Source organism: Pinus tabuliformis, chromosome 6 (genome assembly GCF_031772625.1).
Source record: "Pinus tabuliformis cultivar Carrire ecotype Pingquan chromosome 6, CPIR1, whole genome shotgun sequence".
Taxonomy (NCBI): Eukaryota; Viridiplantae; Streptophyta; class Pinopsida; order Pinales; family Pinaceae; genus Pinus; species Pinus tabuliformis.
The window spans coordinates 146,003,328-146,075,416 of NC_142292.1; the positions used below are offsets into that span (position 1 = coordinate 146,003,328).

General features: G+C 40.8%; 5 non-coding genes across 5 annotated transcripts; 1 reads left to right on the forward strand and 4 right to left on the reverse strand.

Moving 5' to 3' along the window:
* Nucleotides 1-28,452: 28,452 nt before the first annotated feature.
* On the reverse strand, nt 28,453-28,523 carry TRNAG-GCC (transfer RNA glycine (anticodon GCC)). The gene has a single exon. It is a non-coding gene; the product is annotated as a tRNA-Gly (tRNA).
* A 6,050-nt stretch (nt 28,524-34,573) lies between these two features.
* TRNAA-UGC (transfer RNA alanine (anticodon UGC)) lies at nt 34,574-34,646 on the forward strand. Its single transcript has one exon. It is a non-coding gene; the product is annotated as a tRNA-Ala (tRNA).
* Nucleotides 34,647-34,872: 226 nt separating this feature from the next.
* Nucleotides 34,873-34,945, reverse strand: TRNAA-AGC (transfer RNA alanine (anticodon AGC)). Its single transcript has one exon. It is a non-coding gene; the product is annotated as a tRNA-Ala (tRNA).
* Nucleotides 34,946-35,514: 569 nt separating this feature from the next.
* On the reverse strand, nt 35,515-35,587 carry TRNAE-CUC (transfer RNA glutamic acid (anticodon CUC)). Its single transcript has one exon. It is a non-coding gene; the product is annotated as a tRNA-Glu (tRNA).
* An 18,606-nt stretch (nt 35,588-54,193) lies between these two features.
* On the reverse strand, nt 54,194-54,264 carry TRNAG-GCC (transfer RNA glycine (anticodon GCC)). Its single transcript has one exon. It is a non-coding gene; the product is annotated as a tRNA-Gly (tRNA).
* Nucleotides 54,265-72,089: the final 17,825 nt, after the last annotated feature.

Below are 72,089 nucleotides of genomic sequence, written 5' to 3' on the forward strand. Positions count from 1 at the left end.
TACTTTCCTCCCCACTGAAAAAATTGCTTTACACTTGTCAAGGCATGTCATGGTGTCGCAATTGGAGAAAACTTAGAAATGAACTTTCTCCAATATTGGGTTGCTCCCAAAAATATTCTAACCTCAGTTACATTATTGGACTTAGGCCAATCTACAATGACTTTTACCTTTGAGGGATTTATCTTCAATTCACCCCCTCCAACAATATGTCCCAAATACACTAATGAGGTCTTTCCCAACTCACATTTAGACATCTTTAAAAACAACTTTTCTTTATTCAAGACATCTATGACTTTCCTAACATGCCTGACATGTTCTTCACAGGTTTTAATAAATATCAATATGTCATCTAAGTAGACAATCACAAAATCTTCAAGAAAAGGCCTTAGACATCATCCATAACTCTCATGAATGTTGTAGGAGCATTACAAAGCCAAAAAGGCATAACTAACCATTCAAACAGACCTTGATTTATTCTGAAGGTTATCTTCCATATGTCTCCTTCAACAATCCTAATCTGATGATAGCCACTTCTCAAGTCCAACTTAGTGAAATACACAACATCTTTCAACTAATCGAGCAATTCATCAATTTGAGGAAGAGGGTAACGATTCTTTACCGTAATCTTGTTCAAGGCTCTAAAATCTAGACACATACGCCATGTACCATCTTTCTTTGGTACTAAAACAATTTTTGACCCGCATGGTGATGTGCTTGGTCTAATGACCCCTTTCTCAAGCAACTCTTGGATTTGTTTCTTGATTTCTGTATTCTCCATAACTGACATCCTATACATGTCATTGTTTGGAAGAGGACAATCTTGTTGCAATTGGATCTCATGTTGGATTTTTATTTTAAGAGGCAATCCTTTGGGTTCCTAAAACATCTCATCATACGTGTTAACAACCTCATATAAATCAAATTTTAACTTTGCATCACATCCTTGGAAGGCTTCATTTTCAACATTCTCTTTTGGTTTAATCATCAAGAGTACAAATTTCTTACTAGCATTAACAAACCTCTTCATTTGTCCAACATTCACAAGTGATAAAATCAACCTTTTGCTATGTGCTCTAACAATGTACTCAACCCCATATTTAAACAAGTGATATTTTTTCTCTTGGAAATGGAAGACAGCTCTCCTATCATATAGATATGGGCTTCCCAAAACAATAGCACAAATGTCAAGTGGAAAAACATCAAGCTCTACCTCATCTATAAAGTTTGCAGTGATGGCAAATCTCAATTTACATATTTTTGTCACATGCAATTTTGCATTGTCACATATCCAACCTAGAAAAAAAGGTTTGGGATGTGGAGTGGTTTCCAAATTCAATTTCTTAACAATGTCTTCTGAAATAAGGTTTGCTTGTGATCCACTATCAAACAATGTATCTATCTTGGTATGTTTTGAAATGACTCTAATGTGGAAAAACTCTATTCTTTCTTTTTCATGTTGAGTTTCATTGAGGCTACTTGAAGAACTAGTACTTGCAATAGAGTCCTTACCTTTAAATCCCATGGTTGTGATATTTGTTTCATCCCCGGAATCAGATCCTAAATCATGTTGTGTAGTTGCAGCAGTCTTTTGTTTCCCTTTGTTGTTAAACTTTTTGGGTCTCATTTCAAGATGAAGTTTCCAACAGTGGTCTTCATCATGGCCTTCTTTTGAACAATGTTTACATGTGAGTTTTCTCCATCTTTCTTGACAGAAACATTCTTCTTCCCTTTTCCCCTTTCCCTTGTCTCCACTCTTAAATGGATTTTTGTTGCCCACTTGAGGAACATTCTTCCCTATTTCTTCTAAATGAGTTGCATGTACACAAACTTCATCTAGTTTGTAGGGTTAAACATGAGAATTGTGTGTCTCAAATAACTATGCAATCCTCCAATGTATTTGCATAGAGTTGTTGTTGGGAAAAGTATCTATTCAGAACGCCCCTATCCCACTCTAAGGTGTGATAGTGCCTTAGCAACAAACAAGGAAAACTAATTGAGTATTCTTCTTTATGAAATGTAAATGAGGAGGAAGGATGTAACTAACCTGTGTCTTTCGCTAGTTTGTTGATCCAATCGCTCCTCTCTTCAATGACTCCCAGCTCCCTGCTCCCTTACCGGCCCAGCTTCACCGAATTCCTGCGAGATCACAAGAGAGAGAAACTACACGAAGATATAGATATACATTCATAAAAAGCTCAAGATCAGATTAAGCTAAACATGCAAATATAACAAAACATCATTGATACACAGCATGTAGGAGAAACTCAAATAGTTTATTGATAGAATAAGAAAGTCCAAGAGGAGATACAACCAAGTGAGTTCCAATCCAGCATCTACCTCCCAGCAAAGGAATCCCTTCCTCTCCTCCAACAAAGCATAAATCACCCAAAGTACTAATCTCAATCTCAAACCAACAGCAATTCTCTGCAAAGTACAAAATTCCAGCCTCTGGATCTCTGGGATGAGGGATCCATATATAGATGTAAGCAGAGAGGATGAGTCAGCTTATGTTTTGACTTGTGGCTTCTCTCTGTCAGTTCTTGCTTCCACTTGGAGGCTGAGAGCCTCTTACTCATCACTTGGTCGAATTCAGTGAGGCAAGTGTCATTAGAGAAGATTCTGGAAGCTTCCATGGTCTTTCCACCTCGTTGAATGACTCTGCCACTTGTCATTTCCCGCTCAACGCACCTGGGTGGTGCATTCAAGTGCGTTGCAACGCACCTAGACAGTGTACTGGGGTGCTTTGCAACGCAGACAGCTAGTGGAGCACTTTAATTGATCCTGAATTGACTGTTTCTGAGTGGTTTTTGGTGGAGAACTTCTAGGAGAAGCTGTCATTGGTTGACCTTGTTCCTTTAGGAGCTGTAACAACATCTTTAGGGACTTTGGATCCCTTGAATTATGGACATTTCATGCTTATAGTTGTAAGGCACAAAAATGTCTATAGCAGTTGCCCCCTAAAGTATGAGGCCGTTTATCGGGTGAAATGTTTTATTAGGAGGATCTGAAGTTCATTCAATGTTAGGAGGAGACCTGTAATAAGATACAATACAATACATTATTTTTCATACTGTTTTCACGATCTAGCTGAGGCGGGCATTCCCATGCTCAGCTTTATAAATTCATTTTTATGTACATAGGACAGACAATCGTCTGATGGTAGACTGATGATTTTGATGAAATCATCATCCTTTTGGTAGGATGATTATCTGTTCTACAGTGTTGTACATGTCAATGTCTTTATTTTTCCTGAATATATATCGCAGCCCGGATGGATGAAACTAGATCCGGGGTCTTCAATCTCGTCCAATCTTCACTCTAAGTACAAGTCGATCCATGTGAGAAATGTTTTGAAGTCGAACATGGAAAGACATCACTTGATTACCAGTTAATGATGTAAACTGTTAACAAGCGCGAGAGGAATCACCGATAATGATAATGACCCTCAAGGTACTGCAGTACAATTCACGTGGTGTGAATAAAGGACTTGGCGTCGAACACCATGCAAAATCTTTCAGTCAAAGGTCGTTGATGTATACCTGTCGCCGGAAGTGAGAAACTTGCCATTGAGGCATGCAAGCTTAAAAGTACTGAAGGGGGTGTTCCTAGATCAAGTTCTTGGATAATGAGCTGATGTCGACAAGAAGCGATCCGTCAAAGGAGGGCCTTAATGTATCCCACATCAATGACACGGAACGGAGCAAATGATTTTGATGGAGGTGAAAACGATCTGATGATATAAGGTTCAGGGTGGCGGTCATGAAAGAATGAAGTATAATGTATGCTAGTGGATGGGACACAGTTGACTTCTCTAGATGAATTCTCTTGAACATATCGGCGACACTTATGTGATGGATTGGTAGCATTTACCCCAAAGTTGGATGGTATGGCGAGACCATGGTGATGTGACCGGTGAATGAAACAACCCAACCCGACTCAGGCACGGAGTGGAAGTGTCATTTTCAAGAGCGACTTACTACTAATAAAGGTTCTTTGAGTTTCTTCCCAATTTTTCCCCAGTCATTGCTGACCAGTACCTATTTATTTTTGTCAAGCTTGAGGAGGATAACATATGCTTGTTCTATAATTTGCCCTTCGGGCAAACCCATCGCTATGGTTTAACGAGCCTAGCGATAGTGAAACTCGTTCTCGTCTAAAGACAAGTTTGTCGCTATTAATGTTTTTAACGAGTCTAACGACAAAGATAACTCGGTCCTTTTCATTTTTAGAGAGTCTGAAAAGGTACGTAAAGCTAACTCCGGAAGTCCTTTTTCGTCATCTAATCCCTTAAGTTCGAAAAAGTATAAAACAATACAGAAGGGATGAATTTTCGATAGTTTTAACGAGCCGAACAAAACAAGCGCTCGATCTTTTTGTGCAATAATCCCTTAGGTCCAAAAAGATTAAAATCTAGAGGAGGGATAGCACTTTCGGTCGCTTTAACGAGCTGGAAGGCCAAAACTCGGCAATCTTTTCATATTTTACGAGTCAGATGAAAAGAGCTTAAAGAAGACTCGTCTTTTGAGGAACGAGTGATAAAATGGGTAGCAGCTGATTCCAGGTAAGGGTTGGAATTTTCCAAGCACGACAGTGTCACAAGGATGGCTAGTGAAATCACTCTTCGCAGCTGTTCCTTAAAATGGGTAAACAATCATATGGAGGTGAATAATCGGCCAATGGAAAAGTGGAGGTGACGGTGCAAACACAACCAAGGCTTTAATGGCTGATAATGTTACATTCACGATGGTTATTTACCGGAGGATAGTTCATTTTTTAACGAGCTTAAACGCGGGTTGAAACACTTGCTCGATCTTATGTTTATTTTTTAACGAGCATGAACTATGTGCTAAAACTGCTCGATAACATGGTCTTGTTTTGATTTTTACCATAAATAGCTTTACTTTTCAAAGATAGTACTGTGTCTTCAATTGGTTCATCAAATTAGTTAGAAATGGACAACATTTGCTTAAAAATGAGATTAAAACGCTAATATTTTACTTTGAACTACGTAAAAAGCAATTAAAAGGTGTTTTTACCTCTCATTTTACCATTTCATTTGAACTTGGTTTGTTGGAGCTTTGGAGGTGCCTCTTTCCCCTTGATTTTCATCAGTTGATTTTGGGAGATTCTGTGGACGATTCTCGGCGCCGTCTGGACCAGGTAGGAGCTAAACCTGAGCTCTTTCATTCCATGGTTTCTTTTCTGCATTCTGTGCTTCAGTCCCTGCTTTTCTGAGCCCCTGGGGCTTGATGGGAGCGTTTTGCCATCAACGCACCCTAGGCATGTCGAAACCTGCGCTGATTGTGGGTCACTATGAAGGTGACTTGACATTCAACGCACCCATAACACCTGTGTAGGTGCGTTGGGCGCAGAAAGGAAAGATGTAGCACAGTTTTTAATGAAATTTCTCCCTGTTTCTCATCAAAATTAGGATTTAATCTCCTCTCTTGTTTGTTTTTGCAGAGATATTGGAGCAAAATGACCCTTACATGGCGAGAACGAGAGCATGAAGAAGAGGACATGATTGCCCTACATGATCCTGTTACAGTGAACGCGTTGCGGAATTGTGGTTTGCTGAAGTTCTTCCGCATCTCTAGCATGAGACAGCAGATCAGCCTACTGCAGTATTTGCTCGATGCTTGGGATCCTATCAACCAAGTTTTCCAGATTAGGGGCAAATCCATCCCCTTGACTGCAGTAGATATTTACTTCTTGACTGGCTTGTCGCGGCGGGGTGCCCCCATTTCTTTGTCAGGTTCGGCCCGAGGGAGTGACTCTGTGAGAGATTATGTCCGCCAGTATTGCAGGGAAGGATCTCAGCCGAGTAAAGACGGCAAGATCATCATCCGAGACGTCACTGACAGGTCCCTCAGGTCTATCCTGTTCACTTTTGGTAGGATGGCCGGGAGTGCATCTCTTCATGTAGCCAACAGGTCCTATATGCAACATGCCTTGCAGTGTCTCCAACCGAAAATATTCAACTGGTGTGATGCAGTACTTCTGGTGATGAAAAGCCAGTTGACCAAGGTAAAGGATGGGAAGTTGAAGAACTTTGGGTTTGGTTCTATTTTGACCGCCTTTGCCTTGGAGAAAATACCACTGATGCAGCCGCAGTACATTGCACTCGACATACCTCCTCCTACTGAACCACGCATGCAGAGATGGGTTGACCACATGTCTAGGCATGCTGGTCAGTCTCAGATTTCTTTTTCCGATACCTTCTTCAGGTGGTTCGATCGACAGGAGATGGCTTATGCCGAGTATCCATATGCTGGCATGGATTTCTGGGGTGATCCGGATTTAGTACTACCGGATGGCGAGCAGTGGGGCGCTATTGGTAAAATCTTTGACCATATCACTGTTTACTGTTTTTATTTATAATGTCCTTGTGCTTTATTCTATCAAGACTTTTAATCAAACTCTTGTGTTCATGCAGATGTTGGTCCTGTTCGTCCAGTAGCCCGTCTGAGAGTGCTGGCCGCTGCCCCAGCAGTAGAGACTACCGGGAGGGTTATCCTTCGTGACCTTGATGTGGCCGAGACTCTCAGAGCTGTGCAGGAGCAAGTTGAGAGTCTTACTCTCGGTATTCCCGATGTGAGGATCGATGAGCTACCTTTGCAGTTACAGCGACATACTATTGGTGTGCCTAGACGATGGACTCGTCTCTTACGCATGATTGCACAGGCTGTGACATGCTATCACGAGCATCATTAGACTAGGGTGCCCCCTAGCATTTTGAGTTTTTGGGTCATGTGACCGATTTTGTCTTGGTTACAGAACATTATATGTAAACCGTAAATAGCTATATATATATTTTGATTTTCGGGTTTTATTTTGGTTGAGTTATATGATCCACATGTAAAACATTGACGATACGTTTCTTTTTATAAATGTCGCAAATGTCTATCTAACACATAGTTTGCTAATGAGTTGGTTAATGTGTTTAAGTTTCTGGAAATATGTTGGTACTGAATAAAATCAAATTGTCTTTCCAAAAACTTAACTCTTAGGAACATGCGATAAATCGCTGGATTTCAGACGGAATATATACCATTGAGTTGTAGTATTACGAGTTGTGAGTCTAGCCTGACGATTAGTCGGCGTATACCATGGGTGATGGCATCAGAGAGAAGTTCTATCAACGCGCTATACTCAGTGATATTATTCGTTGATTGCCCGATACATACACCTCTGAAACTTACTAACTCGCCGCTTGGATCAAAAATGGCCCAGGCTGCGGAGGACAGGTTCCGCGAACTACGACTCGCTCCGTCGGCATATCCAACACATGTCTCCAAAAGGTTTGACATCTGCAATAAATGTAAAAAGGTGGATTACTCAACCAAAACGAACACCTTAGCGAAAACAAAATACAACAAAAGCATGTTGGTTACTATTTAAGCATAGTAACGCTTGAGGTACAACCCATTACGAGGTTGCGCCAGTGGAATTCCGTCATAATCCATTAACTCGTAGGCTCCTTTTGCTAACACTCGTTTAACAATATAGGGGCCCATCCATAAAGAATTAAATTTACCTGCTCCTAATTTATCGGATTCTTGGTCGTAAAGCAAGACCAAGTCACCTTCTGAGAAGACACGGGGTTTGACATTTTTGTCGAACTGCGCCTTGACTCGTTTCTTATGGGCTTCGTTAGCCAAAGCGGCATCACGATGGGTTTCATCCAATTGGATTAATTCCAAGAAACAGGCCTCTTCTTCTGAAGTTCCAGGGAGGAGATCGATCGCGAGTTTAAGAGACGAGATTTCACACTGGACTGGTAAGACTGCTTCCAGGCAATATACCAGTTGGAAGGGTGTGAACCCGGTTGCATTCCTTACCGATGTTCGGTAAGCCCACAAGGCTGAGTACAGGATTAGGTGCCACCTTATTTTGTGAACTTCGATCATCCTTTGCAACATACACTTCAGGACCTTGTTGATTGCTTCAACTTGTCCGTTGGCTTGCGGATAATACGGAGTAGAGCTGTCGTGAGACAATCCTAGCTTGGCAGCTAATTCAAGCATCATGTGATTACGAAAATGCAATCCATGATCTGTGACTATAGCCTGTGGTACGCCGAATCTGGCGACTACATGATTGAAAAAGAAAAGGGCAGCTGTTTCACCAGTGTTATCTAATGTAGGCATCGCCTCGGCCCATTTGGTAAAATAGTCAACTGCGACTATGATATACCCATGCCCCCCGATTGAGGTGGGGTTACATGTCATGAAATCGATGCCCCATTTGGCGAATGGCCCAACAGCAACTATTGGTTGCAGAGGTGCGGGTGGTTTTCTGGTTTTGCTATCAAAAATTTGACAAGCATGGCAACTTCTGACTGCGGTTATGCAATCTTTGAACATTGTTGGCTAGAAGTATCCTGCTCGTAAGATTTTTTGTGCTGTAGCATATCCAGATTGATGCCCCCCACAAGCTCCTGAATGACACTCATTCAGGGCTTTTTCGGCCTCCTCATGGGTGAGGCACCTTCTCAGAACTATATCGATACCACGACGGTATAATGTATCACCGACGATCATGTAGTCTTTTGCTTGGTATCGTATACGTTTCTGTTCGGAGTGAGAGGTGTTAGGCCTAAACTTTTGGGTTTGGAGATAAATTATTATATCTCCATACCACTCATTGCTTGTGGATATCAGAAACAAATCCTCGTCCACGATTGATTCTTCGGATGTTTCATCGTTGGACGATGATGGGAGATCGCATAATAATTCTGCAAAAACTAGAGCTTTCTTTGATTTGGATTTTACAAATTCCAGATCAAACTCTTGAAGGATTGCTATCCATTTTGAATATTTTCCCCCAGCAATTGTCGCGACAATATATAAGTCATGGGGTTGCAATCAGACAGAATGGTAGTTTTCCGAAAGAGGACATAGTGTCGAAACCTTTGTATCACTTGAACAGCTGCAAGCGCTAGTTTTTCAACATAAGAATATTTACTTTCCGTATCATTTAAGTTTTTACTTAAATAATATATAGGGTGTTCAATTCCATTGACTTCTTGAACTAAAACCATTGCGATGGTCGTATCTGCTGCAGCCAGATACAGGTTAAAATCTCTTTGGTAATCGGGGGCGTACATTAATGATGCTTTCATTAAGGAATCTTTTAAAGCATCAAAGGAAGCTTGCGCAACCTGATCCCAGACGAAGGGTACCTCCTTTTTCAAAAGTCGTGTATAACCTTTAGCAAGTTCAGCGTAATTTGGAATGAACCTCCTCAGAAAGTTTGCTTTCCCTTGGAGTTTCTGAATCTGAAGCAAATTTGAAGGTGGAGGCAAATTTATGATTGCCTGTACCTTTCACGGGTCAAGACGAATCCCATCCTTGGAGACTAAAAAGCCAAGTAAACGACCAGAACTGACGCAAAATACACATTTGTGTGGATTGAGTCGTATCTTGTAGTGTCGGCAACGTAGAAATATTGCTCTTAAATGCTACGGATGATCAGTCCGCTTTCGCGAATGAGCCGGAAGGTCGTCGAGGTATGGTTGAACGATGTTCTTGATGTCATGGAAGGCATAATTCATTGCCCTCTGAAATGTCGCCCCTGCGTTCTTTAAACCAAATGGTAATTTTCGATATGCGAATGTGCCCCACGGACAAATGAATGCAGTCTTTGATTGGTCCTGTGGGCGGATATTTATTTGATTATACCCGGAAAATCCATCCATGAATGAAAAGATTTCGCATTCGGCGCATTCATCAATTATCTGGTCGATGAAGGGTGTAGGGTAGTTGTCTTTTGGACAAGCTTGATTTACATCCCTATAATCGACACACACTCTAATTGTCCCTTGTTTCTTCATAACAGGGACAATATTCGATACCTAATCAGTTAGAGGAACCGGGTAGATGAAACCAGCATGGAGAAGTTTTTCAACTTCTGCTTTAATGGCAGCGGCTTTCTTGGGGTGCACCTGTCTGAGCCGTTGTCGTCCCGGTTTGACATCTGGATACATCTTAATTTCATGTTCAACGATACTTGAGTCGATGCCTGGCATTTCACTATATGACCAAGCAAAGACATCTCTGAATTCGCGAAAAAGAGCGTTATATATTTCCAGTTCTGAAGGAGAACAACATTTGCCAACATAAATATTCTCTACAACATCTGTTTTAGTCGAGATATTTATGGCTATAGTCTCTTCAATGTTGGATAAGTTTCGCTCGGAATCCACTGTCTTTACAGTATTTGAAAGGAATTCAAAAACTGAAGGATGATAAAGGTCATCTTGAGTATCTTCTTCATAATCCGGAAGAAGGGAACGATGGTGGCAATCATTCCATGGTGCCCCTTCAATCAACATTGATTGTACAATTCCTTCGTCGGTTCCATGCACTCGCGACCAAGGATCTGAAGGGGTACCATATTCTCTAGACCTATCTACCCAAACGCTTGACGAGCGTTGATTTGGGTTTGCCTCCCATGCTAGAAACATTGATTGCTATAACACTTCTATTAGGCTTGGGGGCAAAACCATTGCATGATCCATGTCGATATTGTTTTCTGAAATCTTTGTGGAAGATATCATATTGCAGGTTCCTATCGACGCTACTTCCGCCAGATTGATTGGAGGTGAAAGAGCGAAAGTTCCCATTAGTATAGGATCTTTTAGTAGGCCTACTCCGATATTCTGAAGCAAAGGGGGCTTCCATGGATCATGGGAATGCTTCCTGTAACTTGTGAGCCATTGGGGAGGAAGTTTTGTTGGTCGACGATTGTAATCCCCCCCTGAAAGGGAAATGCAATCTTTCTAAAGTAGGTCGACACAACAGCTGCCATGGCATATATCCACGGTCTTCCTAGTAGGATGTTATAACCAAGATTTCCATCGATGACTTCAACATCTATTTCTACTGTTTTTCCCCCTAGTTCAACTTTCAAGTTATTTAGGATACCATATGGGGTATATGACCTTCCGTCGAATGCTTTTAATGTCGTCGAAGATCACGACAAGGTTGGAGATCCTAAAGTTTTCCAGCAACTCATCGACATAATACATGTAGATGCCCCCTCATCAATAATTGTTCGATGAACAGTTTTGTTGAGGGCTTTCACTTGAATAAGGAAAGCTAGTTGGGCTGGTAACTGAGGATCGTATCCTTTGTGGTCGAAGGATACAAGATTGGAATCCTTAGGATCAACCCCACCAATGGCTGATAACAAAGCCTTCCTTTGGGATGGAAAATTTTGTAGCACTTCAAGAGTCGACATAGCGGATGGCGATTGGGCCAAATATTCCACTATGTTATAATGTTGCGCCGCTCTAGCGCGAGGATTAAACGTCGACTTGTGTACTACTCCCTTTGGCGGTTTTATTGTTAATTCAGGAATGATGGGTGGTACAACTTCTGTCGAAGTTGTTGTCGAACTACTTGGTTGATCTTTATCCTTGTCGTTCGACAGCTGCGGATTCCCGTAATCTTTGTTCCTTGTTGAAATCAAAGCATCATTTTGCTGCTTCAAAATTGACAACATTAGCACTTGCGACGGGGAAGCATTTCCACTATCAACCAGATTTGTTCCTGGATTTGGAAACGGATCAGTTAACACAGCTGAGGTTTGCGAACTTTTAAAGAATCTTTTAAGCTCAGCTTTGTATGGACATTCTTTCGTCCAGTGATTGTCATCACATATCTGACACCCAAAGGGGGGTTTCCTATTTCCAGGACGGTCTGAAGTCACCATGTTTCTTCTTCTTCCCTTTGCCTTGCTTCTTCTTGCATCCTGGTTGTTTGGTTTCTTTGCCCTTATCTGTCGATACGGCATTTACTTCCGAAGCAAGAATTTCGTCTTTTGCATTCTGATCTGAAATCTTACGGGCTTTCTTGGACGTAGCCTTTTTCGATTTCGCGTTTGTCGTGCCAATCACGCCATCGCCTGCGTGAGAGTCATTGTTTGATTTAGGAGGAGGAGGAATTGAAAATTCTGGTCTAGGGGCGTCAGGTATTTTGTCGTAGAGCGTGCCAGACTCAGTATAGACCAAGTCTAGATATTGTGCACGAGCGATGACTTGCTCTTCTGTTACGACTCCCCCCTTTGCCACATCTTCTGTTATAGCAGGAAGTAACGACTTGATAAACCATTCAGCTAATAGCTGATCGGGAACGTACGTTTTTACCATCCTACGACGACGTCGCCACTCATGTATATGATCAGATATGTGAGTGTCCGTTGTCTGCTTGAAGTTGGTTAGGATTTCCGTTCCCGTTTCATACCTTATCGGTAATTGAAAATGGGTTAAGAAAGTCGTGGCTAAGGTACTGAAGTTGTCGAACGAAGCTCTAGGCAATTCAATATACCATTTTGCCGCTGGACCCGTTAACGTCCTCTGAAAAAGGCGAAGCCTTATCGAATCATCGTTTAGGGTGTTTGACAAACACCATAGATGAAATGTCATCACGTGATTCGATGGATCTTCACCTGGATTTCCATTAAATTTAGGAATATCTGATGGAAGTTTATGAGGGATCGCCGGCCACCAAGGGGCGTAAGCAATTGGATCGTTTATTAACCGGTGTAAATCAGGTAACTCTAAAGTTGCCACGAATGGTAACTGTTGATTCAGGTTAGGTGAAGCATACCCAGGATATGATGGAATTGCCTGAGCAGTTGGCCTTTGCATACCAGCATAATGTAGTTGATGCTGGTACGACTGATACGGTTGGTGGACATGACCATTGTAGAATGGTTGATTTTGACCGTTTTGAATGTACGGCTGTCCACTATTCGCAAAGATCTGTTGCTCAGAACCTTGGTATACTTGTTGGAATTGTGGTTGTTGGTATTGCACCAGCCACGGTTGTGAAGCCATGTTCTGTTGCGCTATACTAACCGTTGGACCAAGGTGTGGGGTAATTGTACCCGTTTGGACCTGTGTCGCCCCACCAGTCGGCGATTGTGGTTGAGTCACAGGGTCAAGGGGCTATTGCATTACAACCTGAGAAATCTGAGGTTGACATACAACAGGTAGCGTTTGAACTTGTGACATTGTCACAATAGCTGGTGTAGTCGGGATGCTCGACATAGGTACACATTGTTGCATAGAATACACAACCCTTGGTTGTTGGGGTAGTATAGGTACCCAACCACTTGATGTAACTCCAGTATAACCTGAATACTATTTTGAATTCCCGTATGGATATCCTCCCGGAGGGCGTAATGAAAGGGCATACTGCCCCCCATACGGTGGCAATCCGGAACTCAAGGGAATTGTCTGCCCTTGGGGACTGGATTGCCCAAATTGACCTCCAAATGGATCAATTTGGCGAGTCTCAACATAAGAGTTACCAGATATTATTCCGGAGGAACAAACAGGAACGGACCATACTGTCGAAATAGTCCCTGGATGGACTCCTTCTAGCGGTTGTGAGCTAGTCGGGACAGATGGTACGCCGGCAAACATTGTCGGAGTGACGGCAGGGAGTTCTGCTGTTGCTGTGTCTGTCGACATAGTCCTAGATGTTGATGGTTGTTCAGACATTTTGAGTCTATCCAATAGATTACCTAGCTATTCTACAGGAACTTCCACTGGTGGTAGACTAACTTTTGATGTCGAAGGAAATAGAGTGACCCCGACTCCAAAATGTGTTGGAGTACTTGCTTGCGGATCTTCTACAATTTCCTCTATCACAATCAAACCAGGTGGAAGGGGAAGACCGTCAGGTCCGTAAAATATTTCTGGTGCCGAAGAAGGGGTTGAATCGACAGCGACAGATGTTTGAGGAGCAAGACTTTCCGAACCGGTTGCAGATGGAACTGGTTCAGTAACACAAGTGTTTACTCTCAGAGTAGGATCAGTATCACGGTCCTTCTGTGGCTGTTGAACTTCTTCTGTAGATGCAGGGTTTCCAGATATGTTTGGAGTAACCGGGATCTCGGATGTTGTTGGAACACTTGTTCTAACTTTAATAGGAGATTTCGAACCGGTTAAACGAGTTCGCTTTGTCCGTACTGTTTTCGATTCCGGAGACAAAGACGGTTGACTCGTAAGCCTCCGCGAACGACGAGGTTTCAATTGACTTTCTTCCACGATTGCGGATTACTCGATCAACTAAAATACAAAAGGGAAATGTGTTTCCGAATTAAATGAATTTTAGACGAATTGGACACAACTTGCTTTTTCAATTTTAAAGAGTCGAGAAAAAGCAAAAGATGACTCTAGTCTCCTTCGATTTTTAATGAGCCCGAAGTGACAAGTGCTCAGATGGACATTTTCCGTTAAGGAGTCTGAAAAGGAACGAAAGGGACTGCTCTAGAGTTCTAGATAGAGGGTGTGCCAAACTTTTCGCAAAACCGCAGAATACTTTTTAAGGTACGGGCGGTCAATCTTCCCGAATGCTATGTTCAGTGCATTGCAATCAGTAGGGCGGCCGACATGGCTTCCCATGGATAAAGGTTTTATGCCTATAGGGGTCTCCCAATATATACTCAACGGTACGTGGGAGCACAATCCGTATTGGTGCTTATCGTCTCTCAGGAGGAATCACCCAACCATCAGCGAGATCGATAGTCACCAGGTTTTACGACGTCGGAACACGTCTCTAGCCTAGACCTCTATGTTGTGCGTTAAGTTCCAATGCGTTGTTAAGTTCATTCAATTTATTTTAGGTTGATCTTTCTTAGAAGTTTGCCTTTATGGATCACCACGAGATGTATATACAATTCCTAAATGCAGTCTAAAGATGATAAGCAAGCATTTATCTCTTTTCAACAATGAAAATCCTAGCTACAAGGGGAAAAGAAAGACAAACTTTTATCAAAGAGCAAAGAGCACTCTGTAAATGCACTTTTCCTAAATCAAACCATACAAACTATCAATATGCAAATGCACAAATGCATGTATTTGTTTTCACTTTCTTAATATTGATGCCTAAAAAGAAAGCTGTTGTACAAATTTGAATTCGATTTCAAGTGAAAACACAAACAAGTTTCTTTTTGAAATCAAAAAGACGATTACGACACTTTATGATTTTGAAGTAAACGCTTGTTTCGACACCTAGAAATTCATAAATTCAAACCAAAAGGCAAAAGTAAAAGCGCAATCAACTGTCAACAGCAAACAAACTTACTCCTAAGATCAAAACGACATTTACGACAGGTCTAGATCTAAGGGCGACAGTATGACTAGTTTACTTTTGTAATGGGAAACTGCAAATGATGTAGCAAATACACAAAAACAAATACAGTTTCTTTATACAACTGAGGCAGAATTAAGGCAGAGAAAAGGGGTTTTCAGATAGGTACACACACTGATAACAGGCTGCAAAAAACAGAGATAAAACTGAACACAAGGATGCAAAGAACCACAGCTGCACAGGGCAAAGGTTGATCAGCGCACCTGCAGCACAGAGAAACTGAATTGCAGCGCAGGTAGCCCTCTCGGGACCTGCGTTGAAATGCAGAGTCTCTTCACAGAGCCTGCGCTGAAGCAGAAACGAGAATTGTCTCTGGGTTCTGGGTCACGGTTTGCAGTTTGATCTGAGGTTTTTGGCCGGATAAAAGCTATCAATAAGGTACAATTAGAAGGATGATTTAAAGGAGGACTAAGAGCTATCACAAAGGGCAGTTAGAGCATTTGTGGATCAGCTTGTTCAGATCATAAACAGGCCCAGTGAGTGGACTAGAGTGGCAGATCTCTACTTTGCATTTGTAAATGGCCAATGCAGTTCAATTCAGCACTCCTAAGTTTATGAGAAGAACAACAATAGAAACACAAATAAACTAACTAGATACGGTCCCCAGCGGAGTCACCAATTTGTTGTTGGGAAAAGTATCTATTCAGAACGCCCCTATCCCACTCTAAGGTGTGATAGTGCCTTAGCAACAAACAAGGAAAACTAATTGAGTATTCTTCTTTATGAAATGTAAATGAGGAGGAAGGATGTAACTAACCTGTGTCTTTCGCTAGTTTGTTGATCCAATCGCTCCTCTCTTCAATGGCTCCCAGCTCCCTGCTCCCTTACCAGCCCATCTTCACCGAATTCCTGCAAGATCACAAGAGAGAGAAACTACACGAAGATATATATATACATTCATAAAAAGCTCAAGATCAGATTAAGCTAAACATGCAAATATAACAAAACATCATTGATACACAACATGTAGGAGAAACTCAAATAGTTTATTGATAGAATAAGAAAGTCCAAGAGGAGATACAACCAAGTGAGTTCCGATCCAGCATCTACCTCCCAGCAAAGGAATCCCTTCCTCTCCTCCAACAAAGCATAAATCACCCAAAGTACTAATCTCAATCTCAAACCAACAGCAATTCTCTGCAAAGTACAAAATTCCAGTCTCTGGATCTCTGGGATGAGGGATCCATATATAGATGTAAGCAGAGAGGATGAGTCAGCTTATGTTTTGACTTGTGGCTTCTCTCTGTCAGTTCTTGCTTCCACTTGGAGGCTGAGAGCCTCTTACTCATCACTTGGTCGAATTCAGTGAGGCAAGTGTCATTGGAGAAGATTCTGGAAGCTTCCATGGTCTTTCCACCTCGTTGAATGACTCTGCCACTTGTCATTTCCCGCTCAACGCACCTGGGTGGTGCATTCAAGTGCGTTGCAATGCACCTAGACAGTGTACTGGGGTGCTTTGCAACGCAGGCAGCTAGTGGAGCACTTGAATTGATCCTGAATTGACTGTTTCTGAGTGGTTTTTGGTGGAGAACTTCTGGGAGAAGCTGTCATTGGTTGACCTTGTTCCTTTAGGAGCTGTAACAACATCTTTAGGGACTTTGGATCCCTTGAATTATGGACATTTCATGCTTATAGTTGTAAGGCACAAAAATGTCTATAACAAGAGTGTCTTGAGAAAAGAAATCTATACCCAAAATCAAAGCTCTTTTTCTAAATTCTTGAGTATAGCTTGCACACTTTGACCTTTAGCTTTCCTAAAGTTTTGCCAATCCATAATAGCTTTTTGTATGTATGCTAATGCATAAAATTGTCTTCCTATTGCAACAACAAAATCATTCCAAAAGGATAAAACCTTACCATGTTTCTTCATGTCCTCTTGAGTTTTAGCCTCCCACCAAATAAGTGTTGCACCTTCCAATCTACTACAATAAGTGAGATGGAAAATCTACTACAAGAATTGGAAGTGTTCAGATAAAGTTGTAGAGGTCATAAATATCTCAATCCAAGAAAAAACAAAGAGACGGTGAAAACCTGCAACAAGTACATCTTTTCACTGTCTCTCTTTGTGACATGTGTTGTTGTCTCTTCCTAATTTTACCACATTTAGCTTACTTTGCACCATGCATATATGTGACATCTTCTATCTAATGTCAACCCAAATTAATGTCAAGGTACAATTCTCAAATGGTGAGCTATGATCGATATTAATATGTTAATTTTTATTAAAAAAGCACCAATAATAACAAGAAACCATCAATATGGAATAAGTATGTAAATCAACCATAATCTGGTTAGAAGGTTATGTTGTATTTTAGACACAATCAATTCCCTAAAATCAAGCCATTACTCAATTTAGATAATTAATGCCAAGTTACTGATATAATAGTTTGAATACTCTCAACCATCCACATTAAATATAATTTTTATTATGGGATAAATTTATATGAAATAATATTAATAAGGAAAATAATAATTAATATAATAAAATAATAAAACTATTTTTTTATTTACTTTTTCAACTTATTTATTTATAGGTTTACTCAAATTTCAAGCGTATGCACTATCGAATGCACAAAAAAAAACACAGTTTTTTATGCATTTCTAGTTCATCAAAATCATGCAAAATTGATACACATCCACAATTTAATTTTACATTCAATGAGACTTGAAATTTGAGGAAATTTGAGTTAACTTGTGCAAAGATAATTCAAAAATACGATTAAAAAAATATTTTTCTTCATTTTCATCCAAATATAGTTATCTTTATCAACATAATCATTTTGAATCCTATTGGTTCTTTTAGAATTGATTTTGATAATAGAAAAGATCTCCATCAATTACAGTAATACGCTATAGTCATACATACCATAATCAAATATTTACGCAATATATCAAATAAAGACAAAAATTCATTAGTGAAAATGAATTCAAATAATTATTACTAAATTATATGAAAATAAGTTGCACAAAAGTTATAATCTACATTACCAATAGGAGTGTCGCGCTGCTGCCTGAGAGCCGCGCTGCTTCCTGCTACTGTGTTTTGCTTGTGACAGATCCGCACTCTAGGGTTCGTGCCCATGGAGGTTCTGGGCACTCCCCAGGTGCCTCCCCCTCCTCCTCCGACGTCCACGTCTGCTGAGGCCTTCAATCGCCTCTTGGCAGGGCTTCCAAAGAAGAAGAACTCAGAAGCTGCGAAATTCGTCAAAAAATTGGATGATATACGTGAGATCTCCCTTCCCCCAGAAACCTCGATCCAGGTTGCATTGTCTTTGGCCGAGCGAGCTCTCATCGGCCAGTTCACTGGGCTATGGCCATCCCCCAAAACCACTGAAAGCTGGGTCAACAGAAACTGGGCGTCGTTGATCAAAGAAAGTGTTACCTCTTATTTTCTAGGGAGAGGATTCTTCCTCTTTGAATTCACTTCAAAGGATGACAAAGATCTGATCTTCCAAAACGGCCCCTACTTCATGGGCCCTCAGGGTTTGTATCTAAATAAATGGACTTCGGACTTTGATCCAGCAGTGGATGTGCCCAAAGCAGTCCCAGTGTGGGTTAGGATCCCAAACCTCCCAGTTCATTGCTGGAATTGGGACTCCTTGATGCACATTGGAAATGCCCATGGGAAATTCATAGACCGAATAAACAATAAGGACCAATACGACTGTGCCAGGATCTGTGTAGAAGTAGATCTGGAGGTGGGGCTTCCAGAGGCCATCAAAATCAATGTCGGAAGCTGGATGCATGTGTAGAAACTTGAATATGAGCAGTTTCCTTTCAAATGCTGGAAATGCCATGTCTATGTCCACTTCACCAGAGGTTTCCCGTCCAACAATGAGGCTGTGCAGGGGAAGGAGGACAGCTGGAATCAAGTCAAGCGCTCCAAAACTTCTCACAAGACACAAAAGTCAGGAGGCCCTAATGGCAAAGGTCCTCACCAGGCCTCTGCTCAGCGAATCACGCCCAAGCCTGTTCCAGAAAATAAGATCGATCCTCTTGGCTCACAGCCAGAGGACACCCAGGAGGTCGTGGGCCAAAGGCAGTGTCTTCAGATAAAGGTAACCTACCTTTCTTTTCCAAGGATGCAAGTGTTGCAGAAAGCTCAAAAGGAACCCCTGTCGAAATTGAGGAAGAGGACCAAGAGTCAGAAGACTCGGAGGAGGAAGGAGAAATAGGTGACTCCCAAGCCTCTGTAAGGAGATCCACAAGAGGTTGCAAAAAAAATCGGAAGAAAAGAGCGCAGGAAATGTACAAGGATAAGTTACAGGGCAGCCAACCAACTCTGGAGAAGTTATTAGCAAAAAAGCCGAAGATGGCGAGAAACCAGTCTCAAGGCTCCAAGGGAGCTCAGCAGAGCAAAGGTAAATAATGAAAATAGTCTCCTGGAATTGTAGGGGTATGGGGAGCAAAATCAAGGAAGAGGCCATAAGAAACTTAATAAGAATAGAAGCCCCGGACATATTCCTTATCCAGGAGACCAAGATGGAGGACTCCGACTTCCTCCAATGATCCAAGTGGATGTTGGTGGCCACCCACCACCTATCCCATTTGGACCCCCACAACTGTCTCTTTCAGTCTTTTCAGTTTCCTAAATTGCAACACAGTTTACTATTTTTAGCAGTTTTTTGGGTCCTAAACTTCCGGAGCCGTTTTGAGGTCCTAAACGACGTTTTTCTGGGAATCTGGGGCAACATGGGTCCATAGACCCATGTTGCCTCCCAAAGTGGTAGTACTCGGATAGATCTTTCTAACGAGCTATCGTACGCGTCAAACGGAGATCGTATGCCAAAGTTATGACCCCGGGAAATTGATGTACCAATTTACCCAAACGGGGCCCACAATTTGGCGTTTCATCTTCTAGGGTTAGGTTTCGGGATGTGAAGGGTTTTCCATTGTTTCTCAACAATAAATAGGCCTTCGAGCCTCATTGTAATACAGTTCGGAACAATTCAGAGGCATGTAGCCGCCACATCTCTTCTCAGGGATAAGCTACCATCGCCCTAGCTGGTTTCTTTCCATTTATGTTTGTAAGCATATTTCAGCATTTTCCATTAATGAAATGAAGTATTATTTCCTCTGCATCTCTGTATTTATGGTTATCGCACCTCTGTATTTATGGTTATCTCTGTAATCTATTGCGTTCCTGCTTAAATCCGGATCATCCAAACAAGCAAAAAACTCTGGAGTAAAATTAAAGCAAAAGATGCCTCAGCCCGAGGAGCCTCTAGAGGGCTGGGCACTCTTTGGAATGATATTAAGTTTTCGTTAGTATCTGCGACTTCAAATACTCACTGGTTGCTGCTAAAAATGTAGCATCTCGTTACTAAAGAATCTTTTTGTCTCTTTAATGTTTATGTGCCAGTCAATGCTAGAGAAAAAAAGGTCTGGTGGGACTCAATAAGAAGCCAAGCAGACCTTGGGAACCTAGACAACATCATTATTGCAGGTGATCTAAATCTCACGTTGCACACCTCAGAAAAGCGAGGAGGCTGCATTGTGCGAGATCCGGCAAGGGAATGGGCAGAGGACCTCCTGCAAGATTGGGACCTGTTAGACATCAAGCCCTCTTCTGGTAAGTATACTTGGTCAAATAAAAGAGTAGGCCCTGGACACATTGCAGCAAGGTTGGATAGATTTTTTGTCCAAATTTCCTTTCTTTTGCTTGGATTAGACGCTAGTATGCAAATCCTTTCTTGCAGCATATCTGATCACAATCCTATCAAGCTTGAACTCCGGGCCCATCCTGATCTTGGCCCCATCCCCTTCAGATTTAGCCCCCTCTGGGTCAAGGAAACCAATTTTTTGCAAATAGTCAAGGAAAGTTGGTCTCAGCCAGTCAATGGATCACCTTTCTATGTGTGGGAAGAAAAGCTCAGAAGAACGAAATCTGCTCTAAAGTGTTGGGCCAAAACCCTTCCTAATCCAGCAGCTGAAAGGAAAAATCTCCAAAATCAGCTAGATGCACATCATTTGCTTTCAGAAGAGGCATATGTAACCAGAGAAATCCTTGATAAGGAGGTCCAACTCCAACAGCACTTTCATAAAGCCTGCCTGGCTGAAGAAGAATTTTGGAGGATTAAATCTCGCTGCCTTTGGCTCAAAGCGGGAGACAGAAATTCTTCTTTCTTTCACAAGCAAGCTCAAGCCAGAAAATGCTTCAACTCCATTGTTGAAATCAAGGAAGATACTACCAATCACAAGGACTTTGCAAGCATCAAACGAGCAGCATTTCTTCATTTCAAAAATCTGTATAGTGAGGATGTGAACCTGATTCAGAATTCTTGTCTTCTGGACTGGGTTCCCCCTTCAATCACTGCTGAGATGAACCACCAGCTAGAAGCTAAAGTCACCAAGGCCGAGGTCAAGAATGCTCTCTTTGCCATGAACCCAGACAAAGCCCCAGGACCGGATGGATTCTCTGCCAGATTTCTTCAATCCTGCTGGCATATTGTGGAAAAAGATCTCTATAAAATGGTCCAAAAATCCCAAGCCTGTCAAAAAATTGGAGGTAGTACAAACTTTGCGTTCCTTGCACTCATCCCCAAGGAGAAAGGTGCCAGCTCCTTCAACAGATTTCGTCCCATCTCTCTTTGCAACACTGGCTACAAGTTGATCACCAAAGTAATAGCTAACAGGCTGAAATATCTTCTTCCCATAATCATTCCAGAGAATCAAGGGGGCTTTATCCACGGTAGACAGCTAGTGGATAACTTCATTTTAGTTCAAGAGGCAATCCTTTCAAGCCAGCAGCGCAAGGAAAAAGGTATGGCTATCAAACTGGACTTAGCAAATGCCTTTGATCGTGTTAGGCACAATTTTCTCTTGAATGTTCTGCAAAAGTTTGGATTTGGGGAGAATTTTATAAACTGGATTCGGGCCTGCATCTCGGAGCCATGGATTGCTCCCCTTGTAAATGGCAGAGCTGTTGGTTTCTTCAAAGCCTCAAGAGGACTAAGGCAGGGTTGTCCTCTTTCTCCTCTTCTGTTTGTTCTCCAAGCCTCCGTTCTCAGTTTCCATCTAAACAAGAAAATGCAAGAGCAGGAGATCTCAGGGATTAGCATTGCAAGAGGAGTCAAAAGCATCAATCATGCCCTTTTTGCAGACGATACTTTGTTGCTGGGGGCTGCATCGATCCACTCGGCCAACAGATTTAAAGAAGCTCTTGATGAGTTTTGTATGGCGTCGGGAAGTAGTCTCAACAAGGGGAAGTGCCACGTTTACTGTTGGAATACTACGCCCAACTTGCTTAGTTCCATTGCCAGATGTTTTGGATTCGCAGCCTCTTCAGCTTGGACTTCTTTTAAATATCTTGGGCTCCCTATCTTCCTCAAGCGGGCCTACAGCAGGGATTGGCTCCCCCAAGTGGAAAAATTCAAGAACAAACTCCAGGCATGGGGATTCACCTGGCTTAATATTGCGGGCAAGTCAGTCCTCATCAAAGTTGTGCTCTGTAGTCTCCCCTTATTTCAGTTCTCAGTTCTCCTTGCTCCAATTAGCATTCTTCAGAAAATGGACCAGCATATACGCAATTTCTTTTGGAAGGGAGGCAAACAAAATGAGAGGAAAATCCCTCTTGTAAACTGGGAGACTGTCTCCAAGCCTCTAATGGAGGGAGGATTAAATTTCAAGAACCTTTCCCTTCAGAACATTGCCATGGGAGCCAAACTTCTCTGGAAAATTATTGCGCCCAAGCCTGGCTGGGCCCAATTAGCACTTTGGAGGAAATATTTCAAAGGCGAGAGAGTTAGATGCCTGGATGGGCCTCTCCCCCAAGGCGTCTCTCCCTTTGTAAGGCTCTGCTCCAAAGCCGCCCCCCTGATCCGCTCCAATGCTTACTGGATTCCTGGAAATGGGAGGAAGATAAATATCTGGACTGATCGCATCATGGACCGAGACCCGATTGGTGAATGCTCCTCCTTGAATGCGCTGCGTGGCTGGATGACCGCTTCAGGAAAAGTCACTCTATGGGATATATCCACGTGGGCTGGGACGCGTTGGGCAGGTTGGAAGTTTATTGATCTGCCTCCGGAGCTTCTTCAGGAATGCAGCTGCCTTCGTGCTATGCTGAACGGTATTGCTCCCACACATGTGCGCAGAAGAGACTCGCGTGGCTGGGGTTCGCTGTCTGTAGGTTATACCGTAGCTCAAGGCTACACTAAACTCTCTTTGAGACCGCATGTCCCTCCTGATCCTGCTCCTTGGAAGGCGGTCTGGTGCCTCTCCTCTCTGCCCAAAATTGACATGTTCTGTTGGCTTTTATGCCACAGGAAAATCCTCACTGATGACAGATTGCAGAAACGTGGATTTCATGGCCCGTCCAGGTGTCCCCTGTGCAGAGAGAATGTGGAATGTGCCACACATCTCATTCTAAATTGTAAATTCGTTGTGCAGGTTTGGAGTGAGCTAATGGATTATTGGAACCCCAATTTTGTTCTTCCCAGCTCCATAATTGATCTATTTGCTAATTGGCAGAACAGATATCCCGGCCCTTCTCCCAAAAACAAAGTGATTAAAGCGGCTTGGTCTTCCCTTCCTAAAATCTGTTGTTGGTAGATCTGGCTGGAGCGAAACAGCAGAATTTTTAGAAACACTCAGCATGATGTCAAGGTGGTAGCGGCTAAGATAAAATTCCAGTTAAAAGAATGCTTGGGAGATCAAAAAGACGCTTCAAATCTAAATTAGTTAGATATTGTTTGGGGTGCCTCCCTAAATCTGCAATTTCATCAAGCTACCAGAAATATCTCCTCTTCTAAAGACTGGCAAATAAGGGGGAAAAATAATGAAGATTTTCAAGACTGGATCTCCAATCAAAAGGTACACTCTCTCTTCTTTGACGGGGCATCAAAGGGAAATCCTGGCAAGGCTGGGGCAGGAGGAATTGTAAAAAACACTGAAGGCATATCGACCCACAACTTTGCTTGGGGTCTGGGGATCAACTCCAGCATTCAAGCTGAGGCTTTGGCCCTCTTCCAAGGTCTTAAGTTGCTCTTGAATTTGGAAATCAAGGAGGCAAACATTTTTGGGGATTCTCAAGTGATAATAAAAACCATGGTGACCAACTCATCCCCACGGGATTTAAGATTGGCAAGACTGATATCTAGAATCAGAAGTTTGGGGAAACTGTTCCAAAACCTGAAATACTTCCATGTATTGAGAGACAACAACAAAGAAGCAGATCTTGAAGCTAATAAAGCTGCCCTTCTCTCTGCTGGGGCAATGATAAGAGATAGGGACGAAACATGGGACCCAATTCCATAATCAGTCAGCTGATATGTTTTACTACTTGCTGTTGAATCAGTTCGTTTGTACTTATAAGCTTGGGCAAATCACAGAAATCGATTCCATAGTTGTAGCCAAAAAGAGCTGGAAGCTGACCACAAGCTCCATAGCACTTCAGGTTGTCGAAACTATTTGGGCTCTGCTCCCTCTTATTGTAATCTGAAATCTGGCATTTAGACCACTCAATTAATATAATCCATAACCGTTTCTATATAAAAAAAAAAAAAAAAAAGTTGCACAAAAGGTGGAGAGAGAATATATATATATATATATATATTATAATATTGTAAATTTACGTCTCTTATTCAATGAATCATCATATAAGTGATATATTAACAAATCTTGTAATTAGTTAGATAGTTTAATTACCTAACATTAAACCACTCAATCCCTAACATTGACCTTTAACATTATTAGTCATAAGTCAATAATATATCATATTCATAAATATAAAATAACAACCATTTAATATGAAATAACAATTCTTATATTTATTGACTTGAATATAAACTTTATAATTTTGTAACTCAATAGTTAAAAAAATTATTTTATATTCATAAATATAAAATAACAACCTATATAATACAAAATAACAATTTTTATATTTATCCATTTGAATATAAACTTTTATAATTTTGTAACTCAAAAGTTAAAAATAATAATAATAATAATAATAATTAATTGGTAATATGAATATTTCTCCATACATGACATATCTTTAACACAACAAACCTATTATTGATGCATGAGTAGAAATGGTGTTGATTCTTAGATAAGGTGTAAAATCTTGATTAGATTCGTAGGCGAAATGACAGAGATTACTCATGACCAAGGGATCTTCACATTTAGCCGAGTGGTAAATCAAGCATCAACAATTTATGGCATCAATAATGCAGCTCTATGGAGATCACCCACTCCTATGACTTGCAATGGTATCAGAACCCACTCCATGTGCCCTACAATACGCAATAACAGATCTGGAGGGCTTCAAGTAGCCCCGAATCATGCAATAGAACTCTGAACGCTAACGGTATCTTTCCAAGGCAACAATTTTCAACATAAATTCCAACATTGTTGATTATGTTCAAGAATGAGGTAGATGATATATAAAATAAATAACAGAATGTTACAGTACTGACACACAAAGGAGCAAAAAACAAAGGAGGTAGCTAAAACAATTTTAACATATTCAATTCTTTTCAGACGATGCTTTACCTATGAAGAAACATTTACATATATAAAGACTCAATTCATGCACTAAGCAACATAGGCATCTAAAACCTCCAAAGAAAAATATTATAATACATACAATTCCATAGAGAACTTTTGCTAAAGCTTTTTGGGCATCTAATACCTGCGTGATAGGCAAGATTATCCAGAGTACTACACTACAAGGATAATATGTAATTAGAGGCAATTGTCAACAATCAAGAAGCAAATAGGATGAGGTTGTAGGGGATTGTGAGTTTGATTACTGGAGCGCGGCATTCTTTGTGAAAGAATGTAAATTAACATATGTATTGGACTATAGTACTCTTTGAGTAAGATTCAATTACAGAGATAAATGGGCATATGCTTAACGTCAGGTGCAGTAATCAAGAAGCAAATAAGATGAGACTGCAAGGGATTGTGAGTTTGATTAATGGAGCGTAGCATGTTTTTGTGAAAGAATGTAAATTAACATATGTATTGGACTATAGTACTCTTTGAGTAAGATTCAATTACAGAGATAAATGGGCATATGCTTAATGTTGGGTGTAGTAATCAAGAAGCAAATAAGATGAGACTGCAAGGGATTGTGAGTTTGATTAATGGAGCATGGCATGTTTTTGTGAAAGAATGTAAATTAACATATGTATTGGACTATAGTACTCTTTCAGTAAGATTCAATTACAGAGATAAAGGGCATATGCTTAACGTCAGGTATAGTAATCTTTACCTATTGTATTTTCAAAAGTATTCAGCCTCTAAATGTAGATTAGAAAAGGAGAATGCTTTGACACTACTATACCAGTCGAGAATCAAAACCAAGTTTGTACTGTGGTAAAGTATTATTCTAAACCATTGATGCATCTCTATAAATGAATATATCTCTTTTCTATTCTAATTCTTCCATTATTCTTCTTTTTCTTTTCCTTTTATAATTTGATTTCTTGTTATTATGGTTTAAATTTCCCCGTTCACTTATTGTTATCATTTCAAGGATAGGGAAATTCATTTTACTATCATTCACCCTACAAATAAAGTAGACTTCAAAAGTGACTCTATAGTTGCTTTGAGTAGCAGAGAAGTCCAAGTCTGATTCTCATAATGCCATAACAAGTGGTCTTCATGAAACAATTACATGTATATGTTTTTTTCAGTCAAGCCTAGCTATGGAGTTAAGTACATTTACAAGTAAATGTAAGTGTCATATTTTTAAGTTGATGGACTACAATCATGAAAAGACTATGGAGGTCCCTTTTTTCACTTTTCTTACTAATATTTATTTAGTCAACTAAATGGTTTACAGTGAATAAGGGATTCCAATCATGTGACCCTTTCATTCCACTAAGGAGTAACTAATTATGTAGGACTAATTGTATAAAAAAGGCAAGTATCATAACCATATCTACATACCAATCCCGAGTTTGACTATTTGCCATATGCTACTAATATTCATTGCTTGATGAGTGGTTTGGGCATTATTATGGGAAATTTTATTTTTTAATGAAATCTTAGCTTTTTATTTATATCTTATATTTTAATGGTTTTAGTTCTTTTTCTTATAGAAATTAAGTTATATAAACATTGCAAATAATTTAATTATTCACAAATTCTATAAAGAAAATTTTTAATTTCATCATTTTAAACATTGAAACCAACTATATCTTTAGTTTTCTATTACTATTATTATTATTATTTTGAGTGGCCCCAAGGTGGATCCCATAATGTCTGTTAGTCCATACCATTACCTTTTTGAGTGGCCCCAAGGTAGATCTTAGAGTGGCCGTTAGTCCATACCATGTTGAATTTTCCAAGGTGGATCCTAGAGTGGTGGTTAGTCCATACCATTACCTTTTTTAGTGGCCCCGAGGTAGATCTTAGAGTAGCGGTTAGTCCATACCATGTTGAGTTTTCCATTACACAAAAACCCAACCAGCAAGTTTTAGTGAACTTCCAAACCATTATTTTTTTTAGAGGCTCGAGGATGGATCCCAAAATGGTGATTAGTCCACATGATCAATTCCCAACAAAATAAATGGGAAAATTCAACACTATAATCTCCGCATTATATCATGATCTTGAAAAGGTTTACTCAAATCAACCTAAAGCATATTCAAAAAAAATATTCAGTTAGTGATCGATTAACATTTCAAATCGATTACCGTCCAGTTTGAAAAATTTAAATAATTTTTTGATTATCAAATACTCATTTATATATACGAAAACGATTTCATATACATGTTTTACTGCAAGTTTCAAATATCATGTCGAGCTTAAGCACTTTCAATACCCGAATTAAAATTAATATGTTTGTTAAAAGAATGCGCACGCAGAGCAACAAAATATTTCTAGTAACAAAACAATGATAAGCCAACTTGCTAGACGGCTTCTTCCTAGTGTGTTCTAGGAGAGGCTACAGGCTGAATCCTCGAGTTCATGTTCTTGCAAACTGCCACGCTAGTGTAAAGGCGCGGGTTTCTTGCACTGGATATGCTCTATTTAAATGTGCCTTAGTCTTCCCGGAATTGAGGTAACACAATTCTCCAATAATTTTTCTGACAGACGGATCCACGAAGTGCGAGACAAACAAGGACACTTCATGATTTCTCTGAGAGAAGGAACACTATATTTGCCCAGCGAAGTAATGGCTCAAGGCTCTGATTCAATCGCGCCTCTCTACTGGTATAAACTAGTTCAATAAAAACTAAGCGCTTCGCGCATAAAAATGTCAGTGTAAAGAGAGGAAAATTAACCTGCGTGGCAAGTGAAGGATACATAACAAAACTCCCTAACATCTCAATGCACCAGCCGGGAATCGAACCCGGGTCTGTACCGTGGCAGGGTACTATTCTACCACTAGACCACTGGTGCGAATATGTTAGAGCCTTTCTCCCTTTGCTTCCTAGTTTACAAATAGGGTTTTTTGCGTTAATATCTGTTCTGAGTCGTTTATATATCTGCACTGCACCATGCTGGATTCCAGTCATGACTGTCATATATGTAATGCCAGCACGGAGGAGTTGGTGTTTGGTGCAGAAGGTCTCCAGTCACAAATTTTGTGATGCCCTTTGCTGTCAACCGACTTCCGACGAGTTTCTAGATATGAATTTGAGCCCACATTTGTCCCGTGAACTTGTTCAGAGGTCCCTTCTCTCGAATTTCCCTGACCGGTAATCTTTAGGCTCGAAAATCTCATCAATTTAATGTGAAAATTTTCTATTAAGAGTCTTCTGCGAATCACCATGCCCAAGAATTTAACGGCATTAACACAACATATCGAAATTACCAAACCCTAACCTCTGAATTGCTCTGAACGATAATGCCGCATACGCCGAAAAACTTGCCGCTTTGCATTTGAAGAGAATTACAGCGGATTTTACATACATAATACGCTACCGCCCCGTTGAATTATTTGCATTTTACATCCTAGTATCTTTGTCCATGGCCCTTCTCATGGTTTTTTTGGTCCTCCTTGTTTAATGGAGACGAAAAGTCGCCCAAAGGGACAACACGCTTCGATTTAATTTCATTAATGATATTTTGTAAGAAAGAAATACCGTTGTTGTGACAAGTGGCAAAAATTTAAATGTTAAAATTGGAATTTAACTATATAGTTGAGTCCTGAGGTGATGGTGTGATGTCATTATAAATAAAATAGATTTTCCCATTGTAAAATTTCAAACAAGATTATATTTTTACTAAGTAATTTATTAACCAGAAAATTTATTTTGAATTAGATTATTTATTCCATAAGTTAGATTATTATTTTAACTATAGAGTTGCTTATAGTATGTAAAAAATGTTTTTGTCTTCTAAACATTTTGACTTGTCAAATTACTATCTATATATATATAGATATATTTATATAATTGAGGTGAAATAATCAATAACAGATTTTTTGCCTAGTTTAATTTACTTATGGTTTTGCCAATAGTATTCTTATGTAAGAATGTATATATATATGATCGATCCATCTTAACTCTTGATCTACCAAGTGTCAAAATGGATTAAAATTTTTTGAGTGCAAACCACTAAGATATTTGATTCCTCTAGTCCCTCAGTAGATCGAGGGTTAAGATTGATCTAGACTAGTTAAAAGAACATTTTAATAATATAACTTATCTTTGATACATACACCCCATTAATCATCACACACTGATAATAATCTTTATCAGGATCCATGGCAACTGCATATTATTTACCCTTTTATACATGCCTGTAGTACAAATTATTAACTATATATATTAGAAGTCCTCACAACCCCAAAACTATAATGGCATTGTATATATGAAATGTGTACTAGATATGACAACCCCAAAACTATAATGACATTGTATATATGAAATGTGTACTGGATATTTCATTTTCAAGGGCACTTAGGTTTGTTGTCATGTGTCTTCATGCTGGCATAACATGGGCAGAGATCCTGGTTTCCATATGTACCAGGAGGAACACAGTTGCATTTGGCACAGCATGTACCACAAGCTCTTAAACATACATTCTGGCGGGATGCTTCTTTGCATCTTTCTCCGCAGGCGGCATTACAATCTGGGTTGACCGATTCAGGAAACAGTTAGTGATGCCAAGGATGAGCGTTGAATTCATAAGAAAAAACTAAAACAAGAAACAAACCATAACAGCACCAATAAACTAAAGATGTGCTTGGAATTCACACCAAATAGCTAAAACATCAAGAACAATAACAGCGAGATTAAACACTGAAGATGGACTTGCGATTCACAAGTAAAAGAACCACAAACGCCTAAGATGAGCCTTGACTTCACTAGAGAATGTACAAAGCAATAACAGCATCAACAACCTAATGATGCGAAAGCTGAAATAACAAATGCCTAAAACGAGCTTTCGAGTTCACCAGAGGAGTTGAAAACAACCGAAGCAACAAGTACAGAGGATATCAAAGATAAGCAATGGCTATGAGCATTGAATTTGAAAAACCACCTTAGTAACAGAAGCAATAGAAACAACAAATAACCTAAAAGAAAAGTCGTGAATCCACAAGAAAACTTAAATCATCAGCAATATAGGTAAGAAAATGTTGAAGCAGCATTAGCGACGATAACAATAAATTGATGCCTAAGCTAAGCTTCGAATTCACAAGAAACAGTTCTAGCAGTTGGTTCAACAACTATAGAAAATATAATATCATGTGTGCCTTTCTGAGCATTTACCTATGGTCTGCAGAAGCCTCCTATTCATTGCATGTGTTTGCAGCTGGAGTCGGGAAAAAAGAACCTCTGTAACCAAAGAGATAGCGAGCCATCACAGACATCTATACATTGAACCATTGTTACATAGAATATGAACCTTGCATGTCACTATAAATACAAACCACAGATAATATACGTAGATATGCTAGTGTGCCATGTTGATATGAAGGATAACGAACCATGGTGATCAAGTCATTGACACCTTACAAGCCATAAGAGATGAGAGTTCTAGAGGAAACAAGTCTGAGCCATTAAAAAAACCACAGATCATCCCTTTGTATAGAATGTAGGCCATTGTATATGGAATACTGAGACACCATATGTGAAATGTTAGATAATTTGGAGCCATGGTTTGACACCTATGTGAGGCCATAGATTAGAGTATGTATTAACTTATGGAAGAATGCAATCCACAAGTATATGTGATCCATATAGAAAATAAAATGAGGCACATTGTGGGATATGAGCGAGCCATTATATGAGAGCCACGTCATAAAAGAGATGCATGCAAGCCATGTCCAAAAGAAGAGCTTCCACAAAGAAACAAACCATAAAGAGAAATTCCATAGAAGAGATAATGATGCCACTGATGTATCACTGTATCAAATTCTAAGACACAAGAGTTGAGCGATGCCATTGTAATATTACAAAGAAAGAGTGAGCCATGAATAAATGCGAGAGCCACATAAAATGTATAGTGTTATGCATGAGCCACAGTTGACACGAATATGAGCCAATGTTGATTAGATACGAGCTTCCATAGATGTGTATGTATAGTGAGCCTCATTTTTATTGCAAATAAAGTACATGTACATAGAGTCAAGTACATATATATATATATATATATATATATATATATATATATATATATATATATATATATATATATATATATATAGATATATATAGATAATAGACAACTACAATAGTTTAACTATCTCAACTAAATTTACTAGACCAACTTGGTTAGTCGCTTCAACTAGAGATTCATCTGATTACAATACTTTCTTTATTGTGTCGACTTGATTGGGCTAGTTGACTAAGTTGACTAGCCCCTACAACAACATGGCAAGTGTAACACTGAAAAGGAAGACCCCCAAGATAAATATTAAAAGTTTAGTTGAATTTCCCCAAAGAGGCCACCACTCACATCCACTTCTACATGCATCCGTATTCAGAGATGGTCCACTTCGTATTCATTAAATTTAAATTGAATGAAGCAACCAATTCCCCCCCAACAAACACAATAGTTTATTCTAACTAGAAGACCAAAGGGATGTTAGTTTTTGGATATTATGGTAGCATCAGACATGTGTTCTAGTCTCTAAGGTGTCATAGAGGCTAAGGAACATGAAATATCCAAAACCCAGAAAAGGTTTTGGTAGAAAACACCTAAAGACCCCTCAATTAAGTTGATGGATCAATTATTAAAAGGTTCCTAAGTCTAACTTAGGAAAATTGATTAATTAATGGGTATTAATTGAGGAAATCGACATGCTCTAGAGACTTGTAGAAAATGGTTTGATGAAGTCTAAAGTGATCTTAGCCATCGATCACAATTAGATCTTGGTCGTTGATGCTCCAATGAGAGATTATAAGAGCAAGCCAATCAGGTGGAGATGGACATAATTGAGGAGTGAGTTATCTTGGAAAATCAAGCTACCCAATTCACAACTTTAGGGAGACCACAGTTTGAGCCAGAGGGAGAGCATCAGAGTGAGGGAGCAACATAAAATTTTGGAAGAGGAGTTCAGAGAGTTTTATATTGCCTCTCCAATGTTGAATTGGTAGGAGGCAGGAGGATGAATTATCTATAGAAAGGGCCACAAAAGCCTATGTGAATTGCTAGAAACCCTAGTGTGAGTCACATTTGGAAAATTATAGTGCTAAAAGAACCAATTAAATCTCACAATCCTGATATTATTCACTTGCAAGAAACTATGGTTAAAGGGACCAGAGTGGGAGGGGTTGTAGAGCCTTGGTTGATGAGATGGTATTTTGCTACATTAGAACGCAGTGGGGCTCTCTAGTGGGCTTACCACTAGATGGAGCCCAAATTTTAGGGTGTTGGATTCTTTAATCTATAACTCCACTATGTCTATTTAATTGGGGGTAAAGGATCTTGGAGTTAAAATATTAGTCTTTAACATTTAAGGTCCTTACTTGAACCAAATCCCTTACTAGGAAGGACTTGTTGATTATACTGCATTATCAAGAAAAAAATATCATCATAAGGGGAGCTAAACCTAACATTATCTCTTAGAGAGGTTTGGGGGGGCAATCCACAACCTAACCCTCTTAGTGGTTCTTTTCATTCTTCTTATCTTGATGAGTGAAGTTTTTTTATGGTTTTTTTTTTATGCTACACTGAATTTCCCTTCAGGGTTTTTCTTGGGATGTTTAGTCGAAAATAATTGTGTCGATTTTTATGTGTGCATCCATCTCTCAGTTCCTGAATTTTACTCCCGCAACATATTTTTATTGTGAAGAATGCATCAATGGTTTAACCATTATTTGTCGGAAATAAATAAACTACTAATAGTTAGAAGATTAAACTCCTTTTAGTGCATTCATGGAAATTTCACATGGTATAAAAGGATTATTGATAGCTGGGAGGCTCAGAAGTGAAAGATTGTGAGATTGTGCAGTTTTCGAGGGAGATCTGAAGCACGAGGTTTACATCTATGTAAGCTTAACTAGGGGTGCGGGCATAAATTTATTTCCAGAGGCAGAGTGTAGGAACAAGTTCAATTTGCTTAGAAGAAGAGTTTGCAGGCAGTGTGTTTGCCAAGAAGCAATTCTGGTGAGTAGATCAGTTGATTCGCTAAGTAGATCTAGGCACAGAATATTTACAGCAAGGGTTGCAGCTGTAGATTTGCGCAGGGCATGAAGAGAAAAGCACATAAAGGAGATTTCTAATTTCTCACACAACATAGGAGTGGAGCTTGAAGGTTGGGTGATATACACACACATCTAAGTGCTCACTTTAGGAGTGAGCATGGTTGTGTGGAGATTCAATATTATGTATGGCATGTTATTATTTGATCATATAATTTATTTGGGATATGGAATGACTTTGTTGAGTGTTTCATCCTTTTGTTTTATGACTTGTTTATCCTAACTATGTTATATGCTTGAGTCTTTCAACCTTCATTGTAATAAAACCTATGATTTTAACCCTACGAAAAAATTTAGATTTTATTTTAAATTTTTTTTTGGTACAATGTACATCCTAATGCAATATAAATCCTATTATATATATATGCATTCCTATTATATATATATGCATTTTGTTGGTTAACTAATATGTAGTAACGTATATTAAACTTTAATTTAAAGTATTAATTTAATAATATTATATATTCCAATTTCATGAGTCATTTTTAAATGTTTTCCTCCTTTATTATTTAGATATTTTCATATATATAAATTGATCACTTATAAGTTACAAAATTAGACCCTTTACTTTAAAAATTACATTTTATTTAATTTACTGAAACACTAAATTACTTTTGTAAATGTATTTACAGGTATCATTTGAACATCAACATTATAATTTAAATATCAAATAAAAGATCTACGATTACGATTACGCTTCGTCATAGTGGCTCTTCCCTATTTCATTTCATAACACGATTTTAATACATAACAGGAATATCCCAGAGACAAAGCAAGCAGTGTATTGCACAACTCGGGGATGTAGCTCACATGGTAGAGCGCTCGCTTTGCATGCGAGAGGTACGGGGTTCGATACCCCGCATCTCCATTTGACAAATTTTAAAATCCATGTTCTGCTTTAAAAATGTCATCCAACACGCAAAGTCCATAAAAGATTGAAACTGAGCAGGATGGACGAATCGATTTCAACATCTCAATTGAAACTGAGCACAGAAGGTTGCGAGCTTTGAAAGCGCACAGCTAAGTTAAAACAGGAGGGTGGTTTCAATAACTACTGGATCAATAATAACAGGTGGTTCGAAAACTGGTAACAATGGAGATGCGGGGTATCGATCCCCGTACCTCTCGCATGCTAAGCGAGCGCTCTACCATCTGAGCTACATCCCCATATAAAAGCTAGAATTGTAGGATATCTAGTATTGCTATTTTGATCTGGGAAAACGTTACTATTTTTTATAATGTGAATTATGAAAAAACCCTCACTGTGAAAATTTACGTAATGGCTGTATGGTGTGATTGAGGTTGTCCACCATATTGATTTATGGATATGCTGTATGTTGTCCAGTATTTTTCTTGTCCATTACAGAACAGCTTAAAGAATTTTTGTATATTACAAATCTTGGAGTTGGATTTTTCCAATTGCGGGCTTTAATTTTTAATGGTTCTAAATAAAGAATGTTGACTGTAATGGTATGGCCAATTCGACGGTATTTCCGACTGATGGATATGGATGCCTTGAATTGAATGTCGATGGAGGTGACAGGAAGGAAATGAGCCGCATTGTTTATAAAACTTGCCAAAGCTACACACAAAAATAACCATCCTCCCAATAATGGGAGCCTTTGAATCCATATCCATATCGCTTTCAACTGAATTAGAGCTCAGCGGGATGGATGGACCAGTGCGCTGCAATCAAACCAATACCACTAGCTAGCTTAAAATAAAATAGCTTTGTTTTCCGTTGCCGGGACTTGAACCCGGGTCTCTCGGGTGAGAGCCGAGTATCCTAACCAACTAGACTACAACGGATTTTCTCTTTTGTAGCACTTACATAATACATGGCTATTGGATCTTCATATGACAGAGAAAAGAAGTAATAAGGATAATGTTTTAAATTCATCTTACCATCTTAGTTGATACTCACCAGATAGGATATTGCGATTTCGCTTAATTTAAAAATTCAATAAAACATGTTTTTATGGTGTTATGAAATATGGAAAAGCTCTCAATTAAGAGAAAAGCGCAGTACTCTGATCCACCCAAAATTCCAAAAGAGTATTGTCGATATCTAGAGAGATCTTAAAATAAACACTTGTCGGTCGCAAAGGACACGAGGCAACATTGGAGAACAACCATGGCGAAAAAGAGCAGAATAAAATAATGTGTATTGTCTAGAGAGTGTCAAAAATCTCTGAGGCTTTGTCTAACAAAGCCACAGTTTGGCTAGATGGAGAAATTATAGTTGGAAGAAGGGCTTCTTTAGGTAGTCTATCATAAGAGAGTGCCCAAACTAATATTTATCTTTATATTCTCCGTTGGAATTACCAAAAAACTTAAAAACTTTTTAAAACCATTGTCTCTTTCTACTTTAAACAAGATACAAAAGCCTATAAATTCACTCTTCTGGTTTGTTCCTTGACCATGGGCATATACAAAATGTATGTAATGATGTTTTTCAGAAACAAAACCACCCCAATGCAACATATAATGAGATTTATTTGGAAAGCGCCATCAAAAAAATCCTTAGGAGGCTAACTTCAAAAGCTTGCAGGACTATAAATTTGTCTTTTTTACCTCATACTATTTGGGCATTCTGAAATAAAAGCAATAATGACCTCCAACTAAATGTCAGAATTATTGAGGACACTTGTATTTCCTTCCCACCAAACTAAAAATCCAAAATAATGAAAGATCTTTTAAACTTGAAACAAACTTATTATAAATCCAAGACTGAGACAATCCTAAAATGAGTAAGTGTACTTCAAAAGCTTGCAGGACTATAAATTTGTCTTTTTTATGTTATGTTTTACCTCGTACTATTTGGCCATTCTCAAATAAAAGCAATAATGACTTTCAACTAAATGTCAAAATCACGAGGGCACTTGTATTTCCTTCCCACCAAACTAAAAATCCAAAATAATGAAAGATCTTTTAAACTTGAAAAAAACTTATTATAAATCCAAGACTGAGACAATCCTAAAACGAGTAAGTGTACTTCAAAAACTTGCAGGACTATAAATTTGTCTTTTTTATGTTATGTTTTACCTCGTACTATTTGGCCATTCTCAAATAAAAGCAATAATGACCTCCAACTAAATGTCAGAATTACTGAGCGCACTTGTATTTCCTTCCCACCAAACTAAAAATCCAAAATAATGAAAGATCTTCTCTAAACTTGAAACAAGCTTATTATAAATCCAAGACTGAGACAATCCTAAAATGAGTAAGTGTATAGGTATATAGATATACAGTGCTTTATATTTTTTATTTTTATATTGCCTATTTTATTTTAAATTTTAACTTTGATTTATAAGTTTTATATACAAATTTTTCATATCTCATCAATATTATAATTTGTACCTTTTTATTTTATTATATTTAAATTAAGATAACTTGTCTATTATTATTGAGCAGTTTGCATCGTCTTAGTGATTGGTGGCACTTGGTATGTTGGCAAGGATGACAACCAGGTCAATATTGAGGTTAGATGAAGCAAATGTTAGCATTGATGAGCATGTTGATTTAAGGGGAGTCTCATGGTTATTGTGGTATTCTGTAGAGAATCATCATAGTAGCCGTCTTAATGGAGAAGCCATAATAAGATAATTATGATGGCTGGGGAGTCCCAGCTTTGGAGAGTATTATGTCTCAAATACTGACACACAAAAGAGCAAGAACAAAGGTGGTAGCCAAAACAATTTTAACATATTCAATTCTTTTCACATGCTACTTTACCTATGAAGAAACATTTACATATATAAAGACTCAATTCATGCACTAAGCAACATAGGCATCTAAAACCTCCAAAGAAAAATATTAAAATACATACAATTCCATAGAGAAATTTTGCTAGAGATTTTTGGGCGTTTAATACTTGTGTGATAGGCAAGATTATCTAGAGTACTACATGGTGAGCTCCAGTATTGTAGCAATAATGCTACAACTCCTGGGGCTTCCTGTCTCTTAATTTTATCAACCCGGTAGTTCGTACAAACTTGGAAGCGACGGTGCTGTATGCACAAGTACTAGCTCTTGTCGCAGCTGTCACTTGGTCAGCTGGCACAAGTCCGCTAGGGCTCAAGCCAACTTCTATAGGCTCACAGAAGAAGCTTTATCAATGATGGACGAAAGCTAACTCAGAGAAAACTACTCTACTTGGCGAAAATGATCTGAAAGCAAATCAAAGCATGTAAACCTAGGAAACCCTAATTTAACTAGTCTAACCTCTATACTGCAAGGAATGTGAAGGAAACTTCTACCAATGCTGTTGTTACATCTAATAAGTGGAAATGCATGGATCTAAGCTGTTTGCATCATAAAAGACATGTTTTTGTATTTTCCCTTTAAATGTGTGGAATGATTGTGATTGTGTGCTAATTAGGGTTTGGTTGTGCAGATGGGATGGAGAAAGAAGGAAAGCGTGGGACAGGTTGGGAAGGCTAGGGGAGGTCCCTAAGGATCCTTAGCATCCATCCACAGAGGTTCCTCGCATTCAGATGCTCAGCAACCGAGAGAGTGGCCTCCTACAGGATGGCTGTGGAGGATCCTACAGGATACTCTGTTTTCTACAGGATGTCTACAAATGGCTACAGGATGACCTACCGTGAGTGGTTGGAGTGATGGAGGAGTAATGGAATGGTAGGGGGAGATGTGCAAGGTGGGGATGAGGCTGGTGATGGATGTAGAAGTGAAGGAATGGGATAGGGAGTGACTGTAGGGAGTAGGTTGGAAGATAGAGGACTAGGTCAACAACGAGGGGCTAGAGAATGGAGCTATGCGAGGAGTGAAAGTCTTTGGGGAAATAGCAGAGCGGAGTAAAGGTCGAGAAGATGTGGTTGCATGTGTGATCAAGGTGGAGGAGAAGGTAATGGGCCGAGAAGGAGAAGTGTAAATGTATCAAATGCTTATGAGTGTTATCAAACCGAAAGTGCATCAACCTAACTACCTGTGCTTATAAATTCAATGATCAGCAGTCAAAAACGCGAAGGAGAATGTGCATGAAGCTGTGGTAAAGGAGTGCAGTGCATGAGTGGATGACAAGGAAGCATCTAACGTAACAGTGACTGTATTGCAGCAATCATCAAGTGAAGAAATGCGTGTTTTTGGTGGCTAGCTATGGGCTGCACCCCAATCTTCAAGAAAGATGGCAGTGAGTCCTAACAGCCTTTTTGTTGGAGCTCCAATGGACTCTATCTATCCTCTACTACACTAAACGACTGTAAACAAACTCACCATAAGCAAATCCTATCTACTCATGAAAAAGACCAACTTAACAACCTGTAATTCGAATTGCATGTACAAATGAAAAGCTCAAAGTGCTGGAAATGAAATGGGAACAACACTACAGCAGAGGGGATCTATGGCTCTCAGGTTGGGCCCTAACCTGAGAGCTATAGTCTCCTTACGAAACTCAGAACTAGATCACAAACTGTCTTCTTTATTCATAATCTGATATCATGCCAAATTGGCTTACAAAAGAGAACGAAACTTGAGCTGTGCTCCAAAATTACAATAGTAATACGAGAGTTTCAACAACCTAACCAAGGCTAAGGCCTCTATACTTATACAAAACGATGCTCCAACAAGTATCCATGATTCTAGGAGCTCGGCTGTTCAATCTATAGTTTAACTGCTGATCCTGTAGGATGATCATAAATGCTGTTTCCTGTAGAGCAGTTTTGAACTGCTGTTCCTGTAGAACAGCTGGCCGTGTATTAAGCTCGGAGGGAGGATGGAGTGGGGCTCGGAGTTCTTGGTGAGGATCACGAGGAATGTCCCCCAAGACCGTGGACAACCTCTCCTTACGTCAGCAATGCCAACTCGTTGTCTCCTTGCCACCTTTTCGTTGTCTTTTTCTCCCTTTTAATGCCAAAACCTGGAATCACAATGCATTAGCTACGTAGATAAAGTGCCTATCCTTTCTCCTACAAACAACATGAATAAACTAAGAAGTGTATGCATAAACAATAAAAATGAATGGTTTGAGCAAGCAAAATAGGCCAAAAATGAGCCCAAATTGTACCAAAATTGGGGCTCATCATCACCCCCCAGCTGAACCATTTGCTCATCCTTGAGCAACCTTGCCCCTGCTCCTCGTCCTTGGCCGAGGACTCGGGACCGGAACAGGCTGTTTTTTTTCTGCTTTTGATGGCCCTACCTTTTCTACCCCTGATGGTGATGAGGGTGATGCTTCCTTCCCTTTTTCTATTCCTTTGAGTCGGGCTTCAGAAGGCGACTGGCCTATCTTTCGTGTCCAGGAAGTTATTTTTGGGCTCCCCTTTTCGGGGGTAGCTGATGGTTTAGAGGGGGTTCTTTTACTGGGTGAAGTAGGTACATCCCCTGAAGTGGTCTGGCCGCTGGGTGAAGGCTGTGGCTTGCTCGGGGACATCCTCTTGCTTCTCCTGGCTTCAGGTGGCAGAGGGGTCTCCCTCTCCCTTTTCTCTTTCGGTTTTGGAGGTGTGCTGAGGGCAGCCAGTGCCGCTGCTGCCTCCTTATCGAGGATGTCAGCCTTCTCTTTCTTGTGTTTTGCTCCCTCGGAGCTCCTTGTAGAGGGTCCCTCCTTTTTTGATTTCAGGCTTCCTGTGGAAGACCCTGCTTTGCCCGCTTCCGGGCCTTCTGTAGAAGATTCTTTCTTTGTCTTCGGGCTCTCTACAGGAGGCTGTTTCGCAATGACCTTCGGGCCTCTTGTAGAAACCCCTCTTTCCAGCCTTGTGATTCTTGTAGGAGCCCCTGTCTCTGTCTTCGGGCTTCCTGTAGAAGCCTGTGGTTGTACTGTCGGGCTTCCTGTAGAAGCCTTTGTCTCCGTCTTTGGGCCTCCTGTAGAAGCCTGTTTTCCAACAATTTTCGGGCTTCCTGTAGAAGCCTTGGTCGTTGCTCTTGGGCTTCCTGTAGAAGCCTGCTCCTTACTGATCTTCGGGCTTCCTGTAGAAACCTTTGTCTTTGTTTTCGGGTTTCCTGTAGAAGCCTGAGTTTGCGTTTTCGGGCTTCCTGTAGAAGCCTGTGATTGCGTTCCTGCAGATGCAACTCTCACCACCTTCCCTTGCCTTGTTTCGTGGCTTTTGCGTTTGGCTTTGACTGCAGAAGCTGACAAGGTGCTTGGGCTGGCAGGGGCCACCTCAGCTTTGACTGCCCTGCTTTTCAACCTCTGTTCCCTTGCTGATAGGATGGGGGTGTCCTCTTTGACTTTGTCATCTTTTCCCTCTTCCTTCTTCTTTCGTTCCTTTTTCTGTGCTGGAGCCGGAACTTTTTGGCTTTTTCCTTTCTTACTCCCGGCTGCTGGCTCTTCTTCTTCTCCGTTAGAGGATTCCGCTTCTTCAAGCAACATTTTTATGTTCCCCGTTCTGGATAAGTTCCTAAATGATTCCCAAGCGAGGGGGACTTTATATGAGCGGAGAGCATCCTCCACGAGGAGCTTGACTAGCCCATGGTGGGCTATCTGGTCCGGAATTCCGTCCTTGAGCTTGGTGGAACACTCCATTAAGGACTGTAGTAGAAAGTAAGGAATGCTCAACCTCTGTGCTGCAGGGAGGTCAATCTGGTGTCTTAGTTCGTTAAGCAGCCTGAAGTGATACGCATATACAATGCTATATCGACCCTCACAGGTGATATATTTCATAATTTGTAGACTGACTTCGTTCCATGGCGGCAACAGGCTTGCCCTTTTTACTCCATTTTTGTCTTTGGTGAATGACTCTTCCGGTGGGAAGAACTCCTTCTTTGCTTGCTGGCTCATCTTCCGCTCTTCTTTGTCCCACGGCAGACCCATGGGCAGCTCTGTAATCCGACTGATATGCTCTGGGGTGAGTTCGAGGCTGAGACCTCTGAAGGTTACCGTGGCCAATGTCTGTGATTTAGGCTGCAGAGCCTGCAAAAATTCCTCGGCTACTTCATCATCGTAGCCCTGTAGTTTATCACAGAAAGGCATCCATTGCGCTCTAGTGAAGAGCTCAACCACTGCTGGGTTTCTCCTTAATGCATTTGAATTAGTGGGCTCTCGCCTGATAAACCCGCTAGGCATGATGAACACAGTGGTTTATACCAGAGGTGGTGGATACACAGGAAATTCGGTCTTAAAGACAGAACATGCAATGAATTTTCAGACCACAGTTGATTATACAGCTATCCTGTAGGAGCGATAGTATAGGCACGACAATCCAATTTTTTATGACCACACTGTGACTAATGGCCTTACCACCTTTAAAAAACAATTGCGGAAGGAGTTGCAGGGTTACCTCTTTTTTGCCACCTTTTTTTACGTGAAGACTTCACCTTCCTGTAGAGCCGCGTTCCTGTAGAAACTGATTCCTGTAGGACGGCGTTCCTGTAGAAACTGTTCCTGTAGGAGCAGTGCGCAGGCTTCGGGAAGAGCTTTAGTTGGCTGGCGGTCGAGAGGTGCTTTACCATTGTTCAGGTAGCCGAGAGCTCGGCGTATCAACATGCAGAGGTAAGCAGAGGATCTACTCGAGTTTTGAAGTGAGGTTGATGGAGATACACGCTTAATCGAGCCGATTAGATTTTGAATCGGCGCAGCTCGTGGCGCGGGGGTGAGCTGTCCCCGCCGGACCGTTGGGTGACGTCACCCATCATCTGCCTGCACATTCGTTTGTTGCCGCATTCATTCCCACAGATCTGCCGCCGCCCTTTTCGGTTAAACTTCACTTCTCGGTTGACGGGACTGATCTTCACGTGCTTGCTGCGTGTTTCTTTCGTCGTGGCTGCCACCTCGTCCTCTGACTATCCCTTTACTAACCGACGTGGCCAATCACTGGTCTTTAGGCCGCTCAACCATTCACCTTTATGTCATGCAAAACAAATCGAAGTAATAATCATGCAGTTTGATGGAGAGAAGGATTAGAACACTTACCTGCGCGCGGCTGCACATGATTTCCAGTTTTTTGAGCGATGGATCTACCTGCCGCATGTGGCTGCACATTCCTGTAGGCTCGTGGTTACAGGATGCTGGCGATGGAGTGAATGGTTCTGCGTTCATGCGCCCGTGTTTGATCTCAGATGGCGGTGCTGTGAACGGTCTTCACTTGAGCAGGTTGAACTGTTACAGGATCCCCGCGAGGGGTCTTGTCACCGTTCTTTCTCCTCGGGTGTATGCTGCATGCTGGCGGTTCTGGCTTCTTGATCACGATCCCAGCGCTTCTGATGTATCAACGTGGATGTGGTATGGTTCTTGGTGCCTAGTTTTTCTTTGACAGATGCTTTCTCACGAGAACTGATTACTTTGTTGTGCTGCTGCAGGGATCTTGGTTGCATGGCGACGAGGATGGTGGAGGACGATAATGGCAATGTTCAGGGGTGCCATCATTGGCATGCATGCATTCAATCCACTCCTCAGTCGCTAGATCTTCATTTGAAACACATTTCGGCCATCGTAACCTTCTACAGGAAGTTTCCTGTAGAACACAGAGCTTCCTGTAGAAAATTGGCACTTTCCTGTAGAAGATCCGTGTCTTCCTGTAGGAAGACTGTCTGTTCCTGTAGAAAAACTGTATCCTCCTGTAGAAGATCCAAAGCATGATAATAATTGCACATACCTTAAAAAACATTGCTGTTCTTGGAGGAGGTGCTGATGACATCCTTTGCTAGCATGATGAAGGCCCCTGGCTTGGAGTGGAGAGGCTTCTTCTCCTCCATAGAACATCTGCATGCAAACCTTTTATGGTGCTGATTGCTTTTTCCTTTTTTCTTTCTTTTTTCTTTTTTTTTTTTAGAAAGACAATAGGAGCGTCTCAATGAGGTTTTCACCCCTACTGCCTGCCTTGGGCGCCTCAGAGAGGTTTTCACCCAAGGATCTTTATTTTTCTCTCTTTTCTTTTTCGAAAGACAATAGGAGCGCCTCAATGAGGTTTTCACCCCTACTGCCTGCCTTGGGCGCCTCAGAGAGGTTTTCACCCAAGGATCTTTATTTTTCTCTTTTTTTTTTTTTTTTTTTTTTTTTTTTTGTGTTTTAGATCCTTCAGGGTATGCCCAAAGTGGAGGCAGAACCCTTCTCTATGACCAAAACAGATTTCTCCATAGTGCTGATAAACTCTTGTCTTGAGAGAGGTCTTCTATAGATCTTCAATCGGTGCCCATTGACAAGCATGGGAATGGATTCCTCATCAATGGTTCGAATGAGGACAGATCCATTGTCATGGCACTGTTCCACCACATATGGTCCTAGCCATCTGGTTCTCAACTTCCCCTTGAAATATTTGAATCTGGAATCATACAACAAAGCCCAATCTCCCGGCTGAAATTGCTTGTCATGGAGATGTTGGTCATGCCACACCTTCCTCTGAAGTTGAACCACTTCTGAGTGAAGGAGGGCCTGCATGCGGTGTTCATCCAGTCCATTCAGCTGCAATAACCTTTCTTGCTGTGCATGGCTGAGATCTAGGTCCAGCTGAGCTGCCAACCTCAAAGTGTTATACTCAAACTCAATGGACAGCAAAGCTTTCTTCTCATAGACCAGCTCATAAGGTGTGAAACCGGTGGTGGTCTTCCAAGTGGTGTTGTAAGCCCATGTGGCTTCAACTAGGCGATCTGCCCAGTCTTTTCTGCTGCTGTTTACCACTTTGGTCAAGATCCCTTCTAGAGCTCTATTGGTGACTTCCACCTGCCCATTTGCTTGAGGATGATAGGGGGTGGAAGTCCTATGCTTGATCTTGTGATGAGCTAATAGATCTTCAACCAAGTTGGAGGTGAACTGGCTCCCTTGATCGGTCACCAGCTCTCTTTGGTAGCCAAACTTGTAGAAGATGTTCTCTCTTAAGAACTCGACCACCTTTTCTTCAGTTGCTGCTTTGATTGCTTTAGTCTCTGCCCACTTTGTCAAGTAGTCAGTACACACTATGATGTAGGATCTCTGCCTCGAAGAGGGATTGATTGGGCCCACAAAGTCCATGCCCCACTTCTCAAATGGCTCGAGAGTCACTTGAGGTTGGAGAGGCATCTCATCCCTTTGGGTCGGTTTCCCCATTCTTTGGCATTGGTCACACTGGCTAACATATCTCCTGACATCTTGATGAAGTGTGGGCCAATAGTAGCCTGCCTGCAGGATCTTGAAGGCAGTTCTCTTTGCTGCAAAATGTCCTCCACAAGGCCCATCATGACAGGTGAGGAGAATGTCAAAGACTTCCTCCTCCCTTACACAACGCCTTAAGATCTGATCGGGGCCAAGCTTGAACAGGTTGCCCCCAATCCATGTAAATGAGGCACTCTTTCTGATGATTTTGCTCTTCTCTTTTGAAGAGAGGTGCGGAGGAAACTGAGCTGAAACAAGGTAGTTTGCTATATCAGCAAACCATGGAGAGAGTACTGAGATAGCAAACAGATGCTCATCAGGCATCTGGTCATCCACCGTCCCATCTTCATCTGCAGACAAATCCAATCTAGACAAGAAGTCAGCAACAACATTTTCTTTTCCTGGTTTATCAACAATGGTTAGATCAAACTGCTGCAATAAAAGTAACCATATAATAATATGAGCATTCACATCTGGTTTATTCATCAAGTATCTAATAGCAGCATGGTCAGTATGTACAAAAGTCTGGTAACCAGTAATGTAATGTCGGAACTTGTTCAGTGCATGAACCACAGCTAAGAATTCCTTCTCGGTTACAGTGTAATTCAGCTCTGCTTTGGACAAGTTTTTGCTAACGAAGTAAATGGCATATGGAAGTTTTTGCTCAACTTGTCCTAAGGCTGCACCTATGGCTTTGTTCGAGGCATCAGTGTGGATGTGGAAAGGTAGGGCCCAGTTTGGACCTCTTAGGATTGGAGCTGACACTAACTTGTCTTTTAATTCATTCAAACTCTTCTGACAATCGTCAGTCCAATTAAACTCCACATCTTTTGCCAACAAACCAAACAATGGTGAGGCTAACTTGCTGAAGTCTTTAATGAACCTCCGGTAGTATCCTGCTAATCCCAAGAAACTCCGGACATCCCTTACTTTTTGAGGAGGTGGAACCCTCTTGATGAGAGCAATTTTGTTAGGATCCACCTGCAATCCTTGGGAAGAAATGGTATGGCCTAACACTGTCCCTTCAGTCATTAGGAATTCACATTTCTCAGGGCTAAGGGACAAGTTCATCTCGATGCACTTGGTTAGGACCTTTCCCAAGTTGGACAATGCTTCCTGGAAGTTGGCCCCATAAGGGGTAAAGTCATCCATGTAGATTTCCACTGCATCATGGACCAACTCCGAGAAGATGCTCAAGACAGCTCTCTGAAAAGTAGCAGGAGCATTGCATAGCCCAAAGGGAAGGACTCGGTAGGCAAAGGTACCCCAAGGACAAGTGAAGGTGGTCTTATCTTGGTCTTCCGGGCTGATTTGGATTTGATTGTACCCGCTGAACCCATCCAGGAAAGAGAAGAACTTCTTTCCTGCCAGTCCATCCAACACTTGATCTATGAAAGGTAGAGGGAAATGGTCCTTCTTGGTAGCTTTGTTCAGCTCCTGGTAATCTACACAGATCCTCCACTTCCCATTCTTCTTGGGAACCAACACTAGAGGGGACACCCATTCACTATCTGAGATGGGGTAAATGAATCCGGCATCCAACAGTTTTCGCAATTCTTCCTTGACAATGTCCTTAAGGGCTGAATTCATTCTCCTCTGGGGTTGCCTAACTGGTTTACAATCCTCTTTGATGTATATATGATGGGTACAGACCGAGGGGTGGACTCCTTTCATCTCCTTATAGCTCCAAGCAAAAGCATCTAAGTGGCTGGCCAATAGGCTACACAACTCCTTCTCCTGGGAAGGAGATAGAGAGGAGCTGATCTTTAACGCTCTCTCAGGCCCGAACTCCACACTTTTGACTCTGGGAGTGACAGGGCTGGTTGTACAAAGGTCCACTAAGGTGTTAGCTTGGGCATCCTCCACCAACTTCTCTAAAGATAGTGCACTGGAAGGTGGATTCTGGATCAGGGTCTCAATTAGATCATCCTCGGTAGGAGAATTTCTTCTAGCGGTATCTAGGGTGCACAGAGGTGCAGAGTACACCTCGTCTTCCTCTCCGTCCTCCAACCAGAGTGGTAAATCATGCTCTAAAGAGGGTTGGGCAGAAGGGTATAGGACTAGCTGCTTGGACATGGGACCATTTTTGATGGTCATGTTTCCTGCCCGACAACTTATGTAAGCATCTGCAGTAGCTAACCAAGGCCTTCCCAAGATGAGAGGATATCCAGTAAGCTTGGCCTTTGGTTGCAGGACCAGGAAATCTGCAGGGTATTCCCAAGAATCAATTGAGACCAAGACATCCTCCACAATCCCTTCGGGAGTCACGGTGGAGCGATCTGCTAACTGCAGTACTGTCGAGGTCTTTCTCAAGGAACCCTGGAGATTGAGTTTAAGCATGGTATCCCTGGTCATCACATTGATGGCTGCCCCCAGGTCGATCAAGGTGTGGGGGATAATGGTGCCATTGATGTGTACATCTACTACAGGACTTCCAGGATCTAGGTACTTTGGGCAGATGACTTGTCCTAGCATAAGGTCAGACAGTTGTCCTATGACATTGATAGTTGAGGCATCTTTCTTCCGTCTGCCTGGGTGTTTGAAACACTTCTCCTTAATCAGCTTGTTATATATTGGCACATCCTTGATGGCTTGGAGAAGTGGGATTTTTACACACAACTGTTTGAGCTCACCCAAAAGCTCATCTTCTTCTGGGTTCGGTTGTGTGGTGGCTGTTAGTCTCTCAGGAAAGGGTGGAGTAGGCTTTGGTTCACTCTCCTGATGGTTTTCCTCATCCTCTGGGGGAGGAGGTTGGCGATCTGGAAGAGTCTTTCCAGATCTAAGATTGATCTCCTGGATCTCCACAGCATAGGTAGGGCATGAGGTCTCCCCAGTATATACCTGCTGAGCCTGTCTATTGTTGGGGTTCGGGTTCGGTTGAGCAGGCATCTGAGGTTGCCTTGGAGGAGCAGGAGGTAAAGGCTGAGGTTGAACTGGTGGTGGAGGCAGAATGGCAGGAGGAGTGTTGTATTGGGGCCTCCACCCCGACTGAGGAGCACTCCATTGAGGCTGCGACTGGGTATGTGAGTGATATGGATGAGAAGTAGGTTGAGTAGGATACTGAGGTGGATAAGACCATGGAGGAGGCATGGACCAGGAAGGATGAGCAGGGGGACCCCAGGAAGGCATGGGAGTCAAGTGGTTGGGGTTGTAATAAGCTTGAGATGCCCCTTGCATCCCCTGCTGATAAGGTCTAGATCCTTGGGGCCTCCTTTGGTTGATGAAGTAGAGAGGTTCAGTGGGGGCTTCAGTTCCTTGGTACATGGCTTTAAACCCAGGCAAGGTTGGACACTGATTTGTTGGGTGGTCCTCCTCACAAACGAAACACACTTCAACCGAATGCAATGGACATTCGTTCTTAGGGTGTCTTCTGGTGCACCTAGGACAGAAGACAGCCAAGGCTCTCTCAGCTTCCTCTTTCTTTTGCTGGATCCTGAATGTGTCCAGCTGCATGGCAATGGTATGTCTCACCTCACTCTTAAGATCTTCTAATTGGTTTGTAAGCTCATGTTTGGAAAAAGGGACACCGGTGGAGAGGAGGTTTCCTCTACCTCATTTTCTAGCTGCCCTGGAATGATTTCGAAACACAGTCTTGATGTCCTCATAAGGCAGTTGGTAAATGTCCCCCCCAGCTAACATGTGAAGGGTATCTAAGAGATCTTCAGGTACTCCTCGGAGCAGAACCAACTTAAGGGATTCAGGGTCAAGTGTGCACCTGGCCCGCTTGTAACTGAGTTGGAACCTTTCCTCATAGTCCTCTAAAGATTCATCGTTTCCCATGGTCATCCGAAAGATTTCCCCCTTTGTTTCCTTGGACCTACAATAATCCCGGTACTTGGTGTTGAAGGCTTGCTGCATCTGAGCCCATGTGGTGATACTATTCCCAGGCAAACCCATGAACCAGCGTAGTGCTGCATCCTTGAGAGTAGAAGGGAAAAGTTTTAGCTTTTGTTCATCCTCAGTATAGTCATAGGTCCTACAGAGGACAGCAAACTCAAATAGGAAGGTATCAGGATCCTCAGTGGTCATTCCATGGAAGTGAGGCAAAGCAGAGGGGCTAATGTTTTTCATTTTCATCTCACCATTGGTCTCTCGGATGGGGAAAGCTCCTTCTATCCTCTCATCCTCTCTATTGTCAGCCATAGCTTTAGGTGGAGTGGTCTCTAACTCTTCTTCTTCTATAGGATTTCGGTATGTCTTGGGATGTTCACCTATAGTTTCCTCTGAATCACTGTCACCACCGAAGAGTGAAGGGTGACTAAGTGATGTGGTGGGGGTGTTTGGTAGGAATTTGCCTGATCTATCTCGGTTCCTACGAGGTATGAAATGGAAAAGAATTCTCTCTTTTGATTGCTTTTGTTTTTCTCTGTGCACCTGCAAAAATGAAACAGATTGATTGCAAAATTGAAATTCTAATCTACACTTGCAGAATCGAAAGTCTAATCTATGAAAGCAGGAGATGCTAAGCTATGAAAGCAGGAAATGCTAAGCTATGGAAGCAGGAAATGCTAAGCTATGGAAGCAGGAAATGCTAAGCTATGAAAGCAGGAAATGCTAAGCTATGAAAGCAGGAAATACTAAGCTACTTTTGCAGAATGGAGATGAAATAAACTACTAAGCAGAAGTAAGAGTACGAAAGTAGAAGAAAAGCAACAATTACTAATACTCTGACGCTTCCCTGGCAACGGCGCCAAAAAGATGGTGAGCTCCAGTATTGTAGCAATAATGCTACAACTCCTGGGGCTTCCTGTCTCTTAATTTTATCAACCCGGTAGTTCGTACAAACTTGGAAGCGACGGTGCTGTATGCACAAGTACTAGCTCTTGTCGCAGCTGTCACTTGGTCAGCTGGCACAAGTCCGCTAGGGCTCAAGCCAACTTCTATAGGCTCACAGAAGAAGCTTTATCAATGATGGACAAAAGCTAACTTAGAGAAAACTACTCTACTTGGCGAAAATGATCTGAAAGCAAATCAAAGCATGTAAACCTAGGAAACCCTAATTTAACTAGTCTAACCTCTATACTGCAAGGAATGTGAAGGAAACTTCTACCAATGCTGCTGTTACCTCTAATAAGTGGAAATGCATGGATCTAAGCTGTTTGCATCATAAAAGACATGTTTTTGTATTTTCCCTTTAAATGTGTGGAATGATTGTGATTGTGTGCTAATTAGGGTTTGGTTGTGCAGATGGGATGGAGAAAGAAGGAAAGTGTGGGACAGGTTGGGAAGGCTAGGGGAGGTCCCTAAGGATCCTTAGCATCCATCCATAGAGGTTCCTCGCATTCAGATGCTCAGCAACCGAGAGAGTGGCCTCCTACAGGATGGCTGTGGAGGATCCTACAGGATACTCTGTTTTCTACAGGATGTCTACAAATGGCTACAGGATGACCTACCGTGAGTGGTTGGAGTGATGGAGGAGTAATGGAATGGTAGGGGGAGATGTGCAAGGTGGGGATGAGGCTGGTGATGGATGTAGAAGTGAAGGAATGGGATAGGGAGTGACTGTAGAGAGTAGGTTGGAAGATAGAGGACTAGGTCAACAACGAGGGGCTAGAGAATGGAGCTATGCGAGGAGTGAAAGTCTTTGGGGAAATAGCAGAGCGGAGTAAAGGTCGAGAAGATGTGGTTGCATGCGTGATCAAGGTGGAGGAGAAGGTAATGGGCCGAGAAGGAGAAGTGTAAATGTATCAAATGCTTATGAGTGTTATCAAATCGAACGTGCATCAACCTAACTACCTGTGCTTATAAATTCAATGATCAGCAGTCAAAAACGCGAAGGAGAATGTGCATGAAGCTGTGGTAAAGGAGTGCAATGCCTGAGTGGATGACAAGGAAGCATCTAACGTAACAGTGACTGTATTGCAGCAATCATCAAGTGAAGAAATGCGTGTTTTTGGTGGCTAGCTATGGGCTGCACCCCAATCTTCAAGAAAGATGGCAGTGAGTCCTAACAACCTTTTTGTTGGAGCTCCAATGGACTCTATCTATCCTCTACTACACTAAACGACTGTAAACAAACTCACCATAAGCAAATCCTATCTACTCATGAAAAAGACCAACTTAACAACCTGTAATTCGAATTGCATGTACAAATGAAAAGCTCAAAGTGCTGGAAATGAAATGGGAACAACACTACAGCAGAGGGGATCTATGGCTCTCAGGTTGGGCCCTAACCTGAGAGCTATAGTCTCCTTAAGAAACTCAGAACTAGATCACAAACTGTCTTCTTTATTCATAATCTGATATCATGCCAAATTGGCTTACAAAAGAGAACGAAACTTGAGCTGTGCTCCAAAATTACAATAGTAATACGAGAGTTTCAACAACCTAACCAAGGCTAAGGCCTCTATACTTATACAAAACGATGCTCCAACAAGTATCCATGATTCTAGGAGCTCGGCTGTTCAATCTATAGTTTAACTGCTGATCCTGTAGGATGATCATAAATGTTGTTTCCTGTAGAGCAGTTTTGAACTGCTGTTCCTGTAGAACAGTTGGCCGTGTATTAAGCTCGGAGGGAGGATGGAGTGGGGCTCGGAGTTCTTGGTGAGGATCACGAGGAATGTCCCCCAAGACCGTGGACAACCTCTCCTTACGTCAGCAATGCCAACTCGTTGTCTCCTTGCCACCTTTTCGTTGTCTTTTTCTCCCTTTTAATGCCAAAACCTGGAATCACAATGCATTAGCTACGTAGATAAAGTGCCTATCCTTTCTCCTACAAACAACATGAATAAACTAAGAAGTGTATGCATAAACAATAAAAATGAATGGTTTGAGCAAGCAAAATAGGCCAAAAATGAGCCCAAATTGTACCAAAATTGGGGCTCATCACTACACTACAAGGGTCATATGTAATTAGAGGCAATTGTCAACAATCAAGAAGCAAATAGGATGAGACTGTACGGGATTGTGAGTTTGATTAATGGAGCACGACATTCTTTGTGAAAGAATGTAAATGAACATATGTATTGGATTATAGCACTCTTTGAGTAAGATTCAATTACAGAGATAAATGGGCATATGGTTAACGACGGGTATAGTAATTTTTACCTATTGTATTTTCAAAAGTATTCAACCTCAAAATGTAGATGAGAAACCAAAAATGATTTGACTTTGTTATATCAGTCAAGAAGAAAAAGTATTCAGCCTCTAAATGTATATTAGAAAAGGAGAATGCTTTGACACTATTATATCAGTCGAGAATCCAAACCAAGTTTGTACCGTGGTAAAGTATTATTCTAAACCATTAATGCATCTCTATAAATGAATATATCTCTTTTCTATTCTAATTCTGCCATTTTATTCTTTTTCTTTTCTTTTTATAATTTGATTTCTTGTTTTTATGGTTTAAATTTCCCCGTTCACTTATTGTTATCATTTCAAGGATAGGGAAATTCATTTTACTGTTGTTCACCTTACAAATGGTAAAGTAGACTTCAAAAGTGACTCTATAGTTGCTTTGGGTGGCAAATAAGTCCAAGTCTGATTCTCATAATGCCATAACAAGTGGTCTTCATGAAACAATTGCATGTATATGCTTCTTTTAGTCAAGCCTAGCTATGGAGTTCGGTACATTTACAAGTAAATGTAAGTGTCATATTTTTAAGTTGATTTACAAGTAAATGTAAGTGTCATATTTTTAAGTTGATGGACTACAATCATGAAACGACTATGGAGGTCCCTTTTTCCTCTTTTCTTACTAATATTTATTTAGTCAACTAAATGGTTTACAGTTAATAAGGGATTCCCATCATGTGACCCTTTCATTCCACTAAGGAGTAACTAATTATGTAGGACTAATTCTATAAAAAAGGCAAGTATTGTAACCATATCTACATACTAGTTTTGAGTTTGACTATTTGCCATATGCTACTAATCTTCATTGCTTGATGTGTGGTTTGGACATTATTATGGGAAATTTTATTTTTTACATAAATCTTAGTTTTTTATTTATATCTTATATTTTAATGGTTTTGGTTCTTTTTCTTATAGAAATTAAGTTATATAAACATTGCGAATAATTTAATTATTCACAAGTTCTATAAAGAAAAATTTTAATTTCATCATTTTAAACATTGAAATCAATTATATCTTTAGTTTTCTGTTACTATTATTATTACTTATTTGAGTGGCCCCATGGTGGATCCCATAATGCCTGTTAGCCCATACCATTACCTTTTTTAGTGGCCCAAGGGTAGATCTTAGAGTGGCGGTTAGTCCATACCATGTTGAGTTTTCCAGGGTGGATCCTAGAGTGGCGGTTAGTCCGTACCATTACCTTTTTGAGTGGCCCCAAGGTAGATCTTAGAGTAGTGGTTAGTCCATACCATGTTGAGTTTTCCATTACACAAAAACGCAACCAAGAGGGTTTAGTAAACTTCCAAACCATTATCATTATTTTTTTGAGAGGCCCCAAAGTAGATTCCAAAATGATGATTAGTCAATCAATTTCCAACAAAATAAGTGTGAAAATTCAACACTATAATCTCCATATTATATCATGATCTTGAAAAGATTCACTCAAATCAACCTAAAGCATGATGTGGAAAAGGTTCACTCAAATTAACCTAAAGCATATTCAAAAAAATATTAGTAAGTGATCGATTAACATTTCAAATTGATTACCGTCCAGTTTGAAAAATTAAAATATTTTTTGATTATCAAATACCCATTTATATATACGAAAACGATTTCATATACATGTTTTACTGCAAGTTTCAAATATCATATCGAGCTTAAGCACTTTCCATACCCCATAAAATTAACATGTTTGTTAAAAGAATGTGCACTCAGAGCAACAAAATATTTATGGTAACAAAACAATGATAAGCCAACTTGCTAGACGGCTTCTTCCTAGTGTGATCTAATAGAGGCTACAGGCTGAATCCTCGAGTTCATGTTCTTGCAAACTGCCACGCTAGTGTAAAGGCGCGCGTTTCTTGCACTGGATATGCTCTATTTATATGTGCCTTAGTCTTCCCGGAATTGAGGTAGCACAATTCTCCAATAATTTTTCTGAGAGAAGGATCCACGAAGTGCGAGACAAACAAGGACACTTCATGATTTTTCTGAGAGAAGGAACACTATATTTGCCCACCGAAGTAATGGCTCACCCTGTAATCAATAGGACACAGGCTCAAGGGTTTGATTCAATTGCGCCTCTCTAAACTAGTTCAATAAAGCAGTTGTCTATAACGCGACTTTTTGAAAGCTTTTCCGGCGGGTTTTTCTTGTCGAAATCCGGCAAGAATTTATTGGAATCACAAGTTTGATAGCTAGTTTCTGCACAATGAAACCGTCCCAGGGGTTTAGCTTCGGGCATAAAAAGTCTGTATAAAGAGAGGAAAATTAACCTGCGTGGCAAGTAAGGATACATAACAAAACTCCCTACATCTCAATGCACCAGCCGGGAATCGAACCCGGGTCTGTACCGTGGCAGGGTACTATTCTACCACTAGACCACTGGTGCGAATATGTAAAGACCTTTCTCTCTTTTCTTCCTAGTTTACGAATAGGGTTTTTTGCGTTAATATCTGATCTGAGTCGTTGATATCTGCACTGCACCATGCTGGATTCCAGTCATGCCTGTCATATATGTAATGCCAGCACCGAGGAGTTGGTGTTTGGTGCAGAAGGTCTCCAGTCACAAATTTTGTGATGCCCTTTGCTGTCAACCGACTTCCGACGAGTTTCTAGATATAAATTTGAGCCCACATTTGTCCCGTGAACTTGTTCAGAGGTCCCTTCTCTCGAATTTCCCTGTCCGGTAATCTTTAGGCTCGAAAATATCATCAATTTAATGTGAAAATTTTCTATTAAGAGTCTTCTGCGAATCACCATGGCAAAGAATTTAACGACATTAACACAACATGTCAAAATTTCATAGAACTTAAAAGTGGATTTGAACCAAACCACATCCTTTGAATTGCTTTGAACGATAATGCCGCTTACCCCGAAAAACTTGCCGCTTTGCATTTGAAAGAGAATTACAGCGGACTTGCCGCTTTGCATTTGAAAGAGAATTACAGCGGACTTTACACGCATAATGCGCTACCGGCTCGTATTTTAAACAATGAAAGACCACAATTTAAAAGATTTCCTACGAAATTGGTTTTTTTTTCTTATGTAGTCGGCCATACCTAGCTAGAGCCCCTCTAGGGGCTCTGCCTCCTTCAATCAGATTGTTTTGGGAGTTTGTAAAGATTTTAGATCCACTGTTATTCTCTTTCAATCTTTTTATATTCAACATTATTTTCATAGAGTAGTTAGGTGAAGTGGGGTTTGTGGTTTTTCAAAGAAACCTCCTCTAGGTGCGTCTTGGCAACCTAGAAATCCAAGTTGTTTCTTGCCAAAAGAGATCCAAGGTCCAAAATATGAGATTAAATCCAACAAGATCGGAGAATATATTCAATATATGCAGGATCATGCTTTGATTTTCAAATTCATTAGATTATGTCCCTCTGAGAAATATCTAATTGGATGGATCCAAAATAAAGGGAACATCTAGTGTCAAATATAACTAAAGTTAGGGGAAAAAGCATTTTTCATAGTCATTTTCTCTAGCTTGGAAGACAGATCAAGGGTTTTTGAAGGAGGGTCGTTATTTTCAATAATGCAGGGCTCTTCATGCAATTTTGGAAGGAGAAATATAGGCCCGAGAAAGAAGACCTCCTTGCTACCCCAATGTGGATTCAATTTTTTTTTCTTCCAAAGGAATATTGGGAGGAGGAACTTATTGAAGGCATAGGGAATGCCATTGGCAGCGTTGTCAAGGTATCAGAAGCTACTAAAAGAGGGGAGGTATACATCGTATGCTCATATCTATGTCTATATAAATACTTCCAAGTCTTTTCTAGCCTCAATTAACATTTATTATTAGGATAGTCTTTGGAAGCAACCTCTAGATTATGAGCATGTCCCTTTTGGATGCAGACATTAACATGAATACAAACATCTTATTAAGGATTGTCACATGAATTCAAAGGAATAGTCCAAAGAACACCCCTCTCAAAAAGAGTAAGATAATTTGGGAAAATTCTTCCAAAGAAGAAGAAATTTGAATCCTCATGGTGCCTCAAATCTTGACCAAATCCCTAGATTTAGAAACAGGTTCGAGTCTCTCACCTCTTCAAAGGAATCTCCATAGCAAAATAATATGTAGGCACAATGCAGCTTGCAGTTGTGCCTACATAGGAAGACTCACATGGCTATTGTGCTCCACCTAGCACCTCAGGTTCTATACTACCATGTGCCACCTATTTTGGTTAGATAAACATGCATAAATTGTGTATTACAACTATCATGTTTACATGTTTTGTAGTGGCATATCATCACTTTGCACACTATGCTTGCCATAATTGCTACTGCCAACTCAGATTAATTAAAAGCTACAAACATAAATTTTCATGTTATTTGGCACACATATTTTCCTGTTTTGCGGCAACGTTTTTGCCAAATGTAACATAAGCTCAATCAAACTCCCATGACGCAAATTAACACATTAAAAGATTCATTAAAGCTTAATCCTATGATTAACAAAAGCTCCCCTACAGTAAATATAAGTGTTATCGACATTTATTCAGTGAATTAACATGCAATCAAGACATTCTTGGAGAGCTTAATAGCATTTACCATGAAGCATTGTGTAAACTAGTGTGGGTAAACAAATAAAGATGGTGCATAGGGCTAGAGAACCAATATTCATCACAACAAATTGAAGAAATTGGAAGTGTCACCACATGCAAAAAAAAACCTTGAGGGAGAGACTATGCTACTATGCAACTATCCCACTTGTTTTATTAACTAATCTTAATTTTAAATAAATCCTTAAAATAAGTGCACTATAAAATTACAAATAATAGTAAACATGCAAACTTATAATAAATTTCTTTCCAAATGAAACTTTATTGCTATTATGAACAATTTTGAACATAAATTATAAATTAAATAATGATGATGATGATTAACGTCCACTGAGACCAATGTGGTCTATTAGACCTCAACAAAAGAGAGTCTAATTATCATTCTTCAAAATCTTGTTTCTGTGATAAAAAAGAAGGAAAAGAAGCATTCCAAAATCGCTATAATTGGATTAGCTTAATAAATCAAGAAAATTGGAGATGTGATTGATGATAAAAAAATTGAGAACAAATTATTTCTTATATAATCTAGTTATATATAATAATTTAAAAATATTTATTTAATTAATTTAAAATAAAATAAAATTATGTTTTTAATTAATAAAAGTTTTATTTTCAAAAAATTAATGGCTTAAAAAATTGTTTGTATATCCTATCTACATAAATTGGGATATGATTTTTTTTAATAATAGTGAAAAGTCCAATTATATTCATCCACAACACTTCGTATAATTGCTTTTATCATCCATGAATAGTTAAATTATGATAATTTTTATCACTATATAAAATAATTAGTTTTCATTTTAACGGATTTTAATTATTTAAATATAATTTAAATAAATTTAATGATTAACGATTCCATAAAAAATAAGGAAATTTTATAAACCAAATTGATGTTTAACCTAATTATGATTTACAATTACATCTTTATTATTAATTAACATTATCGTATAAAGATATTTTGAAAAGAAAATGTAATGGGAAGCATGTGCATCATAAAAATCTTTGTATTTTAAATGAAGAGTAACATGAAGATATATAAAAGTTACTCTAATATTCGTAGAATTTGATCTCCGACTAGTTTTATTTTCATGGAGATTTTAATAATACGATATTGTTTTATATTTGGTATAAGTTAAGATGTTTGATTTTTAAAAATTATTTCCTTTTCCCTTTAAAAAAATTAAACATTTTCATGGAGATTTTAATAATACGATATTCGTTTTATATTTGGTATAAGTTACGGTGTTTGATCTTTAAAAATTATTTCCTTTTCCTTTAAAAAAATAAACATCAGTATTTTATATTAAATTAGTTTTTAGTATAAACCTTCCCCTCCAAGCTCTGGAAAGCTCCCTGCCCTCTAAAAGCGATCCTTTTCTCATGGCTTCTCTTCTCCAACAAGAACCTCACCTGGGAGGTTCTCCAAAAAAAAGGTTGGCATGGTCCCAGCAGGTGTCATCTGTGCTCTTCTCATCAAGAAACAAACTTCCATATGTTCTTCGAGTGTGCTGCCTCTTCTTCAATCTGGTACGAGCTCTCTCTCACTTATGGTTTCTCTCACCGGTTCTTTCCTACTGTACAGGATGGCTTCTTCTGGTGGAGCTCTCAGCGCCCCTCCTGGCGTGCTCTTTTTATCCTCACTTGCTGGTTCATCTGGAAATGGAGAAACAATCGTGTCTTCCAGAATTCCTGCCAGCCCCTGCACTCCATTTTGATGTCTATTTCGGGCTCCATGCCCACATCGGATTAGCTCGTTCTCTTCTTCTGGCAGTTTTACTCCCGAATGAATCCTTTCTTCCTGTATTTTTGCGGCCTCCACGGCCCATCTCATATATCTTCTATTCTGTATATCTGATCACATATATGGTTTTATATCTGGCGTTATTTCCTCTCTGAAAAGAACTATGATGACCCAGTTTCATGTCTTTTTGCGGCCTCCGGGGTCCTACATTTATGATCTCTCTCCGTCCACCTTACATGGGGACTTTATCATGTTATCAATTATCCTCTCTATCTGTAAAATGTCTCCTCTGAGACATCTGTAATGCTGACTTTTATATCATCTTAATATAATCTATTCTGATTTTTTCCTCTGAAAAAAAAAAATACGATATTGTTTTATATTTGGTATAAGTTAGGGTGTTTGATTTAAAAAAAAAAAAAAAAAACGAGTATTTTATATTTAATTTGTTTTTAATTTATATTTATAAACATTTTATGTTAAATTAGTTTTAATATTACTAAATATTTTATAAATTTATTAGTGTTATGTTTGGATGCTTAGCCGATTTGTTTACAAGTGTAGTGTAGTTGTATTGAACTAACAAATTTATTGAGTTAAGAGGTTTATTTTGTTGTGGGGAAAAATGCCTATGCAAGACGATCCTATCCACCTAAGGTGTAACAGTGCCTTAGCAACAAACAAAGACAACTATTCTAATATTCTTCCTTTATGAATTAAGAATGAAGAGAGAGATGGATGGACTAACCGGTGTCTTCCGTTTGTCCCTCGATCCGGCTTCTCTTCTCTTGGAGAGTTCCCAGCTACTTGCCTTCTCGCTCGCCCAGCTTCAAGAGGTTTCTGCAAGATCACAAGAAGAGAACACTACACAAGACATGGATTCATATTCATAACTAGTTCAGGATTAGAAATAAACTAAACATACTAATGCAATCATACATCAAAAATACATCAGTATATAGGAGAAATCAAGATAGTTTTATTGATGAATAACAAGGTTCAGGAAGAGATACAACCCAGAGGGCTCCAATCCAGCATCTCCTTCCCAGCAAATGGAATTCCTATCTTCACCCCCTTCAAAGCATTAAGCACCCAATGATTCCAATCTCAAACCAGTAGCAATTCTTTGCAATAACAAAATTCCAGCCTCTAGATCTCATGGAGGAGAGATCTATATATAGATGTTTGGAGAGAGGATGAGTCAGCTTGAGATCTGACTAGTGTCCTCTCCCTCTGTCAGTTCTTGAGTCCACTTGGAGGTTCTTGCTTCCACTTGGAGATTTGGAACCTCTTACTCATCACCAGTCGAATTCCCTGAGGCAAGTGTCATTTTGGAAGCTTCCTGGGTTTTGACACCTTGAGAAATGAGCTTGCCACTTGTCCACTCTCGTTCAACGCAGGTAGCCAGTGTTCCATTTGACATTCAACGCAGGTAGCCAGTGTTGGCTTTGACATTCAGCACAAACAGCTAGTGTAGCCACTGAAATGATCCTGAATTGACTTGTTTTTGAGCAGTTTCTGGTGGAGAACTTCTGTGAATTGCTGTGGTTTGTTAGCCTTGTTCCTCTAGGGGTAGGAACAACATGTTTAGGGACTTTGGATCCCTTAGATTATGGACATTTCATGTTCAATGCTGTAAGGCACAAAAATGTCTATAACAGTTGCCCCCTAAAGTATGAGGCTGTTTATCGGGTGAAATGCTTTATCAGGGGGATCCGAAGTTCATCCGATGCTGGGAGGAGACCTGTAATAAGATACAATACAATACATTATTTTTCATACTGTTTTCATGATCTAGCTGAGGCGGGCATTCCCATGCTCAGCTTTATAAATTCATTTTTTTGTACATAGAACAGACAATCGTCTGATGGTAGACTGATAATTTTGATGAAATTATCATCCTTTGAGTAGGATGATTATCTGCTGCAATGATGTACATGTCAATGTCTTTATATTTCCTGAATATATATCGCAGCCCGGATGGATGAAACTGGATCCGGGGTCTTCAAACTCGTTCGATCTTCACTCTAAGTACAAGTCGATCCATGTGAGAAATGTTCTGAAGTCGAACATGGAAAGACATCGCTTGATTACCGGCCAATGATGTAAACCGTTAACAAGCGCGAGAGGAATCACCGATAATGATAATGACCCTCAAGGTACTGCAGTACAATTTACGTGGTGTGAATAAAGGACTTGGCATCGAACACCACGCAAAATCTTTCGGTCGAAGGTCATTGATGTATACCTGTCGCCGGAAGTGAGAAACTTGCCATTGAGGCATGCAAGCTTCAAAGTACTGAAGGGGTTGTTCCTAGATCAACTTCTTGGATAATGAGCTGATGTCGACAAGAAGCGATCCGTCAAAGGAGGGCCTTAATGAATCCCACATCAGTGACACGGAACGGAGCTAATGATTTTAATGGAGGTGAAAACGATCTGTGACATATGACTCAGGGTGGCGGTCATGAAAGGATGAAGGATAATGTATGGCAGTGGATGGGACACGGTTGACTTTTCTGAACGACTTCTCTTGAACATATGGCGACACTGATACAATGGATCAGTAGCATTATCCCAATTATGGATGGTATGGCGAGACCATGGATGTGACCGGTGAATGAAACAACCCAACCCGAATGTGGTACGAAGGAAAAATGTCATGTTCAAGAGCGACTTGCTACCATCAAAGTTTTCTTTAGTTTCTCCCAATTTTTCCCCAGTCATTGCTGACTAGTACCTCTTTATTTTTGTCAAGCTTGAGGAGGATAACATATGCTTGTTCTATAACCTGCCCTTCGGGCAAGCCCATCGCTATGTTTTAACGAGCCTAGCGATAGTGAAACTCGTTCTCGTCTAAAGACAAGTTTGTCGCTATTTAATGATTTTAACGAGTCTAACGACAAGGATAACTTGATCCTTTTCATTTTTAGAGAGTCTGAAAAGGTACATAAAGTTAACTCCAAAATTCCTTTTTCGTCATCTAATCCCTTAAGTCCGAAAAAGTATAAAACAATGCAGAAGGGATGAGTTTTCGATAGTTTTAACGAGCCGAATAAAACAAGCGCTCGATCTTTTTGTGCAATAATCCCTCAGGTCCAAAAAGATTAAAATCTAGAGGAGGGATAGCTTTTCCTGTCCCTTTAACGAGCTGGAAGGCCAAGGACTCGGCAATCTTTTCATATTTTACGAGTCAGTTGAAAAGAGCTTAAAGAAGACTCGTCTTTTGAGGAACGAGTGATAAACAGGGTTAGCAGCTGATTCCAGGTACAGGTTGGAATTTTCCAATCACGGCAGTGTCACAAGGATGGCTAGGTGAAATCACTCTTCGCAGCTGTTCCTCAAAATAGGTAAACAATCATATGGAGGTGAACGATCGGCCAATGGAAAAGTGGAGGTGACGGTGCAAACACGACCAAGGCTTTAATGGCTGATGATATTACATTCACAGTGGTTATTTACCGAGATAGTTCATTTTTTAACGAGCTTAAACGCGGGTGGAAACATTTGCTCGATCTTACGTTTATTTTTTAACGAGCATGAACTACGTGCTAAAACTGCTCGGATCTTGCGTTTATTTTTTAACGAGCATGAACTGTGTGCTAAAACTGCTCGATATTATATGGTCAAATTTTTTATTTTTACCATGACTAGCTTTGCCCTTTTCAAAGATAGTACTGTATCCTCAATTGCTGCATCAAACTAGTTAGAAATGAATAGAATTTGCTTGAAAATGAGATTATAACCCTAATATTTCGCTTTGAACTACGTAAAAAGCCATTAAAAGGTGTTTTTACCTCTCATTTTACCATTTCATTTGAACTTGGTTTGTTGGAGCTTTGGAGGTGCCTCTTCCCCTTGATTTTCATCAGCTGATTCCGGGAGATTCTGCGGACGATTTTCGGCGCCGTCTGGACCAGGTAGGAGCTAAACCTTAGCTCTTTCTTTTCATGGTTTCCTTTTTCCATTCTGTGCCTGTTTTCCTGTTCTCCTGAGCCCCTGGGGTTTTGTTAGGGCGCTCTGCCATCAGCGCAGGCAGTCCATTCGAAACCTGCGTTGAATGTCAAGCTGCATGAAGGCAGTTTGACCTTCAACGCAGGTGGGACACTAGCCAGTTGCGTTGAGCATAGAAAAACAGTTTTGTTGCACAGTTTTTGATGAAAATTTTGCCAGTTTCTCATCAAATCCAGGATCTTACTCTTTCTCTTGTTTGTTTTGCAGGGACTTTTGAGCAAAATGACCCTCACATGGCGAGAACGAGAACATGAAGAAGAGGACATGATTGCCCTCCATGACCCTGTCACGGTGAACGCGCTGCGGAACTGTGGCCTGCTGAAGTTCTTCCGTATCTCTAGTATGAGAGCACAGATCTCCTTACTGCAGTATATGATTGATGCTTGGGATCCTATCAACCAAGTATTTCAGATCAGGAGCAAATCCATCCCTTTGACCGTGGTAGACATTTACTTCTTGACTGGTTTGTCGAGGCGGGGTGCCCCCATTTCTTTGTCAGGTTCGGCCAGAGGGAATGACTCCGTGAGAGATCCCAGCCCAGTATTGCAGGGAGGGATCCCAGCCGAGTAGAGACGGCAAGGTTGTTATCCGTGAGATTACTGACAGGTCTCTCAGGTCCATTCTGTATACTATTGGTAGGATGGCCGGTAGCGCATCTCTTCATGTTGCCAACAGATCTTATGTGCAGCACGCCTTGGAGTGTCTCCAACCGAAAGTATTCAACTGGTGTGATGCAGTACTTCTTCAGATGAAAAGTCAGTTGAACAAGGTAAAGGACGGGAAGCTGAAGAACTTTGGATTTGGTTCTATTCTGACTGCCTTTGCCTTGGAGAAAATACCACTGATGCAGCCTCAGTATATCGCACTCGACTTGCCTTCTCCTACCGAGCCACGCATGCAGAGATGGGTTGATCACATGTCTAGGCATGCTGGTCAATCTCAGATTTCTTTCACTGATACCTTCTTCAGGTGGTTCGAGCGTCAGGAGATGGTCTATTCCGAGTATCCATATGTTGGTATGGATTTCCGAGGCGATCCGGACTTGGTACTGCCGGATGGCGAACAATGGGGCGCTATTGGTAAAATCTTTGACCATATTATTGTTTACTGTTCTTATTTATAATGTCCTTGTGCTTTATTCTATCAAGACTTTAATCAAACTCATGTGTGCATGCAGATGTTGGTCCTGTTCGTCCAGCAGTTCGCCCGAGAGTGCCAGTCGCTGCCCCAGCAGGGGAGACTGCTGGAAGAGTTATTCTCCGCGACCTTGACGTAGCCGAGACCCTTACAGCTGTGCAGGAGCAGGTTGAGAGCCTTACTCTCGGCATTCCCGATGTGAGGATTGATGAGTTACCTTTACAGTTGCAGCGGCATACTACTGGTGTGCCTAGACGATGGACTCGTCTCTTGCGCATGATTGCACAGGCCGTGACGTGCTATCATGAGCATCACTAGGCTAGGGTGCCCCCTAGCATTTTTGAGTTTTTGGGTCATATGACCGATTTTTTTCTTGGTTACAGAACATTATGTACAAACGATAAACAGCTTATATATATATTTTGATTTTCGAGGTTTATTCTGGTCGAGTTATATGATCCATATGTACAACATTGATGATGTGTCTCTTTTTATAAATGTCGCAAATGTCTATCTAACACATAGTTTGCTAATGAGTCGGTTAATGTGTTTAAGTTTCTGGAAATATGCTGGTATTGAATTGAATCAAATTGTCTTTCCAAAATCTTAACCCTTAGGAACATGCGATAAATAGCTGGATTGCGAACGAAATATATACCATTGAGTTGTAGTATTACGAGTTGTGAGTCTAGCCTGACGATTAGTCGGCGTATACCATGGGTGATGGCATCAGAGAGCAGCTCTATCAACGCGCTATACTCAGCGATGTTATTCGTTGATTTCCCAATACATACACCTCTGAAACTTACTAACTCGCCGCTTGGATCAAAAATGGCCCAGGCTGCGGAGGATAGGTTCCGCGAACTACGACTCGCTCCGTCGGCATATCCAACACATGTCTCCAGAAGGTTTGACATCTGCAATAAATGTAAAAAGGTGGATTACTCGACCAAAACAAACACTTTAGCGAAAACAAAATACAACAAAAGCATTCAGGTTACTATTTAAGCATAGTAACGCTTGAGGTACAACCCATTACGGGGTTGCGCCAGTGGAATTCTGTCATAATCCATTAACTCGTAGGCTCCTTTTGCTAACACTCGTTTAACAATATAGGGGCCCATCCATAAAGAATTAAATTTACCTGCTCCCAATTTATCGGATTCTTGGTCATAAAGCAAGACCAAGTCACCTTCTGAGAAGACACGGGGTTTGACATTTTTGTCGAACTGCGCCTTGACTCGTTTCTTATGGGCTTCGTTAGCCAAAGCGGCGTCACGACGGGTTTCATCCAATTGGATTAATTCCAAGAAACGAGCCTCTTCTTCCGAAGTTCCGGGGAGGAGATCAATTGCGAGTTTAAGAGACGAGATTTCACACTGGATTGGCAAGATTGCTTCCAGGCCATACACCAGTTGGAAAGGTGTGAACCCGGTCGCGTTCTTTACCGATGTTCGGTAAGCCCACAAGGCTGAGTACAGGATTAGGTGCCACCTTCTTTTGTGAACCCCGATCATCCTTTGCAACATACGCTTCAGGACCTTGTTGATTGCTTCAACTTGTCCGTTGGCTTGCGGATAATACGGGGTAGAGCTATCGTGAGATAGCCCTAGCTTGGCAGCTAATTCAACCATCATGTGATTGCGAAAATGCGTCCATGATCTGTAACTATAGCCTGTGGTACGCCGAACCTGGCGACTACATGATTGAAAAAGAAAAGGGCAGCTGTTTCACCAATGTTATCTAATGTAGGCATCGCCTCGGCCCATTTGGTAAAATAGTCAACGGCGACTATAATATACCCATGCCCCCCGGTCGAGGTGGGGTTACATGTCATGAAATCGATGCCCCATTTGGCGAAAGGCCCAACAACAACTATTGGCTGTAAAGGTGCGGGTGGTCTTCTGGTTTTGCTATCGAAAATTTGACAAGCATGGCAACTTCTGACTGCGGTTATGCAATCTTTGAACATGGTTGGCCAGAAGTATCCTGCTTGTAAGATTTTCTGTGCTGTTGCATATCCAGATTGATGCCCCCCACACGCGCCTGAATGACACTCATTCAGGACTTTTTCGGCTTCTTCATGGGTGAGGCACCTCCTCAGAACTGTGTCGATACCACGACGGTAAAGTGTATCACCGACGATCATGTAGTCTTTCGCTTGGTATCGTATACGTTTCTGTTTTGAGTGTGAGGTGTCAGGCCTGAATTTTTGGGTTTGGAGATAAATTATTATATCTCCATACCACTCATTGCTTGTAGATATCAGAAACAAATGCTCGTCCACGATTGATTCTTCGGATGTTTCATCGTTGGACGACGATGGGAGATCGCACAATAATTCTGCGAAGACTAAAGCTTTCTTTGATTTGGATTTTACAAATTCCAGATCAAACTCTTGAAGGATTGCTATCCATTTTGAATATTTGCCCCCCAGCAACTGTCGCGACAATATATAAGTCATGGGGTTGCAATCTGATAGAATGGTAGTTTTCCGAAAGAGGACATAATGTCGAAATCTTTGTATCGCTTGAACAGCAGCGAGTGCTAGCTTTTCAACATAAGAATATTTGCTTTCTGTATCATTCAAGTTTTTACTTAAATAATATATAGGATGTTCGATTCCATCGACTTCTTGAACTAAAACCATCGCAATGGTCGTATCTGCTGCAGCCAGATACAGGTTAAAATCTCTTTGATAGTCCGGGGCATACATTAATGATGCTTTTACTAGAGAATCTTTCAGGGCATCAAAGGAAGCTTGCGCCACCTGATCCCAGACAAAAGGTACATCCTTTGTCAAAAGACGAGTATAACCTTTAGCAAGTTCTGCGTAATTTGGAATGAACCTCCTCAGAAAGTTTTCTTTCCCTTGGAGTTTCTGAATCTGAAGCAAATTTGAAGGTGGAGGCAAATTAATGATTGCCTGAACCTTGCAAGGGTCGAGACGAATCCCATCCTTAGAGACTACAAACCCAAGTAAACGACCAGAACCGACGCAAAACACACATTTGTGCAGATTGAGTCTTATCTTGTAGTGTCGGCAACGTAGAAATATCGCTCTTAAATGCTGCGGATGATCAGTCCGCTTTCGCGAATGAGCCGGAAGGTCGTCGAGATAAGGTTGAACGATGTTCTTGATGTCATGGAAGGCATAATCCATTGCCCTCTGAAACGTCGCCCCTGCGTTCTTTAAACCAAAGGGTAATTTTCGATAAGCGAATGTGCCCCACGGACAGATGAATGCAGTCTTTGACTGGTCCTGTGGGCGGATATTTATTTGATTATACCCGGAAAATCCATCCATAAATGAAAAGATTTCACATCCGGCGCATTCATCAATTATCTGGTCGATGAAGGGTGTAGGGTAGTTGTCCTTCGGACAAGCTTGGTTTACATCCCTATAATCGACAGACACTCTAATTGTCCCTTGTTTCTTCATAACAGGGACAATATTCGATACCCAATTGGTTAGAGGAACCAGGTAGATGAAACCAGCGTGGAGGAGCTTTTCAACTTCTGCTTTAATGGCAGCGGCTTTCTTGGGGTGCACCTGCCGAAGCCGTTGTCTTACTGGTTTGACATTAGGATACATTTTAATTTCATGTTCAACGATACTCAAGTCAATGCCTGGAATTTCATCATATGACCAAGCAAAGACATCTCTGAACTCGCGAAAAAGAGCGTTATATATTTCCAGTTCTGAAGGAGAACATCCTTTGCCGACATAAATATTCTCCACAACATTTGTTTTAGTCGAGATATTTATGGCTATAGTCTCTTCAATATTGGATAAGTTTCGCTTGGAATCCACCGTATTTACAGTATTTGATAGGAATTCAAAAACTGAAGGGTGGTAAAGGTCATGCTGAGTATCTTCTTCATATTCTGGAAGAAGGGAACGATGGTGGCAATCATTCCATGGTGCCCCCTCAATCAACATTGATTGTAGGATTCCTTCGTCAGTCCCGTGTACTTTCGACCAAGGATCTAATGGGGTACCATATTCTCTAGACCTATCTACCCAAACGCTTGATGAGCGTTGACTTGGGTTCGCCTCCCATCGCCGACATGAGAGTCACTATTTGATTTAGGAGGAGGAGGAATTGAGAATTCCGGTCTAGGGGCGTCAGGTATTTTGTCGTAGAGCGTGCCAGACTGAGTATAAACTAAGTCTAGATATTGTGCACGAGCGATAACTTGCTCCTCTGTTACGACTCCCCCCTTTGCCACATCTTCTGTTATAGCAGGAAGTAACGACTTTATAAACCATTCAGCTAACAGCTGATCGGGAACATATGTTTTCACCATCCTACGACGACGACGCCACTCATGTATATGATCGGATATATGAGTGGCAGTTGTCTGCTTGAAGTTGGTTAAGATTTCCGTTCCCGTTTCATACCTTATCGGTAATTGAAAATGGGTTAAGAGAGTCGTGGCTAGGGAGCTGAAATTGTCGAACGAGGCTCTAGGTAATTCAATATACCATTTTGCCGCTGGACTTAACGTCCTCTGGAAAAAGCGAAGCCTTATCGAATCATCATTTAGGGTGTTTGATGAACACCACAGATGAAAAGTCATCACGTGATTCGATGGGTCTTCACCTGGATTTCCATTGAATTTAGGAATGTCAGATGGAAGTTTGTGAGGAATCGCTGGCCACCAAGGGGCGTAAGCAATCGGATCGTTGGTTAACCGGTGTAAATCGGGTAACTCTAAAGTTGCCACGAATGGTAACTGTTGATTCAGGTTAGGTGAAGCATACCCAGGGTATGATGGAATTGCCTGAGCAGTGGGCCTTTGCATACCAGCATAATGTAATTGATGTTGGTACGACTGATACGGTTGGTGGACTTGACCACTGTAAAGCGGTTGGTTTTGACCGTTTTGAATATACGGTTGTCCACTGTTCGCAAATATCTGCTGCTCAGAACCTTGGTACACTTGCTGGAATTGTGGTTGTTGGTATTGCACCAGCCATGGTTGTGAGGCCATGTTCTATTGTGCTATACTAACTGTTGGACCAAGGTGTGGGGTAATCGTACCCGTTTGGACCTGTGTCGCCCCACCAGTTGGCGATTTTGGTTGTGTCCCAAGGTCAAGGGGTTGTTGCATTACAACCTGAGAAATCTGAGGCTGACATACAACAGGCATCGCTTGAACTTGCGATACTGTCACAATAGCCGGTGTGGTCGGGATGTTCGACATAGGTACACACTGTTGCATAGAATATACAACCCTTGGTTGTTGAGGTAGCATAGGTACCCAACCACTTGATGTAATTCCAGTATAACCTGAATATTGTTGTGAACTCCCGTATGGATACCCTCCCGGAGGGGGTAATGAAAGGGCATACTGCCCCGCATACGGTAGCAATCTGGAACTCAAGGGGATTGTTTGTCCTTGTGGACTGGATTGCCCGAATTGACTTCCAAATGGATCAATCTGGCGAGTCTCAACATAAGAGTTGCCGGATATGATTCCGGATGAACAAACTGGAACAGACCACACTGTTGAAATAGTCCCTTGGTGGACTCCTTCTAGCGGTTGCGAGCTAGTCGGGACAGATGGTACGCCGGCAAACATTGTCGGAGTGACGGCAGGGGCTTCTGTTGTCGCTGTGTCATTCGACACAGTCCTAGATGTTGACGGTTGTTCAGACATTTTGAGTCTATCCAATAGATTGCCTAGCGATTCTACAGGAACTTCCACTTGTGGTGGACTAACTTCTGATGAAGGAAATAGAGTGATCCCGACTCCAAAATGGGTTGGAGTACTTGCTTGCGGATCCTCTACAATTTCCTCTATCGCAATCAAACCTGGTGGAAGAGGAAGACCGTTAGGTCCGTAAAATATTTATGGTGCCGAAGAAGGGGTTGAATCGACAGCGACAGTTGTTTGAGGAGCAAGACTCTCTGAACCGGTTACAAATGGAACTGGTTCAGTAACGCAAGTATTTGCTCCCAGACTAGGATCAGTGTTACTGTTCCTCTGTGGCTGTTGAACTTCTTCTATAGAGGCAGGGTTTCCAGAAATGTTTGGAGTAACCGGAATCTCAGATGTCGTTGGAACACTTGTTCTAACTTTGATAGGAGATTTCGAACCGGTTAAACGAGTTCGCTTTGTCCGTACTGTTTTCGATTCCGGAGACAAAGACGGTTGACTCGTAAGCCTCCGCGAACGACGGGGTTTCAATTGACTTTCTTCCACGATTGCGGATTACTCGATCAACCAAAATACAAAAGGGGAAAGTGTGTTTCCGAATTAAATGAATTTTTTTAGACGCTTTTAGACACAACTTGCTTTTTCACTTTTAAAGAGTCGAGAAAAAGCTAAAGATGACTCTAGTCTCCTTCGATGTTTTAACGAGCCCGAAGTGACAAATGCTCGGATGGACTTTTTCCGTTATAGAGTCTGAAAAAGGCCAAAAGGAACTGCTCTGGAGTTCTAGGCAGAGGGTGTGCCAAACTTTTCGCAAAACCGCAGAATACTTTTTAGGGTACGGGCGGTCGATCTTCCTGAATGCTGTGTTCAGTGCATTGCGATCAGTAGGGCGGCCGACACGGCTTCCTAAGGATAAAGGTTTTATGCCTATAGGGGTCTCCCAATATATACGCGACGGTACGTGGGAGCACAATCCGTACTGGCGCTATCGTCCCTCAGGAGGAATCACCCACCATCCACGAGATCGACAGTCACCAGGCTTAACGACGCCGGAACACGTCTCTAGCCTAGACCTCTATGTTGTGCATTATGTTGCAAAGCGTTGTTAAGTTCATTCAATTTATTTTAGGTTGATCTTTTTAGAAGTTTTCCTTTCGAGGTTCACCACGAGATGTATGATACAATTCCTAAATGCAGTCTAAAGATGATAAGCAAGCTTTATATCTTTTCAACTTTGAAAATCCTAGCTACTAAGGGAAAAGAAAGACACCATCTTTTCTCAAAGAGAAATCAGCACACTCTAATGCACTTTTCCTAAATCAATCATGCAAACTATCAAATGCAAATGCACAATGCAGGTGTTTGTTTTCCGCTTTCTTAGTATTGATGCCTACAAAGAAAGCTTTTTGTACAACTTTGAATTTGCTTTTAAATGATCAATACAAACAAGTTTACTTTTTCGAAATCAGAGAAGATAGAAGAGATTACAACACTTAACGATTTTCGAAATGAAGACTTGTTTTGACACTTAAAAGAGACAAACTCAAACCAATAAGCAAAAGCAAATGTATAATCAATCTGCAAACAACCAATGAACTCTCTTCTAAGATCACAATCAACAGATCTGAATCAAGGGCTACAGGATGACTATTTCACTCATGCAAAGGAAAACTGTAAATGACGCCACAAACACATAAAAACACTCACAATATTTTGTACAAAAGGAGGCGGAATCTAAGCAGAGAAAAGGAGTTATCAGACTGGTACCTATGCTGGTTACAGGCTGCAAAAATCAGAGATCAAAACAAGGCAAAACAGAGCAGAGAACCCCAGCTGCACAAGGACAAACTGGTTCAGCGCAACCTCAACATAGGGGTTTTGACATTCAGCGCAGGTAGCCTTCACGGGAACTGCGTTGAAATGCAGAATCCCTTCACTGGGTCTGCGCTGAAGGAGAAACTCTCGTTTCCCTCAGGTTCTGGGTCACAGATTGCTATTTAATTCACTGTTTCAGGCCAAATAAAAGCAACAAGCAAGGTGCAATCAAAGGGATGCTTTGAGGGGCTACTAAGATCTATCACAAGGATCATCAAATCATTTGTGAGTCCATTGTTCAGATCATAGACAAGTCCAGTGATTGGATCAAAGCAGCAACTGTCTACTTTGCATCCGGGAAAGATGCAGTTTGATTGTTGCTGTCAAGTCTATGAAACAAACAATGATAGAAACACAAATAAAATGACTAAACAGATCTCCCCAGTGGAGTCGCCAATTTGTTGTGGGGAAAAATGCCTATGCAGGACGATCTTATCCACCTAAGGTGTGACAGTGCCTTAGCAACAAACAGAGACAGCTATTCTAATATTCTTCCTTTATGAATTAAGAATGAAGAGAGAGATGGATGGACTAACCGGTGTCTTCCGTTTGTCCCTCGATCCGACTTCTCTTCTCTTGGAGAGTTCCCAGCTACTTGCCTTCTCGCTCGCCCAGCTTCAAGAGGTTTCTGCAAGATCACAAGAAGAGAACACTACACAAGACATGGATTCATATTCATAACTAGTTCAGGATTAGAAATAAACTAAACATACTAATGCAATCATACATCAAAAATACATCAGTATGTAGGAGAAATCAAGATAGCTTTATTGATGAATAACAAGGTTCAGGAAGAGATACAACCCAGAGGGCTCCAATCCAGCATCTCCTTCCCAGCAAATGGAATTCCTATCTTCACCCCCTTCAAAGCATTAAGCACCCAATGATTCCAATCTCAAACCAGCAGCAATTCTTTGCAATAACAAAATTCCAGCCTCTAGATCTCATGGAGGAGAGATCTATGTATAGATGTTTGGAGAGAGGATGAGTCAGCTTGAGATCTGACTAGTGTCCTCTCCCTCTGTCAGTTCTTGAGTCCACTTGGAGGTTCTTGCTTCCACTTGGAGATTTGGAACCTCTTACTCATCACCAGTCGAATTCCCTGAGGCAAGTGTCATTTTGGAAGCTTCCTGGGTTTTGACACCTTGAGAAATGAGCTTGCCACTTGTCCACTCTCGTTCAGCGCAGGTAGCCAGTGTTCCATTTGACATTCAACGC